The 61,765-nt window shown below is 40.8% G+C and overlaps 3 protein-coding genes across 4 annotated transcripts; 2 read left to right on the top strand and 1 right to left on the bottom strand.

Annotated features, from left to right (window-relative positions):
• Positions 1–5,218: 5,218 nt before the first annotated feature.
• On the bottom strand, positions 5,219–8,965 carry LOC108060971 (allantoinase). The gene is made up of 4 exons (XM_017146923.3): positions 8,809–8,965; positions 8,262–8,752; positions 6,707–7,232; positions 5,219–5,832 (listed from the first exon to the last, which is right to left on the bottom strand). Exons 1-4 carry the CDS (start codon positions 8,912–8,914, stop codon positions 5,498–5,500), a joined length of 1,458 nt encoding a protein of 485 aa, XP_017002412.2. The 5' UTR covers positions 8,915–8,965; the 3' UTR covers positions 5,219–5,497.
• Positions 8,966–12,445: 3,480 nt separating this feature from the next.
• Positions 12,446–48,844, top strand: kairos. 2 transcript variants are annotated; one of them, XM_017146976.3, is made up of 6 exons: positions 12,446–12,730; positions 13,860–13,991; positions 43,596–43,734; positions 44,608–45,148; positions 46,279–47,683; positions 48,494–48,844. In XM_017146976.3, exons 3-5 carry the CDS (start codon positions 43,731–43,733, stop codon positions 47,621–47,623), a joined length of 1,890 nt encoding a protein of 629 aa, XP_017002465.2. In that variant the 5' UTR covers positions 12,446–12,730; positions 13,860–13,991; positions 43,596–43,730; the 3' UTR covers positions 47,624–47,683; positions 48,494–48,844. The 2 variants fall into 2 exon arrangements, with proteins under 2 accessions (XP_017002465.2, XP_070074781.1); XM_070218680.1 differs by lacking the exons at positions 12,446–12,730; positions 13,860–13,991; positions 43,596–43,734 and adding an exon at positions 44,381–44,483.
• Positions 48,845–54,775: 5,931 nt separating this feature from the next.
• Positions 54,776–60,711, top strand: LOC108060970 (uncharacterized). The gene is made up of 4 exons (XM_070218681.1): positions 54,776–54,917; positions 55,994–56,042; positions 59,485–59,822; positions 59,885–60,711. The coding sequence occupies exons 3-4, from the start codon at positions 59,715–59,717 to the stop codon at positions 60,338–60,340; spliced, it is 564 nt and encodes a 187-aa protein (XP_070074782.1). The 5' UTR covers positions 54,776–54,917; positions 55,994–56,042; positions 59,485–59,714; the 3' UTR covers positions 60,341–60,711.
• Positions 60,712–61,765: the final 1,054 nt, after the last annotated feature.

Genomic DNA, 61,765 nt, shown 5'->3' with positions numbered 1-61,765 from the left:
TAGCTTCGGGCAAACGGAGATAACATTTCACTTTGCCAACGCTGCGAATGCGTAATGTTTACCTTTTTGCGCTAACCCCCTAGCCCAATTTCTATCCCCCTGTATGTGTGTGTGTGTGTGTATCACTCTGCCCCGCCCACTAGCTTGAAGGCTTGAAGGGCGAAAGTTTTCGTTTTCGTTGTCGCGTGTGGCTCACATGGCGTATGCGTTACGTGGAACGGGCTGGGGCCACATCAAGTATACGCCGCGTTGCCTGCCAGTGACAGGCGAAATCCACTCAAAAGCACCGCTCACCTGTACCCGCGCTGCGTTTAATATGATTTGAAACTGTGATCTGCTTGTGGCATTTATTTAATGGGAATGGAAGCTGCTCAGAGGCGCGTTAAGCGAATCGCTAACCGTGCAGAAAAAAAACGACTTTATTCCTTTGCGGCAAATTCATAAGCCAGTTGTATTAACCCACGAACGGTTGTTAATGTTTACCCTATTTTTTTCGAAATTAAAATAAATCATTTTTAAAGTTTATTTTGAAACAAACGAGAAACTAAATTCCATTGACCACTTTCTCTAATCATTTAATTGTGAAATGAATACGCTTTTCTGTAAATAGTTTTTCCACTTGCTTAGCAAATTGCATTTAAATATTTTTGCTACGCCATTTGCGGTTCATGTTACATCACTTAATTGATTTAATTCCCTTGGCTGGCTTGCATAAAAAAGTTAGATAACTAAATATGCACAAAACATGTTGTTTAATTATTTTAGCAGCCACGCAAGAGCACAAACGTTGTCTGTTTTTGTTTTTTATACGTTTTTTTTTTACTGTGAATAATTCACAAATTAGTTTTGGCGAAAGTTTCCATTCCTGGGGGCTAAAAATAGCGGCACCGCCGTGGGGTTAAGAGCGCTGGGCGAGCGTGGGCATCAATGACGCAGGCGGTCGACGTCGACGACGAGGCAACAGGCAGGAAGCAAACAAATCGGGCGGCGGGGCATGTGGCACGCAAGTCGCCAGTACAAAACAAGTACCTCGTCTATCCGATACCCCTTACTCAGTGCGAGAGAGATGGAGACAGGCACGCAGTAAAGCGACTGCTTGCATTGCTTGAATTTCATTACTTGCTCATAACTTTCTAATGAATGATCCGATTTGAAAAATTTCTTCTACATTTCAATAGGTATTAATATGAGCAACAAAACTGCATTTATACTTTTTCGAAATCTTTAAAGTGGCGTGGTTAAAACAATCTTATATCTTATACTATATACTTTCATACTTTTGAACGAATACAATAGACCCTTTCACTCTACGCTTAACGGGTATAACAAAACAAAGAAAAGTACAAAATCGAAACGTCACCAGACACAAGCCCATCAACAAGCTGAAGGTGTATTTGCGGGCCAAGCCCCCGCCGCCTTTTCCATTTCCATTTGCCGGGGAAAAGCAGAAAGAAAAAAAAAGGACGCAGACAAAGCGGTTTATGCGTGGGTCGCCATGTCCGCCTTGATTGACAGCTCTGCCGACTATCCCTCTGCCTCAATCTGTCTCACTCTCGCCCCTTTCACCTGTGTTTTTCTGCCTTCCACCGATAAAAAAGACAATAAACACGGCATAAATACCAGGAAAGTCATCTTTATCGGGCATTTATAGCGGTTTTAAAACCACCCAAGGTCTAGGGACTGTACGAATTTCTGAAAAAAATGCAGTTGGATTATTAGATGTTCAGTTCATTGAGTTTTGAACATCGAAAGGGGGGACTATAATCATTTTTCTATTTTTAGAACAGGTTTTTGGAAGTTTTGGCAAAAAATAGCATCAGAAAATTAAGATAGACTTAAGAGAATCTTATTTTTTTTTTAATATTTTATTACATTTTTACAGCAAATAATATCTATCGTATTTTTTAATTTTTAATAATATTTCTTCATAAAATATACACAGAGAAAATTATGCAACGTTTTAGGTGTAAAAACGTTTTAAAAATAAAAATGAAAACGTTTTAAAAATGCAAAGTAAAATAAATTTGTATGAAACGTTTTACTTTTTAAAATGTTTCACCCCTTATTTTGCACCTAAAACTTTTGATAATTTTCTCTGTGTAGGAAATAATATCTATATCATTTTAACAAATAAAATAATACCTACTTTTACAAAAAATTTTCAAAATAATGTAATATATTATTTTAAAACTCTAGAGATTTCTAATGGAGATTTTCAATAGTTCATAATAGAATACTAAAGTTGTAGAGTAGTCTACAGATAAACATCCTACGATATCTGTAAATTCAAGGGATAATTACTTTTTATAGCATACTTTTGAGCATGCCTTATGCAATTTTTTGTTTTTCTCACCGTGCATCTTAGTCAAGGGCTTAAGGCTGTGCAGATAAAGTTCGAATCTTCTAGTTCAACTAAATCACGGCATAAACCTGCTGCCTGTTTTGCCCAACCGCTTAGATAAACACGCCCACCCACACACACACACACACACATGGGTGTAGTGCAAAAATTGAGTTGACGCCTGGCAAGCAAACTTAAGCTGTCATCCACATGCCTGGAAAAGCGACGGAAAAGCGATGGAAAAGCGGTGGAAAAGCGCGCGGGGGGCAAAAACACACATGCGATGGTGATGGGTGATGGGTGGGCTCCATGAGGTCGTCGGTTGGTGTCATGTTTACTCGCCGTTGCCACGCGACAACTTGTTGCACGTCCTGGTCTCCAATTTTCCACCCCCTTCTGATCCCTTCGAGCGGCAGAAGGAAGCTCTAAGGAAGTCGACAGCGGAAGGGGAAAAACAGAAATGGGAAGCCAACTTCCAGAACTGATTCCACAAATAGCCTGGTGGCCCGCTCGATACTCTAAACACTATCAAAAAGCCATCTAAAATAATCTTTTGCAAGGGAAAAATGTGATATCAACAGGTTGTCAACAAGTTGATAGCTTTCTTTTTAATCTGATAAGTCCTTGTTTGTGACATATTAACAAGAAACGTGGCTGTTATTTTTAGAAGGATCTCAATTGTGTAACTTGTAAGGCTGTATTAGGGACTTGAAGATTAACGGGATTTAACAGCTACCTATAGGCAAGTTCTTAAAAGCTAAGAAAATATTTAACAGTTAATATACATATGGGCACTTCCAAAATGTCGCTCGGGACATTTGCACACCTTTGAAGTTGAAAAAAAAATTGTAAAACAATGGATTTTAATTTTAATTATGGGCTTTTCTTTTCACTCTTCCCAAGCTCTATTTTTGGTAAAAATCTTAATTTTGTACCACTTTTAGTTTTTAAGATATCGGTAAAAAACTGCCGTATTCGCTCGGGACAAAAATAGAAGTGGATTTCGAGGAAGTTCATACAACACTAAAAATTAGCAAATTCTGATGAAATATTTGAATGCGATTTTTTTTAGAATGTTGTTCAAACATGTCGCTGTGAAATACTTTTGGTTTTACTCAAAAATTCTTTGCCGTTTTTTTTTTATGCTGTTTCAACCACATTCGCTCGGGACATGTCGCTCGGGACATTTTTTCCGACTGTTTTGTAAAGCGGATTTCTTTACCTCTATCTCTCAATTGCTGGATGTTTTGCTTTTAACTTAATAGTTTAGCATGCGAATGAAGCATTCAGTAGAGAAAAATGTCCCATATTAGCATTCCTATAGGATAAATTTACAGCAGAAGACAGGTCCAAACAAGAGAGAACGCTATAGTCGGGTTGTTGTCCCGACTATCTAATACCCGTCACTCAGCTAAAGGGAGTGCGAACGCTGTGTCGGGTTGGTGTCCCGACTAATAATCGTAACTCAGCTAAAGGGAGTGCGAGGGAGATAGATATATAATTTTTGATTGCGTATAACTTTTTAATGAATGGTCCGATTTGAAAAATGTCTTCTACATTTCGATAGGTATAAATATACACAACAAAATTGCATTTATACTTTTCGGAAATCTTTAAAGATGTGGGCGCAGGACCCATTTTAAAATCGTTAGTGGGCGATTGTGGGCGTTAGAGGGGGCGTGGCGCTCGGCTAAAATAAACTTGCGCTGCGTAGGAAGCCAAAGAATATGTGGGGGAAATCTCAACCTTCTAGCTTTTGCAGTTTCTGAGATCTCAGCGTTCATACAGACGGACAGACGGACAGACGGACAGACGGACAGACGGACAGACAGACAGACGGACAGACGGACATGGCTAGATCGACTCGGCTAGTGACCCTGATCAAGAATATATATACTTTATGGGGTCGGAAACGCTTCCTTCTAGCTGTTACATACTTTTGCACGAATCTAGTATACCCTTTTACTCTACGAGTAACGGGTATAAAAACAAGAGAGAACGCTATAGTCGGGTTGTTGTCCCGACTATCTAATACCCGTCACTCAGCTAAAGGGAGTGCGAACGCTGTGTCGGGTTGGTGTCCCGACTAATAATCGTAACTCAGCTAAAGGGAGTGCGAGGGAGATAGATATATAATTTTTGATTGCGTATAACTTTTTAATGAATGGTCCGATTTGAAAAATGTCTTCTACATTTCGATAGGTATAAATATACACAACAAAATTGCATTTATACTTTTCGGAAATCTTTAAAGATGTGGGCGCAGGACCCATTTTAAAATCGTTAGTGGGCGATTGTGGGCGTTAGAGGGGGCGTGGCGCTCGGCTAAAATAAACTTGCGCTGCGTAGGAAGCCAAAGAATATGTGGGGGAAATCTCAACCTTCTAGCTTTTGCAGTTTCTGAGATCTCAGCGTTCATACAGACGGACAGACGGACAGACGGACAGACGGACAGACGGACAGACAGACAGACGGACAGACGGACATGGCTAGATCGACTCGGCTAGTGACCCTGATCAAGAATATATATACTTTATGGGGTCGGAAACGCTTCCTTCTAGCTGTTACATACTTTTGCACGAATCTAGTATACCCTTTTACTCTACGAGTAACGGGTATAAAAATAACAAAAAAATAGCCAAAAACTGATTTTTGCGTATATTGGTGGAGTTTTTCATAAAAATAATCAAACTATACTCCAAATTTGTAGTTAAGCTCAGTATCCAACTAATTAGAAACTAATATCGGGGCAAAATCATGTGGAAATATGTTTTATTCAAGTTTCAAGGTTTTTGGCTTGGTGGACTTTTTTTTGGAAGTGCCCATATATATTTTCTTTATGATATATATGGTATTCCGAATAGGATTTAAGATATACATTTTTTTTATTTTATTTTATTTAAACATGAACATGGCTCTTAAAAGCTAAGAAAATATTTAACAATTAAAATATTTATTTTATAAATATATTCTTTATGATATACATGGTATTCCGAATAGCATTTTACATTTAAATATTTTTTTTTTTTTTTTCGTATAGAGACGCAACAACCCCAAAAAAGAAAGTGTATTGGCAGGCCAGTCCACGTGGCTACGGAATATCAACGAACACAGCCCAATCTCTTAATGATTTTAATTAACAAAGTTTACCACCCCTCACATCCTCACGAACTTGACCAGCTTGCGGCCGCTCCGGCGGAGTAGCACCTTGCCCAGCGGCTGGCCGAAGCCCTCGAACTGCTGATAGACATGCAGGCCCCGCACCACCGTCGCATGCACCACGCCCCTCAGCCGCCGGCCCGCGTACGGGGTCGCCTTGGTGGCCGTGTAGAGCTGCTCCGGACCCACGGTGAACTCCTCCTCGGGACTCCACACACAGAAGTCGGCGTCGTAGCCCTCGGCGATGCGGCCCTTCGAGGCGGACAAGCCGCACAGCTTCGCCGGCTCCTCGCACATCAGTCGGTGGATGTCGGCAATGGTCAAGGCGGATCCTGAGAAAATATTCAAATGTCAGTATTTTTAAGGGCAAAAAATAAAATGTGTAGAAACGCTAATCAGATTTTTATCTAGGAGATAATATACATATATATATCAATATGAAAAATCTGAAATCATATATATCGACAAAATATCAATATTTTATCGAAATTATCGTAAAGTTTGATAAATTAATGTTTTGCCTAGGAAAGAATGTACATACATACATATATCGATAAGACAAGTCCAATATGATGTATTTTTACCTTTAATTTAGCCAATTTAGCAACCCACAATTTATCCTAGAAAATAATGTACATATTTCGATTTTTTTTCGATATTCAAACCGAGAATCAATTTATCGCAAGTACATTATCAGCATATCTATTTTGGATACATTTCAATTTTAGAACATTATTTTCTAGGTATTTTTTGGCTTAAATATGGTAATGTTTTATTCTTCAACATCCTCTATATCATCCTAATATATACAACTAAATGACTATAATAAATAAGACAAATGATCGAAAAAATGCTCTGAAATTTGGAAAAACTGCTATAAAAACGATTAAAAATGAACCATTTCAATTACCGTAAAAATTAATCTGCAATTAACTGCCCAAATCAATGTAGAATGGAGGCAGTAAGTTGTTATTCCAATTAGCAGATATGAAGTATCTATGTTTTTCCTAGGAACGAAAAGAACAGAACGCTCAAAATAGAATTTCCTGGAATTCTGGACAAACACTCGTGTGCATTGTGAATGCGCTCGTATGGCTTCCCAGAAGTGCCTTTGATTTTGCACACGCTCAAAAATATACCCCTTATGATGCATACGCTGCGTATGCTTGATATTTAGCGTTAATGAGGTGGGTGCAAAGTGCTTACCCCGCTGATTGGCTGCCGTCCAGACGACGGGCAGGCTGAGCTGCAGTGAGTTGATGCCCGGCCAGGCCTTTAGGAAGTTGCCACGCCCCCTGCCGCAGGTGAGGGCGCGTGCGCCTGGCGTCGCCGGCGAGTGATCGCTGCCAATCATCCGTATGGCTCCGCCCATTTGAAGTCCCAGCCACAATGCCTCCTGATTGCCGCGCTCCCTAATCGGTGGCCATGTCTTGAACTCCGTCCCGCATTCGGGCACCTCCTCGGCGGCCAGGTGCAAATAGTGCGGACAGGTGTCCAGGCTGATTTGGCCGCCCTGCCGGCGGCACTCCGCCACCAGGGGCAGACATTGGCCGCTGCTCGCGTTCAGGATGTGCAGTTTGAGCCGCGGGTGACGCTGGGACAGACGGCAGAGCATCTGGGTGGCCAAAATTTCCATCTGCGGCGGTCGGGTGGCCAGGAAAGTGCCATATTCCCGCGGCGGCGCCTCCTCGTTCGGTTGGATTTCGCCGGACAGCGGCAGTTCAGCATGAACCTGTGGAAAGGCAGGCACTCAAAATTTTGCTAAATTTCTACATCTAAGTTTTCAGCTATGCAGTTTCAAGATTTTGTATAATCTACTTCTAAGTTCTTACCATATTACTTATCGTATATTATCATTTTTATTTAAAAAGTGTAACTTTAACATATTTTTCAATGTTTTAAAATATAAGAAAATTATTATATAAGAAAAGTACATTTATCTGAAGAACGCTTTATGCTTGAAATCTGATGTTTGGAATACCTTATCACATATAATTCGAATAAAAACCAGGGACCGTAAATAATCCTTATTTGAGATTTTTATTTTAAAAAGACTACTGTGATGTTTTGTTTAAAACGTCAAAAATAACGTTATTTTACATGTCAACAAATCTGGAAAGCAAATGAACTGTTATTTGCTTATGTCTATAAAGTGCATAAAAACCAGTTAAATTGTTGATTAAAGCTTGTACAAATCTCAGTAGGCCTTTTAAAATAAAAATCTCAAATAACGATTATTTACGGTCCCTGATAAAAACAAATAAAATATGTTCTTAAAAACTATCTTTACTTAACTAATCTGAACCAATAATTTAACACTAATATTAACTGGAAATCGGATTATTTGTATTCTTTTATTTATAATAATTATTTTTTTTACATTAAATTTTATTATGAATTCAGAAGAACAGTTTATGATTGGAATCTGATGTTTTGAATACCTTATCACACACTAAAAAAAAGGTCAGATTGATATGTGCTGGTCAATTTTATATTTTTTGAAGATCAAGTTTTTTATATCATTTTGATAAGAATAAAGACAAATTTGATCTTATTTTACATTACTTTAAAAATAAAATACTAAATTTGGTATTTAATATGATATAATAAAATATCATGTTGATATGATTGAATCATAAATTTGTCATATTTTATTGATATGAAGTAAGGTAGAATTTACCCTATTTCATATCGAATTTTTTCTGTATGAATTCTATAATTGTTTTTATTTTTTAACGAGTTTTAATTAAATTCTACTCACCGCTACGACAGTTTCGCCTTCGTCCTGATCCTTTTCCAAACGGCAGAGTGCCTCCTCCAGCTGCGCCTCGTTAACGGCTGGAAATTCCTGGTCGACAGGGGACGCCGGATCGCATAGTGTGCACTGCAGACCCATGACACCGGCGGCCAGCAGCGGAGCCAACTGATCTCCGTTGCCGGGAACGAGGCCGCCCCAGAAACCCACGTCCACGTAGATCTTTCCCCGGGCCGTCGATGTTTTGGCCTTCAGATGCGCCACACTGACGGTGGGTGGGGCGGCATTGGTGGGTCGATCGATGATGGTGGTGAAGCCACCGGCGGCAGCCGCCTTTGTGGCCGAGACGAAACCCTCCCAGTCCTTTCGGCCCGGCTCATTGATATGCACATTGGGATCAATAAGACCCGGCTGCAGGACGAGGTCACCAAAGTCATAGACCGATTCGGATTCGGTGTTGTACAGATAGGTGTTTACCTCCTGGGGCGATCGCAGCACTAACGAAAAATATATCATATCATATCATATCATATACTATGGAGTTTAGACTTACCCTTTCGTATAATGCCCTCCGTGTCCACGATAATGCCGCCATGGATCAGGGAGTTATGACTGCCATCGCCCAGAAAAATTCGCCGGCTGAGGAACAACAGATCCATTCTATAAGCAGCTGTCTACTGAGCGAGTTTTCATTCGCGGCACGACGCACATATTATTCTATTTTCGGAGATCAGGAGAGAGTGCTTTCTGGTGAGAGGAGAAAAAGAAAGAGAATCTTATTTGAGTACCCTAATTGATATGTGGGGTCTTTTAGGCAGGTTACCTTACCTACCTGGGATAAAATACCTTGAAGAAAAATTTAAAAAAAAAAATATAACTATTTAGGTAATATCTTATATATCTTGGTTATATATTTATCTTAAGTGTGTGGTATCCTTTTAACATTGGCTGGTAAACTCCTTATATAATGCGGTGTTAAAATGTATAATACAAGAATTTAATCTTGCATACCCTTAAAAATACTAAAAAATTTATTATATTTTTATATGTTGTGTAATTTTAAGATGCAAATTTTTTGTATATCCTAACCAGAACTTAAAAATGTGGTATCTGGTAAACTGTAGTGTTTAAGGTGTAATAAAAGAATTTTAACCTAAACCTACCCTTTAAAAATCCTGACCCTGCTAAATACTAAAGTATTTGGTACAGGTTTATCTCTTATCTTTAGATTCTCAAAATTCTCCCGTTGAGTAATTGAATTCGCCATGGAACTTTGGCAGCTCACCTTCTACTTCTATTCGCTCCCCCGCCTTTTTGGCTTATTAAAAACTAGAGAAGAAAAACAAAAAGGTAAAAACTTTGTTGACCCACAGCGGAAAAGGCCAAAATCTGCTTAATGAAAATCTAACATATGTATGTGTGCACATGTGTGTATGTAATGTGTGCCCAACTTTATTAAAGTGCTGTGTGTTTGTGTACAACTTTTGAACGTTTGCCGTGTGTTTTTTGCTTTGTTTTTTATTTTTGTGCTTGTCGGATTTATTTTGTGTTTGTTTAATTTGTGAAAAATATTTTAATTGGTGGCGCCACCCAGTGGGAGCTTAGCAAACCGAAAAAAGAGGCATACACGGCATACGGCAAAAGCAACAGTAAAAACAACAGTAAAACAACAACGGCAAAAGCAAAAGCAAGACAAAAGGCGCAAGCGAAAGCGAAAACGAAAAAGCAGACGAAAATGAAACCGAAACCAATAACGAGGCGCAACGAGACGCATACATACACGCCGAACTTCCTCGGTCTGCGTGTGTTCGTGTATGTGTGTGTGCGAGGAGGAGGAAGCGGAAAAGCAGGAGGAAGAAGGAGAGGGCGCGAGCGAGTGAGCAGGAAGACGAATGCAGCGGACGAGCCGAGTGCCGAAATAAAAAGCGCTCCACTTGTTGTTGCTCTTGCACAGCGAGAAATTTGGTAAGCTTACTTAAATTCATTTAATTATTCAAGCCTATTTTTAATAAAATTAACTTTATAATGTTGCTTACAACGGTTACTACTGTTAGTGCTACAAAATAAAATGAATTTACTTTTAAATATTTATTATGCTCACTTTACTTTCAGTTTGTCGGTAGAAATAAATTAGTTTTTAATTTTTTGTAATTCTCTTATCGTTTTTTACTACAAGACTGGCATAAGTAAGAGTAAAGAACATTTTTAAGTTAATAATGTAGAAATGTTATTTTTTTTTAAGTACTCATTTATGTAACTTGTATATTTTTTGAAATTTTGTTGAAGTTTGTAAGATTTCTTAATTTTGTCTTTAACACATATTTTTGTCGGGATTTAGAACTTGCGAAACGTATCCATTCTTGAAAATTACACATACGACACGTATAACAGTTCAAATTTGGTCGAACAAATCGCTCACCAATTTCTAGTCTTGTCAAATTAAGAGTTTCTTGGAATAATTGGTTAAAAATGGGGAGAGCTTAACATCAAAATCTATGCCACGTTGATTAGAAAAACTTTTTGATCGGAGGCAATAGTGCGTATGGGTGATAAACTTTGAAGCCAACTCGAAGACTCTAAGACTCGACTTAAAAAAAATGTTTTTTCTTATACCTTAAATAGGATCTTAAAAACTTCCATACAAATATGGAATTAGGAAAAATGGCTTCGAACTTGTATTCATATTAAAAAAAATTATTTAATTTATATTTTCATTGCCCGAAAATTTTACGCTGCACCCAAGAGGACCATTTATTAAAAAGTTATACGCAATCAAAAAAATGTTATATATCCATCTCCCCCGCACTCCCTTTAGCCGATTGACGGGTATGAGATAGTCGAGACACCAACCCGACTATAGCGTTCTCTCTTGTTTTTATAAAATCAATAAAAACTCATAAATATGCTTAATAATTGAAAAACGTTCTCTCCCAAATAGAAAGTTTCCTACCCAGATCGAAAAAATGACAAAATTTATGTTTTGGGCCTTCCACAATGGTTTCATTAAAAATGAATAGCAATGCCTACTAAATTAAGTATAAATTTCGCAAGGAATAAAAAATTGATTTGAAGGCTGATCGATTTTTTAAATTAATTGAACAAAATTGTACAATTTAAGAAGTGTTTAAAGTTTTGTAAACATATATATTTTGATGGGCAGCTAAAAATTTTTTTTTATTTTGTGCGTTTTGGTGTTGGCAGTGAACCATTTAAAAAGTAATATGGTATTTTATTTCGTTATCTCAGCACCGGTCCAAGTTTTTTTAATATTTCATTAATTGTTTTTAGAAACGTCTTTTAAAGATGCCTATTTATACCCGTTACTCGTAGAGTAAAAGGGTATATTAGATTCGTGCAAAAGTATGTAACAGCTAGAAGGAAGCGTTGCCGACCCTATAAACTACATATATTCTTGATCAGGACCACTAGCCGAGTCGATCTAGCCATGTCCGTCTGTCCGTCTGTCCGTCTGTCTGTCCGTCTGTCCGTCTGTCTGTCTGTATGAACTGAGATCTCGGAAACTATAAAAGCTAGAAGATTGACATTTTGCATGCAGATTCTAGGAGTTCCTACGCAGCGCAAGTTTGTTTCAAAAGGGTGCCACGCCCCCTCTAACGCGCACAATCGCTTATATACGATTTTAAAAATTTCAATATTTTGAAAAGGTAAAAATGCAGTTTTATTGTGTTTATGAATACCTATCGAAATGTAGAAGAAATTTTTTAAATCGGACTATTCGTTAAAAAGTTACGGCGGATCAAAGTTTTTATCTCCATCTTCTTCGCACTCCCTTTAGCTGAGTAACGGGTATCTGATAGTCGGGGCACCCGACTATAGCGTTCTCTCTTGTTTTGTTACAAATTTAAACAAAACTTTTACTTACTTTTTCCTAAAACATTTTTTAGGATTTTTCAAATATATCCCTTCGATTGCTTCTCGCAGTGTCTTTCGTCGGACGCTGTTGCTGCTGCTGCGTCTGCCGCTGCTGGCAGATACACACGTACACTTAACACGCACACCAACAGAGCGATGATGAGGCTGCAACGCGCCCCCTCTCCTTTCCCATTCGACCAGCCGACGAAGTTTGGGGCAAGGACTCGTCGGGTCCTTTCGGCCGCCGTTGGTTGCTGTTGCTGCCGCCGCTCGGCTTTCGGGATTCGCGTGTTCATTCTCGTACACATCGTCGTCGCTGCTGGCCGCACACATCCTCGGATCGAGTCGAGTCCTCAGCCTCTGCGAGCCAGGATTCACTGCTCTTTGGGCAGCAACGCGACAACAAGTTGAACTCGGCTCGACCATCTCAGCCATCAGCCATCAGCCATCTAGCCAAAAAAGCACCTGGCGCTAATCCGTCGCTATTAACACCACACACAAATAACCGATTAAAATTTCGATTCTGTTTTCGATTGCGATTTCGATTACGTTTCCGATCAATTCGATTTGCGAATCAAGTGAATTTCCTGCATCAATTAATGGTAAATCGAAAGTGTACATATCCCACATCAACCCAGACATTTGATAAATTTGTTTGTTCTGTTGCGTTCTTGTTGTTCTGATTTTTTTTCGGTTTTTGTAACAAACTCCATAAAAGTGAGCATATAAAAAAGAAGCAGCGAGATAAAAGTTGTTGCCGATTTTTGTTTTGTGATGTTGAGAGTGTTTGAGAGCGCATTAAAATCGTGTAAAAGTCATGAAGCATGTTTACCCAGGTTTTTTGTATTTTTTTTAGATTGTTTGTAATTTACAAGTGCCAGGAAAAACAAAGTGCCGGAAAATCATAAATTTGATTGGGCGCGAGGGAGGTTATTTTGTCAATTTTTTATTTATGACCGGTAGGTGGGGGTGTTAATTGAAAAGAATATATATATGTAGTATGTATAAGCCCCCTGCGACTGGAGACTGATTGATGCCATTGTTAGGCAATGGGGTGATAATCGAGTTCGGGGCATCTTAATGCCTTCGATACTCCCACTGAGAACTGAGAATGGAGAATCGAGAACTGACTGCTGGTCGCATTCGCATTGTTTGCCAGCCAATGCAGATAATTGCCGGATTAAACGGAATTTTCATATTGACTCTGGTGTCAGCCCTTTCGGTTTGGTTTGTATTGAATTGCTGTTCATATTTGCACTGCATAGCCGCGGGACGGAAACCATATAAAAGGGCTGTTTCGTAATAAATAGAACAGTTTAATTACCTATTTATTTAATTATTATGTATTAAATTACAAGAAAAAGTAGGAGCGGGTGGAATAAAAATATAAAAGTATATATAAAATTATATATAATTTTATATTTGAATTGTTTGGTTCTACTAGAATTTTAAACAAATATAATTTATTAAATTACAATAAAAAAACGTGGGATTTTTAATTGCCTTTTTTTTACCTATTTATTTATTTATATTAATAGCGAGGGAGTTGAGTTCCTCAGCCTGTTTTCCCCCATTTAGTCCAGTATAAATATATAAAAAATTTTAATTTATTTGGATTTTTTGATTTTTAATAAAAGAGAAGCACCGATTTTCCCTATTCGATTCGCCGGAACTAATTGCCTTTCAAAAACAAACGTCTGTATTTTTTTTCTTTTTTTTCCGGTGCCTCAGCAAAGCAAAGCGAAAAGCGGAGCAAAAATAAATAAATAAAACGTAAAACTCAGCAGAAAGTAATAAAATAAGAGCGGACACGTCGCACGAAAATAAAAAAACGAGCCGGAGGAGAGGAAGCCAAAGTGTCAAGTAAGCAAGCATTTAATTTTGATTTATTATTAATTTCCACACGCCCACACGAGCAACAGATAGCGTTGGGATGTTGGGAAACTGGGAAAGCTGGGAAGCTGGGAAACCCGCCCACTTGACGGCTTAATGCTGGTTATTATTTTTACCGTTTGCCGTTGCCACCTGCAGCTATCGCATGAATAATGCAAAGGCAGAAAAGCGGAGGCAAAAAATATGTAAGGAGGCCGAAAGGCCGGACAAAGAAAGGCAAACGAGCGGGCAAATTATTGTAATTACTATTTTCCATTAGCAGCGAATTTTCAGCATTTTCCAACCACCCATCCCCGTACCCCTCCAAAAAAAAAGGTAAAAAAAGAGGACGACGAACGACAAAGACAAAAAGGAGGAATGCCGAAATGAAAACGAAAGTGGCGAAAAGTTGTGAAATACGTGCGTTTATTTGCGTAAAAACTTGCACTGTTTTTTCTGCCGCTTTTCCTTTTCCACCCCCCCCCCCCCCTTTTTTTTCCGCCCCCCTCGTTTTCCCCGCCAAGTCATAAAAGGCATCGCGCACTGGGGATTTAGTTGCCAAAGGATAAAGGCAGTTCGGGCGGAGCTCCAGCTCGAGCTCGGGCATCCTTGTGTGCGGCTTAAATTTGGTTCCTAGAAAAAGTTTTAATCCAGCTTTCGCACTGCTCCATTCACCAACCGCCCCGAACCACCGCCCACCACCCCCTACTTGTCGCCTTCTCGGGGTCGCTTGGCACTATAATCCAAAACACCGATGCACTCGTCGCACCCACGCATCGATCGAGCAAAAACACAAAATTGTTAACTCCCTTTTGAGTTTCCAGGAATCAGAAAAATCAGTCAAAAGTATTCCTGTATTCCCTGGAAATAGAATAAAAGGCTTTACCTTTTAAAGAAATTGGGAAAAAGTTAAAAAATTAGTATTCCTGTATTCCCTGGAAATAGAATAAAGGGCTTTAACTTTTAAAAAAGGGAAAAAGTTTAAAAATTATAATGCACAGATTAAAACCTCCTACATGAGTTACTAAAAGTATGCAACGTTTGGTCAAAGCGTCAAGCTTACTTAGGTGGTGCTAAAAATATACTGAATTTTTTTTTAGAAATTGAAAAGAGTTTTCGGGAAAAAAGTCGCTCTTTTTACAAAGAAATGCTTCACTATTTTTTTAAGCTAATCCAAAGGCTCAAGGCTCCAGAAAAGAGGACAAATATGCAGATTATATAATTAGGGTGTCTAGAGGTCGAATCTCCAATTGTCTTCCTGTTGCTGCGGAGTTTGGCGATTCTTTATTTGCCGCCATTCTTTGGCGGCTGTTGCTTTTTGTATTTTTTGGGTTGCTCGAATTGTTGCTTTGTTTTATGTTTATTTTTATATGACCGTTTGCCTTTGTTGCTCCGCTCCGTTCAGCTCCGCTCCTTTCTTTTAATGATGTTCGCTTGAGCCCAAGGCTTTAATTGTATTGATTAAATGCTTAATTGTGTTGCCAGGCAATGCTCGAGACAAAGCCAAAGCCGAGCCGTGGCTCAAGCCCCAAGAAGTAGGAATAAAAAACGTATATATATATAGCTTCAAGGCGGCGAAAACGAAAAAAAAACGCATTTAATTGTTATTAACAAGCGCACATTAATTACAATGATTAAAACTGGACTGGGGCATCCCTTTCGCTCGCCGTCCCTGGCATTCACTATAATTAGTTGGCTAAGACGCTCAGCTGTTTAATTAAAACTAATAGAGTTCCTAGTCGTCGTCGTCTTTGCTCACCACTCTCCATTCTCCGCTGCGACAATCCAATCCAATCCGAGTTGAGGCCAATCCGAACGTGAAACAATTAACGTGCTGGACCAACAAGGACGCTGCCCCAGATGACAATGACAATGCCAATCCAAGAACAATGCCAAGGCGACAGCAGCAAGCAAAGCACCACCATCGCACCACCAACAGCAACAACAGTAACAGAACCAAAAACACCAACAACAGTAACAACAACCGAGAGCAACTAATGCAAACAATGCCAAACAACAACGGGCGAAACAACAACCGAACCGAACTAAACTCAACTGAAAAGGAAGGCCAAGGAACGAATCGAAGCACCAGGAAACAATTCCCTTAATACCCTTGAGTATTCGCTGGTATTCCCATAAAATATATTTTGGTTAACTAACAGGATCTATTAGGTAAATGGAATTGGTCTCTAGAGGTTTGAAAGCCACTACAAAAGGGGCCCAAAAAGTGTGCTGTATTTGAAATCCCCTTCAAAATTAACGATATTTTGACGATATCGATTCGATAATATCGATATTTTTGAGGGAAAACACAAATTAAATAGATATAGCAAACTGTCGATATTTTTTCAAGGTCTACTTCAAAAGGTCCCCAAAAGAAGGTTGTATTAAATATACAACTATGATTATAAAACCACATCTTTTTGAGAGCCTTTAAATCATCAGCTCTTTTACAACCTTAGAGATTTCAAAACCATACTTTCAGGACCCAAAAGTATACTTTAGATCTTGGCTTACATATATATTTACATATGATGGCTAGAAGATAGAGATGATCATTTTTAACTTTTCACTGCATACTTTCAGGCAGCGTTCTAAGTGACTTGAAATCTTAAACTCGAACTCAATTAGCTCGATAGACCTGGCATACCTTCTACAGGGTAGCAGCAAGGCAGGGCGAAGCATAAACAGATGCGTTCTGCTGGCCAAGTTGTAGTTGCGACCAAGATTTGCCGACAGATAGATATTTATGGACTGCCAGAGCTTGGCAACCTCAAGCCCCCCATCCTCCTTCTTTTTGTGGCCCGGTGTGAACGTCTGTCTGTGGTCTGCGTAGTTGGACAAGGTGTCTGTCTGGCTGAAGATGGCCAGGAGATTCTGTCGCCCGTCTGTCTGCCGCTGAGCTCCTTAGCTGACATCTCTTGGCTTTAACGTAATTAGGCTTTAACTTTGGGCGCTGAGCGCATTAGCGTTAAGTAAATTTCCCGGCATTTATGATGTCGGCCAAATGGAAATGGTAGTTTCCCATTGCGCACGGTCTTACGGTAGCAGTCGACCAGCGACCTTAATTGTGTCCCGGATTTGGTTTGGTAATTGTCATGTCATGCGGATGTACGGATGGTGATGATGAAAAATAATGCCCATAGCATTGGCCAAACGACTCGATTTACAGCGAACACTCAGCTAAGCGAATTATCCGTATATATCATTAAAGGAGCTTGATAAGCTTCAAAGCTTTTTTAAAATCCAAAGGCAATACAAATTTTAAGTTCCTGGAAAACATTAAAGATTAAGCACATAAAGGAGTGCACTTATTTCACAAAAAAAATAATTTATAAATCCAAAAGAAAACATTTTTTCGTAGCACACTTTTAGACAGATTTAAAAGTTACTTAAAGCCCCTAGCGATTTCTTTGCATCTCCTTCATATCTTTAAAAATAAGAAAGAACAAAAGACCAGGAAAATTGACTATCGAGGCTGCCAGAGGTTATAATCTTTATGTATTTTTGATATCATCAAGAAGAGTTTTATACCCAAAGAAGGTTTTTTTTTCATATCATACTTTTGGACATACTTAACCGTTTTTATAAACTATTGCGGCTTTTTTGATACTCTCTTATATCTTTGAACATTTGTATGATCGGATGAAAAGGAAAATTGACTATCGGGGCATACATTAAAGCTTCTATATCTTTTTGGTATCATCAAGAAGGGTTTAGAGTTTTAGACACCCACCTGATTGGTTTCAAAGTAGAGCCTACAAAATATCGACAGTTTGCTATTTCTCGACATTTAATTTGAGTATTCCCTTCAAAACATCGATATTGTCAACATATCGAAAATATCGATCATTTTTAAGCTTTATTTTAGACACCCATTTAAATGGCTTCCAAAATTTAAATTTAAAGAATTCTTTGCGAGTTTTAATCTCTCTAGCTCCCATTGGCACCTCCTTAAGCACGTTCCGTTCCATTTGGCACTGCTTTTCCTACCGATAGATTGTGCATAGCCGAGCTCACGTAAGACGGACCTTAATCGGGAATATTGACAGGACCTTTTGAACACCTTCGACGTCCAGCCAGGTAGCAGGACACAGACACGGACACGGACATGGACATGGGTAGGGACAGGAACAGGAACAGGGACACTGGGCCCAAAAGTGGAACATGGTGCGTTGGCCGCAATGCACAAAGCTGCCGCAAAATCTCATTACGTTACGTATAACGTGACGGGAGACGATGGACCTGCTACCAACTACGTGTTTTCAGTTCTGGTCGCCCCCCCTTGAGGCACCCGGCCTCGGCGCCTCTGGAGCATCTGCCACATGCGTGTTCAGATTGCTGAGCTCGTCAAAATTTGTAGCCAAGAGTTGTCTCCTGTTTTTTTTGTTGTTTTTTTCCTGGGTGGGTTGGTATGGTGGCAGCTACCAAAAGCCAATAAGCTCATATTAAAGTTGCCAACGGCGGGGGTTTAAGGAGAAGCAGGAGGAGAAGGATGGGGAGGTTTCGGGATATCTTTGTCTTCCCGGGGAGTCAAGAAAAATTTGTTAAATCTCATGCAATTTCCTGCGCTAACCTCGCTGCTGCCACTCCAACTCCCACCCTTCAACTTCCTTTGGCTTTGTGTTTGGGCTATTAACTGCTCGCATCAAATTGAAAGCCATAAAAGAGAGGGCGGCCAAAAGGGGGGCATGGTCGCAGACATTATTAATATGTTGCAATTATTTGTGCATGCGAGTGGGGCTCGGGATTATGGGCAATGGGTAGATGGGGGTGTAGCTTGCTTAAAGCGCTTGGCAGGTGGCGCATAAAAATTGCACATAAATGTTGAAATGAGTATGAAATGGCTGGCAGAAAGAAAGGGGGGGATAAATTGGGGAAAAGTGCCGGGGAAAGTGCCTCAAACAGACTGAAAATATTATACGAAATGGGTTTTCGTATCTATCAAACGAAACGAACATTGACTAAAGGTCACGTTTTTATTTATATTTTATGAAGTAAGGTTCAAGGTTCACATTTGCCGAATTATTTTACATTTTGTTTGAAAACGATTATATTAAGCTCTTTGTAAGTATTGCTTTTGGTCACTGTTATTTCTTTGTTCAATATAACATTTAAAAGGAAAATAATTTAAAAGAAAAACACGACGAGATCAAATCGATATGCGCATGGTAAATTTCTGGTATTTATACGCAAAACGTTTTGACGATTTCTCTCTCTCGGAGATCCTCTGACTTCGAATACGAGATAAAAAAGCAATATGGCGACATAAATTAAGTGAGTGGGAGCGAGAAGAAAAATTCTCTCAATTCGAATTAGAGCGAGATAGCGCTTAAAGTCACATGAGTGGAAGGGTGAAAGACACATTCGAAATGGCCTACTTACAACATCTCGAATTGAGACGCCGCATATCAAGTCAAAATTGAAACCACATAATATCAAAGTGATCATCGTTTCATATCAAGTTTTTTTTTGGGTGTATATTAATAAATTCTGCGGTTTTACAATTTTTCTAATTGTCTGAAACAATAACCAATATCCCTTATAATCCTTAAATGTGCAGTTAATTATCACATTTGTCCCACCACACATTAGTAAATAATTTGTATTAATCTAATAATTATTACAAGCCGGTGAAACAAATTGAAACCCAAAAAAACAATATTTAAGAGCACTTATCAAAAGAATCACTTGTAATATTTTGTGTGACAACCCTCCTCGATTCCTTTTAGACGAGGTGCCGCCGCATTAAGAAAAACGCGTTAAGCGAAGGCAACGCACACACACATGCACATTAGCACACAGTTGGAAGTCAACCCCCCATTTTCCCAGCCATTTCCCACCCAACACCCCTCACCCCTCTTCTATTGCCATCTCCGTTCCGCTCGACTCATTTCCATTCCATTCTGACTTGTTGCGCACTCGGCTCCGCTTTCCTTTCCTTTCGTGTTCCTTTTCTTTTCCCCAGCAGACATCGAGACGCCGTCGCCCTGCACTTGCAAAAAAAAAGTCGAGGGGTGGTGTCGGAAAAATGAGGGCGGAAAACTGCTGCACTGATTTTTGTCGCGTTGTAATTGCACACACACACAGTGCTAATGGTCCAATGCACATGTTTGAAAACAGTTTACGGCCAGTTGGGGCTGCCTAATGCGATTAAACGGCCGAGTAGCGTCATTACTTTAATGCAAAGAGCCACAATAAAGCATAGAAAGCGCTTTGGCGTGCTCATATCGAATAGTTGATGCCTTTTCTAAGCGATTTTCAGCTTTGCAGAATCTTTGGAGATTTAAATTGACTTATAAGAGCGTCTAAGAGTAGGCAACGGGTTTTTTCTAAGGAATATTCCACATAAATCGGGAAGTAACATTGGAAAAACACTTAAAAGCCAATATAAAATAGTGAAGAATACTACAAAACCAATGTAAATTTCTAAATTTCAGGCGCTATTCAATGTGATTCTTATGGGCACAATAAAGGTCATGTACTAACTGTTAAAAGCATGCTTTTAGGCGCTGTTAAAAAAGTTTTTTAAAACTTAAGAATTTTAAACAGTTTTTGTAAATATTACAATTAGTACAATGTAATACAGAAGATGAACAAAAAATTTTAATCTATTTGCCAAAATTCTTAAACGCCAGTGCTGTTAAAATGATAATGCTTGTTTTTTCGTATTACATAAATTGCAATCTCAACTTATTTTAATTATAATAGGGCACAATTTTTGACTACTTCCTACTAGAAACCCTAAGTGCTTCTCTCGTAAATGAACACAAATTTCAATATCGTTGTGCTTGTGCTGTGTTTACAAGGATTGCCGTTAAATATTTAATGCATTTTACAAACTGCATGTCAAATTAGTTTCCCGCGGCTGTAACGGCTTTAGAAATGCTGTGGCTTATTCAGTAATTATTGCCCCCGAAAACCCCACCGAAGTATGATAATTGCCTAACCGCTTGGCCCAGCAGCTCGACTTCGGCTTCCGTTTAATTTGAGCCAGAATTTGACAGTTATTGGACAGTTGAGCGAGGGCCAAAAGGGGGGTTGGGTTGCGTTGCGTAGGGTTGGTAAATGAGAAACTGCAGCTTCTGATAGTTTGCCGCTTGGGGTTAGACAAGGACACACAGCTGTTGGCAGTTGGCAGTGACCTTGACACACACACACACGAGTACACACACTCACTCACTCACACAACGTTAATCCGATACTCTAGCAATTACATTCCACATGTGCCAGTCTCTGTCGTCCTGCATTTGGGCAATCCATCAAAAATTCCTTTGTCTTTCCGGGTGTTTTTTTCTACATTTTTTCTTTTTTTATTTGCATTTTTTTTATGGTTTTTTTTTGCGAGCAGTGTATCAACTAACGCTTCGCTCCGACTGTCACATGAAAGCAAAGCAAAGTCGAAAAAAAAGTTTCGCAAAAAAAGGAGGGAAAATGCGAGCCGAGAATCAGGCAAAAGTGGAGGAAGTGGAAGTGGCAGTAGAAGCAGAAAAGTTGGCAAAGCAACAAGCTGCGATGGCGACGATGAGAGAGACACTCACACACACAGGTACACAGCGAAAAAGAACTGATATGATGATGATTATCCAAGGGATCTAGGTTCATATAAAAAAAATATCTATTAAAAAATACCTAAAAATATATGAATGGTTAAAAATTCATTAGAATTTTATGTTATGTTTTTTATTTCCATTTGAAGTTGATCTTATATTTTTTGTATGTAATACGGTTTTTGATAATACCTATTAAATAATATTTTAAAATATTAAAATGGAAGAAAAACATTGCTTTTGTATGTTACGTAGGTATTTCCACTTGAAGTTGTTCTTAAAATAATATAAAATGATGACCATTTGGATTTCAAATCATATTAAATAGTTATTTTTTTTTAAATACTTATTAAATAATATTTCCAGGCCGAAGAACTTCAGTTTCCAATGCCATTTTCTTTCCATTAAATTTAGTTCTGTAAACTAGTTTTAATTTTACAAAATAAAAAAAATAATGACTATTTTATAATATTAAAATGAAAAGGAAAACATTCGTATATTTAGGTTAAGTAGGTATTTCCCTTTAAAGTTGATCTTATATTTTTGTGTGCATCACTCATCCGCCCTGTGGCCCTTTTTCTGGTCTGTCTCTTTTGTGTGGAGATTTCTTTTCCTTTTTTCTGTTTTTTTTTTTCCTTTTTTTGCCAGCTTCCTTGGACGACAGCCGCCTGTTGCGCCTTTTGCGTGTTGCTTACAGTTAGTACTTTCCACCGCCTTTCTCCGCTTTCTCCTTGGCTTTCACCCCCTCCTCCTCCCTCTTCCACTCAATCAACAATGGGCATGCCAAAATGTCTCGTTCTGCCTTTTTAACAAGGCAACTGACGCCGCTTTTTCCTTAGCTTGCTCCCCTCACACAAACACACACATTCGCACACACGCACACCTTTTTTGTGTGTTTTACCCTCGAGCAACATTTTATCAAATACAAAAAAAAATACAAAAAAAAGAGGAGAAAAAAAGAGAAATAATGGAAAATGAGTAGAGCCTCGCAAAAAACACTGTGTCTCTCTCTCTGTGGCAACAATTTATGAAATAACTTTGGCAATGTCGCTGCCTCGTCACACACACACACATAGGCAACACATACACATACCCATACAGTCACATAAACAGATACACAGATATACAGATACACAGGCAATGAGAAATAGAAACTCGCGTAACAGATACACAAACTCAACCAAACTCAACTTAACTGTAACTGAGTGTATAAGCAATACAAAGAGGAGAGGAAGAGCGGTAGGAGGAAGAGGAGGAGGAGGAGGAGGAAGAAGAAGAAGCAGCAACAGCAGTCAGCTGCGAGCTTAAAAAAAAAAAGAAAGTAGGAGAAGAATTGTAAGAGAAAAGAACGCAAGTGTAACACAAGTGAAGACGGAAATTGCGGCCCAAGGGGTGAGTTTTCAAGAGGGTTTCGCCAGGGGAGGGGTTCTCCAAAGAAAGGGGGGCGGGGGCGTATCGAATCGAAGGCAAAAGAGGAGGCGCGCAAGGAAACCTTCTCCATTATCACGATGCGACTTCGGTGGCGTTCCTACTTAAGTAACATTCCACGTTTCCTGGGTACACCAGCCCCTAACCCCTTACCTTCACCCCCTTTTGCTTCTGTTATCTGAAAAGTTTGCATACAACGCGCAGAAAAAGATACAAGATACAAGGTATAGTGTGCTGGGACAATGGCATTGCGAAAAGGACGAGCAAGGACACGCCAAGGCATCCTAAATTTGATGGTATCAGCGAGGATTCGCTTTATGGCAAGCGAGTTTTAAAACCAAATCTTTTGAGAGATTGCCCAGCAAATGTAATAGAGAGCTTGGCTCATTGAGTTATAGACTAGATAGCTTAAAGTTAGAGTTTACTTTGAATACCAAAAACTCAGGTTTTCTACATTTTATGAATATATTTTAGAAGAAATACTGTTTAGTTGAAAGAATAATATATTTTACATATTTAATAAACAAAATTCCTAAAAATAACTTAAGGTACTTTGAAAACCATTTATTAAGAACTTTTCTTTAAAAAAAAACCAAAACTCAGGTTTTCTAAATTTTATGAATATATTTTAGAAGAAATACTGTTTAGTTGAAATTATATTTTAAATATTTTATTAGCAAAATTACTGAAAATAACTTGAGGTACAAGGTATTCCACCTTTTAAAGTATCGGTTATCTGCCCTTTAAATCTTCCCCCTCCCTTAACAATTACACTTTATTTAACCCGTTTCCTTTGCCGCTGCGAGTGAATTGGCCTTATAAATAGAATTCGGGGCCTATACAAAGTACCGAGTACCTATTCTCAATCAGACTGTCAGTCCCACTGGCCCAGGCTTCCATTCAAGTTCAAGTCACCATTTCAAATTCAAATTCCCTTACCCTTACCCCTTTTTTGGGGTGGGGTATTTGGGGTGGTATGTCTTTGGCAGTTCTTCTCCATTTCGCCTTGCTCTCGTGCAATCATCGAAATTTATAAGCAAAGTTTGGCAGTAGTGGGGTGGAAAGGGGGGGTTGCTTTAGAAGGGGACCCAAGCAAATGGTAAAGGCAAATATTTTTGAAAAGTTTTCCGCCCCTCGAAAGACCCGCCCCGAAAACTAAATCAACTCAAGAGGCGCCCGCGTCTCGATGATTCCCGATGATGATAATGACGATGAAGATGATGATTAGAATGATGGGAACGGTGGTGGTTGAGGTTGAGGTGGTTGCAAATGTTTTTCGGGTTAGCCTTCGAGTAAAGATGATTATGATGATGGATGGGAGGGATGGAGTATGACGATGAGTCCCGGCACGAAACTAAACTAAAATTCTTTGAGCAGATTTCTTTGGGCTGTTGTTGTCTGCCCTTGCAATTATTTTAAGGGATCAATAAAACAAGTTTAAAAATAGCCCCCTCGAAGAAAGAGGCAGAGCGACTCTCCCTCTCTCTCCCTCTCTCTCTTTCTATCTATCTGAAAATCAGCAAAGAAGTAACGTAAAAAAATTCTGGCAACTTTAGCCGAACTTTGTTTACTCAATTAGTTTGTTGTTGCTGTTTTCCCTTTTTCGACTGCTTTTGGCCTTATTTGCTGGTTCGTTGAAGATTTTTTGTTCACTGGGGGTAGCAGGGGGGCTGAGGGGGAGAACCGCACTAATTGGCTTAGAGCGACAAGCGAAAATTAACTTTTATTTTTATTTTTATTTATTTTCTATTTTTTTTGTTGCCCAAGCTCGACGCAAAAGAGCGAAGAGCGAAAACCGAAAAGCGAAATAAAATGAAATACAATTTTCCATGCCCGTCAACTCAAAAAAAAAAAAAGTTAACAAAAGAGGGGCGGGAAGTGGGCGTGGTGGGTAAGCGAGAGAAATCGGTAAAATCAACAAAACACACGCAAGATAAACAGCCGCAGGAGGAGCACAAAGACGAGCCCAGTTTTTGGCTTCTGCGGTGGCCAGCAGCAGCAGCAGCATTTCGCATTACGTAGCCGACCCGTTGGCCGCCTCTCCTTTGTTGCCCGCAGCTCTGAAGCTCTGGAGCTCTGGAGCTCCACGCTCCACACACAAGTGGCACTTGAACAAGCCGCTCGGAGCCGCCCCCCTTTTACCGCTTGTTTGGTCTGTCAAATTTATGTTGGCTAAATTGCAATATCAATAAGCTGGAGTGGAGAGTGAAGGAGGTCGGAGGACGAAGGACGCCGCTGGGCAACGGCATGGAAAATTGCAAGAAAGTTGAACGAAACGGTAACGAAATGGAAAGTTTGCCGATTCGAGGTGGAGTTTTTGTGCGCTTAAAGAATCAAGCACCTAATCTTCGGCCCAAATGGGTGTATAAATTTCTTTATAACGTGCGGCATTATTGGAAATTTAATGGCAACTACTAGACCGCAGAAATTGCAAAAGGCAATGAAATAAAAAAAAGACTGCCCATAGCAAAGCCAACAAACTATAATGGGTAACATGATTTAGTTGGTTAAACGGGGGTTTTTAAGATTTTATGATCTGTTTTTATATTTTTTTATATTCTTTTTAAAATATTTTTTGTATAAGTAGTATTAATAAAACCAACCGAAATATAACAAAAAATTCCTTCAAATAATTCATTTTCCGCTAGGTGGCGCCTACCTGCTTTGCTACTTGCATATCTCCATCACTCTCACACTCAATTAGCTTATAAATAATTAAACACATCAACTGGGTTTAAATGCACTAAATTAAATTCTTTTAATTTCGCTGGCAATATTTCAAGCACTAAGCTACTAAACACAAACATGAAATTCCGGTGGCTTCAATTATTTTTCGGTCAGCCAAGCCAAGATGCCAAGAAGCCTCTACGCTTTCTAGTGCTCCTTTCCGTTTTCTTTCCTTCATTTTTTTCCCCCGTTTGGTTAATCTTCACGGGGAAGCCTGCCATGTGAGCCTTTCATCCGAGCTCCGTTTTGCAGCGATAGAAGTAGAAGTATCGATTTGTTTGCGCTATTTTCGGTTCGCCTGGCATCCGGAGCGTATGCGTGATATGTGAGCCAGTGCGAGTGCGAGTGGAAAACAAGTTAGTGCACATATCCTCCTTGGCTCCAATCCATTGCCTACTTATCGGCGCTGAAAGTTGATGACTTGAACGAGTGAACGAGAGAGTTTTCCCCTTCGGTGAAGCTGGTGTGCAACTATCCATCAATATTTGTACACGTGCATGGGTGTCGATGGGGAAGGGAGGTTTCCAATTATGTGTCTCGGTGTCCCGGTGTCCTTTTGGTCCTCCCTGCCACTCGGCAAGTCACTTGAGAGCGGAGGGGTAGTCTCTGTTTGCCTCTTGGCGCCCAACAAGTGGCAGGGAAAATGTTGCAATCTGTTTTCAAGGGGGAGATTCCTTTACATTTCCTAGTTGCAGAGGCGTAGATAAAGGGGGGGTTTTAAACCTCGGGTGAAATACTATGGAAGATATGGTTTTCATAACTATGGTACTCAACATTTTTAATAAAAACCATCCCCCCTCAAGTAACTCCTGGCTACGCCACTGGCTAGTTGGCTTTCTGCCTGCCACGTTCCGTATTTTCAGGGGTCACGAGGTCCTGTATTCCCCTTAATAAGCTTAAACAGATTTACGTAATTATCCGCAGAGAAACACGGTGAAAAAGAGCAGAGATTTTTGCGCTCGAATCGACATTGCAACAGTCGAGGCGTCGTCCTTGCTGCACACACACGCATCTGGGTCAAGGACTCCGGCTGCAGCTGCGTTTTGTGCCATTTTCCGTAGTTGCCGCCTTGCCAATGCCAAACATCAAATTGGCATCAAGATCAAGGTAGCTTTCGTCGGGGAAAGAAAGGAGAAAGCAATGGGATTATAACAGCCCCTCGTCGCCCCAAACACAATTTCCCAATTTATTTCGAGGGCTTAGACCCGGGGCGGCTTATCTGTCGGGAACCAGTCATCACCCTTATATCTCAACGCAACCCCCATCTCCTGGGTTCTGCATCCCCCCCTTCACATACACCTGCTACCCGAAAGAAACTTCGCCTTAATGGTCGTTTAATGGCCAAGCGCGGCTCTCTGGGCTCTCGGTTAATTGTGCGATTTTTGGCCAGTTTATGTCCAACCAACGCTTTTTAATGTGGCCTAAAGCGCTGCCAGTTGTGTGCTGTGCTTTTATTGATGGCTTCGGGCCTTGGCAGCCATGGTGGCCACATGTAATGGCCGTGTTTTTGTGGGGCCCTTAAAAGTTATGCGTCTGTGCGAGCAGCTTCCTTTCACTCGACCCCATTTTCCCCCATTTTTCCCCGCCTTTTCCCCCCCGTCAGTTTGTCAATTTGTCAGGCTGTCAAGATGCTGCTGGTGTTTCGGGAGTTTTTGGCCCAAATGCTGATTAGAACTTTGGCTATGGCAACTATTTTCTTGGTTAGTCAAATGTACTGTAATCACCTTGAATAAATCTTGAAGTTCAAGCCCCCAGGGGTTTTTGGCCATCTTAATTTGATATAAAGGTTTAAATAAAGTTTTTTCATGAAAATATAGTTGCTTAAATGGGAGGCACTCTGGTAGAAAGTTGGGTATTCAAAAAGCATGCAACCAAGTCCTAGATCCGCCACTGGTAGCATCCTAGCGACCAAAAAGTGTATTTAATTCTTCGCTCTTGTGCATTTCGAATTTTCTTAATTTGATTTCTTGGGATTAAGCGGCTTTCCATGCTTAATGTGGCCATAATTCCTTGTTAAGGGCATAAGCAGGGCTTCTGATCTTTGGGTTGGCATTAAAACTCGGGGGTTCAATCGTCTCTAGTGTCTGATTAATTAAAGATTGCGACCTACTGCTGGTTTTCCCTGTTTTCCGCACTTTTCACCCACAAGCCGTTGAAACAGATGCTCAAGTTGCCACGCCAATCAAAGGCTCAGTTATTCAATTGGTTTAATGAAACGTTAATTGTGCGATTTTCACACGCTCTGTTTACACAACCCCGCCCCTTTGTTCTGCCCATCATTTGCATTCGATGCCTAGTCTAATCGTTGACATTTATCGATAAGTGCATAATTAACTATCAATAACTATTTGGTCATTTCCTTTCTCTCTCTCTCTCTCCCTCTCTTTCGCTTTTATGTTGGAGTGCCCTAATTCAAAATCACTTAAAATATTTTCGTTTGTACAAATGCAGTTAGAGCGAGATGGAGAGATAGAGATAGTGAAAAGTGAGAGAGACAGAAAGAGAGAGAAAGAGACAGAGCCAGGGAAACCAAACACATGTGTGTGCGTGTCTGTGCGTGTCTGAGTGAGTTTTGCTTACATAATAGACACTTTATTACCATTAACTTAATTTACATTTTATACTAATGCGGCGCGAGTAAAGTGGTCGGGGAGGGGAGGGGAGGGGAGGGTGAGGGGGTGGTCGAGGGGTTGATGGCGTTGAAAGGGTAAAGCATACGTGGGTTTTGTGCCAGTGTGCGTGTGTGTGAGAGCTTTTGTGGTCTTTCCACAGTGCGTAGTTGTGTGCGTTTTGGGTCTGCTTTTGGCACTCACACATGCAAACTTAAAATGAACCCCCACACACCCAAAAAAAAAGGAGAGGCGCAATAAAAAGGTCTGAAGTCCGGGAGGATGTGTAGTCGCCCGTAAGTGATACCCTGTATACTCCCGCATATCAAGTCAAATTCGACACCACATAAGATCAAATCGATCATCGTTACATATCAAGCTTTTTAATTTAATTTTGACTTTCACTAAGCCCCTGGTACATATACCCCACATTTTGCCAAAGTAGCACATACAGGGTATCCAAATCGCTGTGATCCCATTCTGGGATAAATTCAATTTGCGATTACTCCGCCCGTCGTCGTCGTTGTCGCCATCGCCGTCGCCATTGCCATCGCTGTTGCTGTTCATTGTTGGCTGACTGCTCGCCAAATCTCTTAATGAGTGTGAATTTATGATTACATGCATTTAATGTGCCCCCTTTTTTACGCCAACCCCCGCCCCTTACTATTCCCCAGCGTGCCACGCCCCCTCTGGGCCATCCAGCTTATGGCATGCAAATTGAGACACTCGCTGGATTTTTCGGGGGTGGTTTCGGGGTGGCTTCTGCCCAGAAGGCCGTGGGCAATGCTATGTGCTGTGCACAAGGACACTCACTTGCTCCTCTGCTCCTGCTGGCTTTCGGCTTTTCGGCAGCCTCCACAACGATGATTCTGTCAATTTGAGTAAATCTTTTTTAATGGATCGCAAAAATTAATCGTGTGGAATATTTTTTCTGTTTTTTAACTCTCTGCTCAGCTCTCACAATTTTCTCCACTCGCCACTCGTGTGTGCATGTATAAACTGCCACTTAAGTTATTTGTCAAGCGGAAATCGATTTTAGTTTTTCAATTTTTCCAGAGTGCTGCAAAAGGGAAAACGGGGATGTGGATTGGGATGGGTAAAAGCTGCTGGGGAGCCATTTTTATTTGATTTTATTGCGCAGCATAATAAATAAATTAATATACTTACATGTGTGTGCGTATGCGTGCGTGTGTGTCGAAGCAATTTACAATTCATTATTTTGCCATTCTCAATTTCAATTTTTGCACACCAACACACGCACACACACACACGAGCGCGACTGTCATCATAATGTTTCATTTTTGCACCCCCTATTTCAAGTGGGGTGTCCACAAGGGGCGTAGAACCTCCCAGGGGGGTGGGGGGTAGGGATATATAAGGGAGGAGGACAGCAGGATGGGGAATGCCTCTGGGCAGCCCCAAGGCTCCAAGCTAATGAAAGCAAGCGAGACGAGGAATGAGTTCAAGTGGAATTTATGTCCACTTGGGGCCGCTGCCAAGTGCACAGAGAGCACTGAAAAATAGTAGAAGGGGCGTTTTTGAGGGGGTTTTAAGGGGTCGCACTTTCATAATGTCCGACAATCGTTACACATTTTTGTTTTAATTGCAAAATGCAGGCCAAGTATTTCTCGCTGGCATAACTTTTGTCACAACAATTTCGACCTTTCCAAATAAAATCCAGTTTCCGGCAAAAAAAGAAAAGAAAACCCAAAAAACACATAAAATACATTTTATAAAAAGGAATGTTTGTGTATACGTTATTGAAATTAACACTGTTTTAAAAAAAAGTTAACTCTTGGGCAAAGTATTTTCGAAGGACAAATAATAATAATTTAAGTACGATTTTTTGACACGTTTAACAAAAATTTGAATTGAAAATATTATAAGTAACTTTTAATGTTTAGGTAAGATTTTGTGACACTTTTTACTAAAATTTAAATGTTGTTAAAATACCTTAAATACTACCTTAAAACTATTGATTTAATTAAAATTTAAATGTTCTTAAATTGTTTAAGCTACTAACTTCAAAATAAATATAGGCATATCCAGGATGTCGGACGTGACAGTTCTTTGACTTTAACTTTAAAATCAGTGACAGAGTAAAAAAGCTTTTATAGCTCTTACAAAAGCTTTTATAGTATTACAAAAACACAATTTAAAATCAACTTTACAAAATATAAAAAAATACTAAAAAATATTTTTTTGTCCATATTATAGGTATTGTCCTGAAAGATTATCCAAGGATACTCAAATTGCTTTGGTTAGTTGAGGATCTATTTAACTAACATTAAATATCAGTGCAAAATTATATAGAAAAATATGTGTTTATCAAGTTTTGACATTTAATTCTTAAGAAATCCCATTTAAATTATTCATAACTTGCGTAACGTCTAACATTTCATTTGAATTTACTTTGTACCCAATATTTAAGGTGCTTTGAGAGATTAAATCATGTTGGTGGCTTCTTAATTGGTTTTTCCGAGAATACTTTTGCTGTGGTGTCTCATTTTTTTGTTCCATGGCTTCAAACTTATCACTCTGGACATAAAATTAAGTGCTCAAGTTTTGGGCCGAAATTAAAGCGATCTTTTGGCTTCTTTCTTTCGGTTGTGTGTGTCCCTCGGGGTAAACTTTGTGCTTTTGCCACGGGCCACGGGCCACCAACAACTATCGATTGGGCTCCTCTCATTTCTTATTAATGCCGCAGAGCCGAAAATTCTTTCGCAAAATTAATAACAATAATCGTGAGAGCCGGGCAAGGGCAGCAAATCAAATTGAGTAAACTTGCGGTCTCGGGGGGCTTGGAATGGGGTTGGGGGTATTCTGGAAACCACAGAATGTATAGACTTTGCTTTCGCTTTGTAGCTGGGTTATTTTCAGTATTTATACCCGTTACTCGTAGAGTAAAAGGGTATACTAGATTCGTGCAAAAGTATGTAACAGGTAGAAGGAAGCGTTTCCGACCCCATAAAGTATATATATTCTTGATCAGGATCACTAGCCGAGTCGATCTAGCCATGTCCGTCTGTCCGTCTGTCCGTCTGTCTGTCTGTCCGTCTGTCCGTATGAACGCTGAGATCTCGGAAACTATAGAAGCTAGAAGATTGGCATTTTGCATGCAGATTCTAGGAATTCCTACGCAGCGCAAGTTTGTTTCAAAATGGTGCCACGCCCCCTCTAACGCCCACCATCGCTTATATACGATTTTAAAAATTTTAATATTTTGGAAAAGTAAAAATGCAGTTTTATTGTGTTTATCAATACCTATCGAAATGTAGAAGAAATTTTTCAAATCGGACCATTCGTTAAAAAGTTATGCGTGATCAACGTTTTCTATCTCTATCTCCATCTCCCTCGCACTCCCTTTACCTGAGTAACGGGTATCTGATAGTCGGGGCACCCGACTATAACGTTCCCTCTTGTTTTTCTCTTCTTTTTTTGAATTTTTTCTGCGTTTCAGCCCCAGCTCCGTTTGGTTGTTTGCATTCTGCCATAAATCATTAAAAGCACATCAAGGAGGAGTCGAAGGGGCGTTGGGGGTAGGGGGGATTTAAGGGGGAGGCTGGGTGAAGGCCATGGCCATGGTGAAATGGGAGTGAAAGCGGGGTGGAGCCTCTCCAAGGACCAAGTCGAGCAATATTCAACAATTTATTTATGTTTACGCACCACAAACAATTGAGAGTGTGCTGGAAAACGCTTTCTCCTCCTTGCCACCCTCTTTCTATCCACCTCCCCAATGGCTGTTTGAGTTGGTCAGGGGCGAAATGCTTTAGAGGGATGTCCTCGCTCCGAGACAGAGGACATTTTCTATTATTATTTATTTGTTTTGCTTACACGGAAAAAGTTTATGCGACACGGAGGTTAATATTATACAAAGGTAAATACGTTATTTGCCATATTAAATGTTTCAATTTGATGAAGTGCATTTAAAGCAGAGATAGTTTTAATTGTATTCTTTTTTTGGGAAACAAGGTCCACTCTAAACCGAAGTAGAGACATAATTATGTGATTTTATGTGGGTATTTGCACAACAATAATTGTATTGATTGCCGGCCCAAAGTTTTCCACTCGAACTTTCAACTTTTGAACGTTGGATCAAAGGAAAATGGGAGAGAGGATGAATGGATAATCGGCTCCGTTATTAAGGGGATTTCCCAGTAAATGTTTAATTAGACAAACAAATCAAATCCAAAGGCGCAGCGCACCCACATCCGCCGCAGCTGATGAGCCGGAAGCCGTGTGGTGGTCCCAACCCCCTTTCCGTTTCCGCTTCCGGTTTCTGGTTTCTGGTGCCTGCGTACCAGGTGGATAGCTGCATTAATTGCGGGACAATTCTGTTAAATAAACAATTAATTAATGGCTATGGGGAGTGGCGACTGGCGATTGGTGGAGTGACCGAGCATTATGAATGATAAATCATGCATGTTTCTCTGCTGATTATTTCCCAATGATTCTATGAATACTTAATCCCCCCTGTGTGTGTGCAATTGCGAAACATGCGAATGTCCTGTGCTCAGCCTTTTGTTTTTGCCTCCTGGGTAATTGCGTTTCGTGTTCATTTGCCCGTTGCAATCGCGAAAAAACAGAAAACAGGAAAATAAAAATTGCACGAAAAATAATTAACAAATTGCGGGCCCTTTTACACAATCGACCGCCTTAATTATTCCCGCAAAACTTGTTTTTGACTGCCCCTCTGGGCCTCTCGCCAAATATCTGATAATCGGCGCTATTTAATAACTGCATAACTGCCGGTTGGCCGCTCTCATTGGGCGGCTAAGTGCCCGTTTAATAATGCAATATCGGCTGGGTATTACATTTCGGCAACATGAGCCCAGTTCAAGGGAGATTTCGTGCACTCTGTTACAACGTTTATGCGACAGCTGTTACACAGATCCCCAGAGATTCGGCAAAGAAATTTCTTATAAAGTAGGCTGTAGAAAGAGGATATTTTTCATCCGACATACCGATTGAATATATATTGTTGCATACTTTTAGACATATTTATAGGTGGTTTTTAGGAAAGCCTTGAGATTATATATCTATATCTGCTAATAGTTTAGTAAAAGTTTGGTATAATAAATTAGGATAAAGTACTTTTAAACACCTAACATTAAATATTTGTAAAAAATTCCAACTTCCCGATTGAATATATATTGTTGCATACTTTTAGACACCTTTATTGGTGGTTTCTAGGAAAGCCATGGGATTATATATCTATATCTGCTATTAGTTTAGTATAACAAACTAGTATAAGCTACTTTTTCCCACATAACATTTAATATTTGTAAATAAAATTTTAAAAATAAATATTTTAAAGTTGTTCAACATTATAGTTAGTGCCCTATTTAAACAAAATTACAATTTAAATTCACCAAAAACAATTACATTAGTCTAGTCTATTACTAGACAATGATATTAATTTAAATGATACCCGCTTTTTTTATTTCGCAAATTAACTGGGCATTATGACTTACGCATAAACGACTGTGGGTACATGTGATGGGCTTTCAGCTCGGTTCTTAATAACTTTCGCCCACTTCAGCGCACTCTGTTACTTGTCAGAAGTTTTCACTGCACTTTCACTGGCGCCCAATTTTGTGCAACATTTTCGCCACCTCTTGCCTCTCTTTCCCCCTTGCTGTCTGTCTCGCTCGCTCAGACGCCCGCTATTTTCCGACTCTCTGGATGTTTTGTTGTGCGCCATGTTATCTAAGCTAATTAGTTTTGCACATTTCGCTGATATTTCGCATCGAGGGGAAAATTGGGTCTGGAATGAAAAAGCAAAAAAAAAAAAGAAAATTTGGTTTGGGGGATAATCATGTGGTTGCGGTTAAGTATTCCTTTCCAGCCTTTTCGTATCGCATTTTGGCCTAACTGGCTGCGGCATGCGATGTGACTACACATCGAAACCAAATTCAATTAAATGCGAAAATCCATTCAATCAAAAACTAGATGTCAAATCCGACTTTCTAAGCACCCGGCGGTCGGTCGCCCCATTGTGTTGTGTGTGTACCGTAAAACAATGCAAAAATGCCTGGACTCTTTTGGGATTAGCCTGGTAAAATATTACCCAGAGCCTTTGTTCCCCGGTGCAGGAGTTCTCTCTTTTGGACAATGAATGAATGCAACTGGAGGATCTGGATGAGGATACGGATCCATTGCACCTGTTCTGTTCAGTTCCGTTCTGCTCTGTTTTTCTCGTACCAGAACTCGCGTTTCCCAACTACCGAACTGCCGGCTTAGTTCCCGAATCGTTTGTGGCTTTGTTAGAGGCCAGTAAGCAGCTTACACGGCTCCTCCACTTCACCACTCCGCCACTCCAGCCATTTGTGCCAGCTGCATTTTAATTACCTGACAACATTTAATTAACAGCGCAGCCGGAAAGATGGTTCAAGTTCGGAGTTCGAAGTTGGCAGTACCCTTTTGGGTCCCAAAACAGGAAAGTTCACTGTTATTTTTCATAGGCCAATCAACAGACCGACTTTGGAGTAAATTAGTTTTTTTTTTAACCTATAAGACTCTCTTTAAAAAAAAACGGGAAGTAGCTAAGGTCACCCAGGCTTGACATAAAAATCCAAAGGAAATATATAAATTTAGGAAATAAAGAAAAGAAGCGAATTGAAATGTGAAAGCAACAATTTTTTATTTCTTTCTTTTGCATTTGTCTGCTATAAATCTTGTATATACATATATAATATTTACCTAAAAATTTTAAGAATTAACCCAGAACCCAAAACAGTCAACCTACTTCGTTCAAATGTATACCAAATAATCCTGCTATGGGTTGTGAGCCCAAATATTATAAATACATATATGGCATTGTTATTTCTAAACATTTTTAAACAAAGCTTACTGCTGATAGGTATTTAAAATACATAGCTACAGGGTATCGAAAGCGAAAGCAAATGGAATGGACAGACAGACAGAAAGAAAGACAGGGAGGAAAAAAAGCGACGAAGCATTTCGAAATACTTTTTTTCTGTGAAATTAAAATTGTATTTTAGCCATAATCTGTGCAATTCAATGAGCAACATGCGAATTCAATTGAATTCAATTTGATTCAATTGGAAGCAAGGCAAGAGCAGAGCAGAGCAGAGCAGACAGAGCTCGAAGCTCGGAGCTTGGAGCTCGAAGGAGGAGCAGGAGCAGGAGGAGCAAAAGCTGGCAGGACTCTTCGGTCTCGTTCAATGGCCAACGAATTTGTATGGTTCCATAAAAGAGGAAGACGACATACACATACACACGCACACAGATAGAGGGGGCGGTAATGGGCAGTGGGCGTAACAGTTTACAGTTTTACAGCTTGCTTTTTTCTTGCCTCCTTCTTTTTCGTCCTTTTTTTTGCTCGCTTTTTTTCTGCACATTTTCCAGGGCAACGCAAATTTTCTAGCATTTCCACTTCGGTCCACTTGGGTTCGATTCGATTAGGAGTAAACGCCCGCCCACTGTTCATCGTTCATCTTGGCCTGCTGCAAATGCATTTATGTTTTAATTCGCTCAACCAACTTTGTAGGTGATGGGCCATGGGCGTAGAGGCGTAGGGGGTTTGAGGAGTGGGATGCGGATGGGGATGGGGATGTCATGTGCTGCAATTCAGTTAAGTTTTGATTGCTATTTTCGCTTCGCTTCCTGGCCGGCAGCTCGGCTGCTGCCACAATGTTGCCAGCGGCAGCAAATGTGTGACATTTCCTTTTTCCGCTAGCCGCGTTAATGTATTATGCAACAAAACCCCCGCCTCCCACACAGACAGACAGAGAACACACATCCTTTGCAACTTTTTAGTTGTAAATTGCCGAATAACAAAGAGAGGGAAAATATGTAAAAAAAAAAGAAATAGTATACAATGTTATCAAAGCTCCCCGGGGGGTTGGCAAAATCAAAATCAAAATCAAGAACCAAAAGCGGAAGCTCCGAGGAACCGTTGCACAAGCGTTGCATCCCTTTGAGCAGGGGTGGGTGTTTCAGGGGGGGTTGATGGCCATCAATGGCAGGGCCATGACCATGACCAAGACCGATTTCTATTCCGATTTGGAGCCACTACGATTCCTTGTCCATGGCCGCATCCACATCCACATCCATATCCTGGCCGCATTTTCGTTGCATGTCATAAACAAGCTTGTCACTTGGGTCTCCACGGCCAAAAGGCAAAAGGAAAGGAAGAAAGGAAGGGCTGACAAAAGGTTAGGAAGGAAGCGGAAGTTACGCAGTTTCGAGAACATTTTAAATTGCTCATACACTCATAGAAATTTTCCGGTAAAATCGCCCTAAAAACAAGGAAAATCACCCTAAAACGGGGGTCAATGGCGACTAGGCAACAAAATTAGGGCAAATTGCCCTAAAAACACGGGTGAATTTGTCACACATTTAGGGCGTTTTTTCGTAGATCTAGGGCGATTTTTCTATTTTCAAAGGTAATTGCCCTAAAAAAAGGAAATGAGACCCTCAAACTAAAGGCAGTTTCCTTTAAATCCAAGGCGATTTTTCTGGACTTATAGGCGAATTGCCCTGGAAATCGGAAAAAATACCTTTAAACTAAAGGCAGTTTTTTATAAATCTAGGGTGTTTTTCTGGATTTTAGGGCGAATTGCCCTAGAAATAAGGAAAAATATCCTAAAACTAAAGGCAGATTTTCATAAATCTAGGGCTTTTTCTCTGGATTTATAGGCGAATTGCCCTAAAATATGCAAAATGCTCCCCAAAATTTCACGGCCATTTTTCATAAATAAAAATACAATTTCATTATATTTTTTTGTTTTTTTTTTTATATTTTTGTTTGTTGATATTTACACAATTTCTAATTATATACATTTACATACTTTTCTTCTTATTCTTATTGCTAAAAGAATTACATCGATCTTAAAAATAATGTTTTGGCTTAATGTATTTTTTGGTCTTTAGGTTGTGTGCTTCCGCCGGAGGGAATTTTAGGTCTTTTAAGGTTTATTACAATAAGTACTGATTATAAAATTTTACTTCTAATTAAATGCATAGAAATAATATTTTTTTTTTTGGATGAACAGATTGTTTTTTTAAAATAGTTACAGTTTTAAGGTTTTATAATCCTTCAAGAGTTCGGATAAAGCTTTACCTTTCTTATCAGACTCTAAATGAATTTCATAAAACATTTTTTGGATTAATGTCGTGGTTTAAAACAAAAAATATTTTGAAGCACACATCAATACTTTTCAATAAGGTTCGCATTCTATAAAAAAACCTCTGATAGGTAAACTGGAAATTCACCAAGGTCAAAAAGGGCTTGTTCCCACGTTGCAGCTGAATGGTTGCAGTTTCGGCTTTCCAGATTAGCAATTTTCCGTCAATGCCTTTAGATGTGTTTGCAGTTCCCCAACAGTAGCCTTCCAAACCAAGAAACGGCTTCGCGGGTCCGCAATGGTGTGCTTCGCGTTCTTGCTCCCGCCGTCCTTTTTTGTCATTGCTGTCGCACCAACACTGAATGGATCGCAAGCCAAATTAAAGTTGATTGTATCTCTATTAAATAAAAACAGTCTATTTATTGAATGAGAAAAGAAAAAGAGAAAAAGCACATACCTTCAGCGTGGCTTTCCAAAGATTTGAGCAGTTTTATTCCCTTACTTTCGCTTTTAACAAGTGCGAAAAGTGGTTTGCGGAAGCTGGATCTCAAAGACGTTCTCAATCTAAAACAAGAGAGAACGCTATAGTCGGGTTGGTGTCCCGACTATCTAATACCCGTCACTCAGCTAAAGGGAGTGCGAACGCTGTGTCAAGTTGGTGTGCCGACTAATAATCGTAACTCAGCTAAAGGGAGTGCGTGGGAGATAGATATATGTATGACAATTTATAAAGCGTATAACTTTTTAATGAATGGTCCGATTTGAAAAATGTCTTCTACATTTCGATAGGTATAAATATACACAACAAAATTGCATTTATACTTCTCGGAAATCTTTAAAGATGTGGGCGCAGCACCCATTTTAAAATCGTTAGTGGGCGATTGTGGGCGTTAGAGGGGGCGTGGCGCTCGGCTAAAATAAACTTGCGCTGCGTAGGAAGCCAAAGAATATGTGTGGGAAATCTCAACCTTCTAGCTTTTGTAGTTTCTGAGATCTCAGCGTTCATACAGACGGACAGACAGACAGACGGACAGACGGACAGACGGACAGACGGACAGACGGACAGACGGACATGGCTAGATCGACTCGGCTAGTGACCCTGATCAAGAATATATATACTTTATGGGGTCGGAAACGCTTCCTTCTAGATGTTACATACTTTTGCACGAATCTAGTATACCCTTTTACTCTACGAGTAACGGGTATAACAAGAAAAAAAATTGTTAGAAATTAATATAAAAATGCACTACTAACAGTCAGAATTTTTATTTAGCCTGCGATTGCGTTTGCTGCTACTTCTGGAAAAAAAGAAGCAACAAAAGCAAATTTCGGTTACTGACGAAATGACGCAATACAAATTTTGGGGTTATTTAGGCATATGCACTTGTGAATGCGGTTTGTCCAGTGCATAAACACAGATTTCTGGTAAATATATACATCTGTACACATGTGTGTATTCTGTTGCATCATCTTTTTGCCTCAAGCATTATTTACATATACACATACATATATGTATACTCTTATTAATGTTCTTACTTTGTTCTGCCACACTTCGAAAACTCTGCTTCCAGTCAAATCTTTTAAGTTTCAGCTGCATTTTCCTCTGTTACAGATATGTAAATTCAATTAGTTATTAATATCCAAATTGCACAATTATATATGTATGTACTCACCAGAAAACAGAGAAAGAATCGCCTCCCAAGTCTTTTAATACCGTTTCCATTTTTTTACTTTCTCACAAACAAATAGTTACTCAAAAACACGTCATTCACTTCCAAGCGCCCGAAAAATTATGACAAAGTCTAGACAATGCAACTCTTTCTACCCCCACCCTTGCCACTGCAGCGGACGAAAAGTAGCAAAGAAGAAGAAAAAGGGTGGACTTCTCTAAAGTCAAATGCGCTCAGCATCAAAATTCATAGAAAAAGGTCCGCCCTAATATACACACACATTCGCTTGTTTTGACCTGTCAACCACACACACATACACACATGTATTACATATGTATCCATTAATTGCGTCTTAAAATTTCGTTTGACTATTCCTTGTTTTTAGGGCAATTTCAGAACATTTTTTTTGCTATTTTGTTCAACGTTTTAGGGCGATTTCGCCCTAAAAAGAAGGAATTACTTTTGGAGTCGACTCATAAAAATTCGCCCTAAAAAGTAGGGCAAATTGGCCTTTTTGAAAAAACTAACCCTAAAAAATATTTTCCATGGCGATTTTTCGTATATTTAGGGCTAGCCACCCGTATAATAAGAAAATTTTTCGTAGTTTTAGGGCGACCTCGGTTTTAGGGCGACTTTTCTAGTATTTAGGTAAAAATTTCTATGAGTGTAGGAAATGGACACATCATTCACTGGCTGTTCCACTGAATACCCTAAATGTAACGACGATTTAAAGTTTTAACAAAAACAAATACACATATTAAAATTATTAAGATAATTTTATATGTTAAGGTGGATTTTTCACCATTGAAAATTTTAAAATTAATATATATTTAAGGTAAATTTTAGAGGATACATTTCAGACTCTATAAAGTATATTAGTATTTCTAGCTCTGTTTCCAAGTAGTTTTTCAAAAGTAAAAATAAATATGTAAAACTGTATAAAAATTTATCGTTCAATCTTCAATTTGCCCTTAAAAAATGTCAGGATATTTTTATAATGGTTTTTTTTCCTGTTCGAACATTTCAAAGTGATAAATATATCGACATTTTAATATTTATCGAATTTTAATATTTGTTGTCCATTGAAATCATCGATATTATCGAAACGAGATGGTGAAAATATCGAAAATATGTGTTATTTTCAAACTCTACCTTAGTAGCCATGGGAATATTCAAAACGCCACTCCATTCCTGAATCCCTGACCACTTAATTGCCTCATCCGATGTCCCGACCAACCGTACCTTATCCTTACCCCAAATCAAACTCAGGAAGGAGGATCCTGATGCCATACTCTACGATGTTAAAGTGGCACCGAAGCTACCACAAACGTATTTTTGAAGGGTGGGAGAGATGGGTAAGGGGTGGCCATGTGTGCACTTCCGTTGCCAGGTGCAACTGCTGCTAACTGCAAGACTGCATGTCAAAGTCAGCCAAGAAAGCCGCAATCATGCTGTTCCTCTACGGAGTCCCCATCCGCACTCCACATAAGCCTGCACAAGGAGTTCTTTGACTACTTCAGCGGCTCAAGACGGAGATGATGGACCTATAAATACCCCTTAGAAAAAAACATCAATTCAATTGTAATTAAAACACATTAATTGGACATTTTTGTAATGGTATTCAAAGGTTTTTTTTGAAGGTTCAACTATCCCAAAGTGTTTGAAAAACTTATGGCACAAGAGACGTTGATAACATATCCGATATACCCTCAAACTTGATGATAATCGGACGGAAAAAAATGGAGAAAGTTGCACGCACAGAGAACAAACATTTTTCCCCGAGCATTTGAATCTGAATGCGAATATGGATCTGAATCAGGAACTTATGGTGATGCGAATGCTGGATGCTGAATGTGAATGTGAATGCGAATGCCAGTGGCCATATGCGGTTTAACCCCTAACCTTTGGCTTTTCAAATGTCCACCTCAGTAGTCGGCCCGGCCACTTGCGAGGGAGGATGAGGAGTTGGGATGGAGGGGAGGATTCTAAAAATGTCTCTTCAGAAAATGGAAAATCAGGGGGATAGAGAGAACCCAGACCCAAACTACTTAACGCCACTTAAGTGGGGCCGAAAGAACCCAAGGAACTCAACGTAAAGTGGCGGTGATATAAACTCTCTTTCTCTCTAAAAGTATAAACATGACCCAGGACAATTAACAGGACCCCGTTTCAATGACGAATGTTAATGCCCATTAATATGCAATGTTAGATTGCGACTGATGGATATCCTTTTTGCCAACGGATCCTATTTCCACTCCCTACTCCCACTCCAATTCCAACCAGTGTAAAGTGCTTTGTAAACTTTTTTGTGCAAGTCCATTAAACAAAGCTAAGCTGAAATTGAGCGTGGCGCCCGAACAGGGACCCTGAAGAGGTGGACAGTGGGACACACAGTCACTGTCACTGCGTCAATCTGTCAATCGGTCTCTGCTCTCTCTCAACTCGACTCGACTCGACTCGGCATCTCGATCTGGTTGGGTGGCCATTGTCCCCTTTCCGCCTAACCATCTGACCGCCTGACCGGTGCCGAGTCAATCAATCACCCACAAAATTGGGGGGAGTGGCAGAGTGGCGTTGAAAATGTGTGGCAACTCAAATCAACTAACCAAATACACACATCACATTGGGCCAGGCAAATGGAAATGTAGATGCTGGCTGAGAATCAATTGAAATGCCATTTTATTTCCCTTCAAAACGAGAAAAAGCGAGGCTCTATTTTGATCAAGTTTTTAGTTTGCCCACTTAATTATGCTCTGGTTGCAGTTACATTTACAGTCAGTATTCCTTTTTGCCTGGCATAATTTGATCAAATCCAAACCTCTGCCTCCTGTCCGTATTTCTCAAAAGAACATAATGTAAAGGGAAGGGAAGGGGGGAAACTCTGGTATTTCCCAGCATTAACTGCACATTGGGCCACAATGCCCAATATAGACGGCCGGTGAAACCGCAAAATGAGTGGGGGCAGGAGGAAAAATGTCAAAAAGGACATGCAATAAAGGAGCACAACTGACTGCAGTGCGCACGAAATGAACCCCAGAAAGGAATTCCTTTCTCCAAAATGAGAGGCCGTGCGGTTTGCCGAAAAGCCCCGAATTTTCAGGATGGAAAGTTTAAAGCAGCCCTTATTTTTGTTTTAATAATTAGTTGGTTCGCTAGTTTGTTCAACTAGCTTAATATTTTTCCAGCTTTTCCAAGTCACCTCAGCAGCGGACAATAAGAGCGTGAAGCATTTTCCGGAAGGGTAATTGCAGGGGGGGAAGGCGGGAGGACATCGGCGGTCCTGTCAGTGGCATAGACAGGCTAATTAGCTCCAACACAAAGCCGCAACTTTGGTGTTGATTGCCAATTTACAAGCTTAATGAACTTGCGACTCGGGACTCGGAACTCGGGACTTTGGACCTGCGATTTGAGACTTGCGGCCTGCGACTTGCGACTTTCAGCTGCCCAAGTTGCAGCGATTGCGATGCGGACTGCGAATTGCGGATTGCGTTTGCGGATGGGGAAACGGATGGCTATGCAGGTAATCAAATCAAATTTGAGCTTGTCCGCCGACCGCAGTCCAGTGGTTAAGGTGGAAATGCTCGAGATGATCAAATAAAAGCTTCTCACCGATCACTTCCGTTTGGGCATCAGATCTGAAATCATCATTAGTCGCTTCAAAGGAAAAGTGAAAAGTTGCCATTACTCCTGGCAACTCAAACAGTTGAGGTTGCGGCTTAAACTCCATCGCCATCGCTATCCAATCGGCAAAGGCAACCGCCGCTGCGAAATACAAACTCCTGTGGCATCTGAGTTATGGCGAAATTTCATTTCAACTTTTGCATAATTTTATGCTTATTATGGCAGGGAGCCCAGAGACCCAGAGAACGGAGACCAGAAGGGCAGTCATCTCCAGCGAAGCGAAAAGTCCCTGGACAGTGGCTTTAATTACTTTGATGCATGATTTTGCTGCCATTTGCAATTTGTGGCCGGGGATAATGAGGCAGGAAGAGGAGCGAGTAGCTAGTAGCCCCAAACCCCAAACCCCAAACCCCGGCTTTATTTAACCTGCCACACAGTGGGGCACACACACGTGAAGGATTCGCACATGAGCTGCCTGGATAGCTGGACGTAATACCCTTCGGGCTCTCAGGGGCACATCATGTGCGATGGTGTATCTGGAAATTCGAGTGCGCAGCGGGAAAAAGCGCTCTAAATATTCACAGACTATTAGAGATGAAGTAATTAATTTGGCGTTCAGAGTCCTTGAAATTATCAGCTATGCAATGCCAATCGATATAATCTTGCATCAAGAGCCTAGGTTAAACGGGATTTCTAGGCATATACTCCAAAGGGTGAAAGGTACAAGGAAATGTGATATTCATAAAGTATGAAACCAACAATTTCTTCTGAAATCCCAATACGTCTTTATTTTCTTGATCCCATAAGAGCATTCCGAATGCATCTTGCTCTATATTCGCTATACGTATATTGTGTTTATGTATCGCTTATTGGACGTCTTCCGTGCTCTTCTTTGCAGCAAGGACACTTCAAAGGATAGAGGACAGAGAACAGAGAACAACGGAGTGGAGGAGTCGGGAGCCGATTGTCCGTAGACCCCGAAGACAGTCAGCAGCGAATTCCCCGCTGGCGAGCAATTGAGCAATTGTGCAAAATGGGTAAGTGACAGGCCGACGAGCCACTAATGAACCACTCGAGCAAACCGGACACCTCTTCTTCGCCTATCGCCCATCGCCCATCGCACAGCACAACGGCTATTTTGCACCTGTTGTTGCACCTGACATTGTTAATATTTTATAGTGCCTACAAGGTGGAATTTTTGATAGAGCTTAAAAAAATACCTACAGTTTGCTTTTTCTCGATATTTAGAATGAGATATTATCGTATCGATAATGTGAACATGTCGAAAATATCGATAATTTTCAAGCTATTATTCTGTGCTGCTTTATCTCTTGTTATTTTGAGTTCTAAAATATTGTAGTGACTTGAAGATTCAAACTTTATTTATAAAGGCAATATCTCCTTAGCCCCTTTCACTTTTATGTCCTTGACATTACTATAGGTAAAGACAAGGATGTACAAAATATAAAGGAACTTATTAGAAAACAGTAAATATCAAAATATATATTTAAAAATGTTTAAAGAGTTAGCATTTGGTATTTACAAAAAATTCAGTAAATGCGTAATTTTTGTTAAATGGTTGTTTTGCTTTTAAAGTCCGTTTATCCATACCTAAAATACTTAATTCAAAATTGAAATTTAAAACTGTAAATTGTATCATATCCCAAAACGAAGTTTACCTAGTTTCGAGTCGATTTTTAAATCTTAACTGCGGTTACTCTCCAAACCCTAAAAAAATTGAATATAAAGAAAAACAAAAATCTGCAAAAAGATGTCAGAAATTCAAGTAATATATATGTTATATTTGAATCAATTCAGATACGATGTTAGTCATATTTACTTCTAACATTTTACGTCAAAAATAATTTTATAAAATCTTTGGACTTACAACTAACGTTTGAACTCCCCAGATGCGCTACGCTTCCGTGGTTCGCCATTTGCCCGCTTCACGGGCCAGTCAACCGGACCGGGTCATCCCCGCCCACCGCCACACCCCCAGCATCCGCAGCATCCGCAGCGCCCACAGCCAATGGGATCCCATGGCATCGGCGCTCCGGAGCCCCTGATTGTGGTGGAGGAGTCCAACCTGCCCGAGGAGCAGGAGGACAGCTCCGAGCCGACGGTCTCGAATCGCGGCAGCCTGGACATCGATTCGCCCGTAAATCCGTATCTGCTGTCGCCGTGGCGCGATCCCCGGGAGGCCCGCAAGCACTCGCTGCCCTCGCAGCAGGTGACCGACGGCATCACGGCCAGCCAGGTGCGACGACTATCGGAGCGCGGCGGCGAGGGCTCGGGGCCGACGCCCAAGGAGGCCGCCTTCCTGGCCACCCTCTCGCAGGCTCCGGCGCCCACCGGACGACGTCACTCGGTGGTGACCATCTCCAAGGTGCCCACCACCATATTCGGAAGATCGCGTCGCGAGTCCGTGGCCGCATATCCCAGCAACAATGGGTGAGTGATCTATCTATCCTATTATGATCTATTATCCCTATTTATTCACTCGATATTTCTATATCACTTTAAGATTTTTATATTACTGCATTTCAATATCTTAACTTTGAGATCTACGATTCTAAGAGAAGTTAGAATAAAATCATAAGCAGGTGGGCTCTTAAAATCACTTGTAAATTAAATTCCAAAATAGGTGTCTAAAAGTATGCAATATTATAAGTTTTACCCAAAAGTGATATAAATTCATAGAGCAAGACGGCTATTCCTTATCAAGAAGATCGACATAATATTTGCTATATAATTTTTAGATTTTTTTATTATTGCATTTTATTATCTTAACTTTAAGATCTAGAAAACAAAGAAGAGTCAATAAAGTCAGAAGCAGGTGGGCTTTTATTTCTTAAAAATTAATAAAAGATTGAAACTCAAATATGATATTTTATACTTAAATTCTTTTTATAAAAATACTTTTAAATGTCAAAATAGGTGTCTAAAAGTATGCAATAATATAAGCTTTAACCAACAGTTTTATATATTCAGAGAGGAAGAGTGCTATTCTTTATCCATTGCCTATTTTTAGGCACATTTTTTTGCATTTAAATCATCCACAGAAATACAAGAAATATGCCTTCCTTTTATTTATGTCATTATTATGGTTACAAACATATTTACTTTAAAATTGCTCAGCATTTGTGACAGGAAGGCAAAGATTTTAAGAAAAACGCTTTACAAAATAATAGGAATTTCTTGTTATTAAATTCTTGACGTGTGAAATTATCAAAGGCATATTTATCCTTTGAGCATTCATATTTTTCACTGCGGCTTGGATATCCTGAAGGGTGGCCCGGTGTTTATTTATCCTTTGACCATTCATATTTTTGACCGGGGGGCACTGGACATTCTGAAGGATTGCCAGGTGTCCGATTACAGCTAAGCTAAGCTAAGCTAAAAAATATGAATTTCATGTTTTGTTGAAAGCAATGGAGTTAATCAAAGGCAGTGGCTGCCAGGAATTTAATTACGGAGTCACCTTTGAGCTGAGCTACCAGAAAGAACACTCACCCCCCCAACCGAGTTATAATCAACAATGGACCATTCTTTTTTTTGCTTTGTTTTTGCGCCTTTTGCAGAAGCAGTCGTGTTTTGAATTCACGTCGCGAGAGCAACACAGGTCCCCCGTCGACAGACCCCATCGGGAGCATCCACAATCTGCAGCTGGACATCATGGACGACATCTACTTGCAGTCGAGGAAGGCGCGCTTGAAGCTCTGGACCTCCTCCAACGAGAAGGTGTGCGAGGTGCAGACAGTCGATGAGGCGGGCACCGGTCAGCCGGGCAGGCGCTTCACCAACCGACGCTACTCGGAGTGTCCTCAGCCGGGATTGGCCAGCTCCTTTCGTCGCGCCTCCGAGCTGCCGCCTCCGCAAAATCAGCAACAGCAGCAGCAGAGCTCCAACACTCGGGCCTCGACGCGTCGCAAGAAGTCGGGCAGTGGAACCGGACTTTTGGGCAGTCGTTCGGACATCGCCGGCATATTCAGCTCGTTGACCAGCTCGGCCATGGACATGCACCGGCCGGAACCGGAGGGCCGGGACGGCAGCTCCAGTGCCAGCTCCTCGGCCACGGCCACGGCCAGCAGTCCGTTTCTCAGCCAATCCTTTCAGGCGGCCGCCCGCGGACGGGCCACCAGTGCAACGCCCACACCGACGGCACACAGCGGCTTGCAGTCCCTCGGCGGCGCAGGGGGCGGATTGGCAGTCGGCGGCAGCGGCAGCGGCAGCGGCAGCGGCAGCGGCAGCTCAGCGGGCCTGCTCGATCCCAATGCCGGTCGCTCGACGCGCTCCAACAGCTTCGATGTGTCCCTGCTGAACAATGCCAAGCAGCTGGTGAGCGATGTGCAGGACAATGGATCGGCCACCTTGACGGGATGGTTTGCCAAGCGGCACACTCCGTTGGCGCGAAAGAAGAGTGTGCGCAGCAAGAGTTCGGCGGTGGCGCTCTCGAAGGACGTGCTGGAGCGTTTGCAGAAGAAGGATCCGTTGGGCGGCGATTCGGGTAAGCCGAAACTGAAGCCCAGGAGCAAGCAAAAGACCTGGGCGGAATCGACCAAGGCGACGGTGGATGCCACCATTTTGGGCACAGCCATCGAGGGATTTCTTCGCAAGAGCTCCAATGCCAGCATGGCCGGTGGATCTGGAACGGGTGCTGGATCGTCGAGCGGAGCCTCCACATCGGCGGCTGCCCGCGGTGCCACGCCCAAGGGGGGCGGCGGCAAGGAGTCGGGCAGCGCCAGCGGCAGTCCCGCCCACGGAGCCCGTCGCAGTCGAGCCTCCGCCGGCAGTTCCGCTCAGTCGCAGGCCGGCCGTGCCGTTCGCTCCACACTTAACTGGTTCGGCAAGGCCGACGAGGACGACTCGAAGGACACGTGCGACGCCTCGCTTTGCGCGACGCTCAAGGACCTGTTCGTCAAATAGGTCGGGGGCCGCAGAGGCAAGTAAAGCAATGGGTGGAGTCCCGGCTAGAGCAGCACAACGGTAAGTAGAGGAACGCTATAGACATCATCCTTTTTTTTTGCTTAATTTTGTATTGGCAATATTATTTTTTTATTTATTTTTATTTATTTTATACTTTGCTTTATTAATTTATTATACTTATAAACACTGATAAAAATGGAATAGTTGAAATGCACGTCCTCACATTTAATTCAGAGTTTGGGCTAGTACTCAACCCAACAAAAAGTCGTCCAAATCAAAAACTTAATATGAAACCAAATTTTTTGACATTGTTTTTCATATGAAGTTTTTTGTTTTGGACGACTTTTTGTTGGGTTGAGTACTAGCCCTTTCAATTGATTCAATTGATTTAATTAAAAAATAAATTCAAATATTTATAATTGTAGACATATTTAGATTAGGTATTGTCATAGATTTTCATTTCTTTGTGTAGTCCACAGTGATATAAATAAAAAGAATTTCATATTAATAATAAAGTTAAATATCCTAAAATGAATTACATTTGCAAATTTCAAATTTCCATATTTAAAATTAATAAAAATCGCAGTGGATGAAAGTGAAGATAGTTACATTGAACATAAAATTAATGGATTTACCACGGTTGCTTTTATTAGTGTAGGTTTTAGACTGAGAAAATAAGTGAACTTTAAATAAATCATTTTTTGAATACAACAAATTTTTGGAGTCCACAGATAATACATTTAATCGAAAATATTTCCCAAAACAACTGCTTTTTGTAACTATAAGCTTTGATTTAAAACATGTAAAAATAAGGTAAAATTTAAAGCGTAGGCCTAACATTGTTATGTAATCTTTTCTGTGCACTTTTAGCCAGCTACTTGCACCTCTGAGATCCAGAAATCCTTATCGAAATCCGAAAACAAAACGAACGAAGTTGGAGGCTTACACAACCCAGTGAACAATAAGCACAGCAGCAGTATTCATTATTTAAAATCACCATTAAATCACATAACAGACAGGCAAGCAAATGCTTAATGACAGATTAAAAGCACAGCAAAGTCGCCCTTGCACACAAAAGGAGATGCAAATAATACATCAACATCGAAATCAAAATCAATAATAATAATCGCAGCACTTGCATACATAACTCACAAACAATATAATAATTGACAGCAGGCAAAGGCTTCACAAAACACGTCCATTAAATTCAAACACTGAGAATATTATTGCATGGCAACTGAATGAGAAATTAGAACTGCACAGCAACCCGTATACCTTGTAGTTATGGAACAATAACGGAGCAGAAGCTATCGATACCTGACAGTTGATACAGAAACCGATTGATTTGATATCATTTGATACCTACAGACGCGAACAATAAGAGAGCACAAAATGGAGGATCAAATGGAGAAATAAGAACTTAGCAGCAATACTAAACACACACAGTGACCTACTGTACCTGACAAAAGGTACACGGTACCCAGAAACACCCAACAACACCTGCAAAAAAGACACAGAACAGTGAATAACACTAGAATCCGATTAACGGCGAACAATAAGAGTACAAGAGAGCAACTTTTAACGGTACAAGTAACTTTACGCATAACGGTAATGGTAAGTGCGAAACGGAGGCGAATGCGAAACGATAAGCGATAAACAGTGATCGATAGGCAGATAGTTAAGCGATAAACGATAGAGATTAAGGTAACGCTGCAGGGGAGTCAGGAATCAGAAATCAGGAATCAGAAATATGGAATCAGGAATCAGGAATCGGTGGAATGAGTGTAATAACTGGGACACAACACCTCACCCCATCTTACCTCCACCCAAAAGGACAAGGGAACAGACCTCACAAGCTATTTAAGCAAAGATACAGATAAATAATATAATATATATATTAATATATATTCTCATACCATTTTGCATACCATTTGTAACCAAAAAGACGACGAGTCGAGTCGAGACGAGTAAAGAGAAGGTAAACGAGAAATACGAAGGGCAGAGAATATACAAATATTTTTCTACGTGCAGAGCAATTTAAGCGGGTCTCTCGGCGAAGGAGTAAATCCCGGGATAACGGAGTAAAACGAGGACTTGTTGACGCATTGCCGAGATATTGGCGATGAAAGTACCCACTATATATGGGGTATTTATTTTTTTTTTTGGTGCCCATGCATGCTGGCACATCGGTGGAGAATACACAGACATATGCGAAAGGCAACCGTGGCAGATGCACAAATCGAATCGATTCGAGTCACAAACAATCGGGTGAATCAGAGCAAAAGAAGATGCTCCAACGGTTGCCACAACCATATCACAATAAATACACACACAATGAAATCAGCACGGCTACGTGCATATAAACACCTTACAATATACGAATAAACATATATAATATACATATATATATCTACGGAGCATAAGAATAAGGAGTAAATGTCTACTGACTCAAGAGTTTTAATCAATGTAAACCACACAATAAATGTAATTTGTATGTACAATCTGAGCTTACTCGAGGCAAAAATCACAAATCACAAATCGTAAAGAGTAAATGATAAATGGTAAATCGTAAATCGTAAAGCGCAAATCGCAAATCGCAAATCACAACACAAACACAAGTAAATGCCAAACTAAATCGAGTCGAGCTGAAATGAAAACGAAAATCGAAAATCGAATATAAATTAATGTTCGCGTTGAATATTTAATGTTAAACGTAAAATAATACGCAAGCAGAAGCGGAAAAGTGGAAAAGCTGAAAAGTAGCAGGCGGCGGAGAGGAGGAGGAGGATGAAAAGCTGGGGAAGTTTCCACCCAGGAAGAAGTTTGAAAATCAATTAACGAAGAAATTCAAATTGGAAATTCGCAATTGCAGAAATTGGCAAACAGAGGGGGCTATAGAAAGACAGTGAGAGATAGCTAAAGAGAGAAAGAGGGGGAGGGAGAGTAGGAAGAAGAAACCAACAAACAAACAAACAAACAATCAGTCAATATTGCAATCAATCAAGTGTGTTTCTATATGCGGCATTTGGCTTTGTCAATTTGTCAATTGTTGACGGGCGATGGGCGAGTATGAAAAGGAAAAGGCAGGAATGGGACTGCAGTTTATGTAGGATCTAGGATCGGAACTATATACTTACATACAATAACCATTACGATTATCACTCTATCAATAATTGTATCTCAATGTGCCCGACAAATGTGTTTTAGACTTCAGATTTCCATGTGCGTGCGTCTCAAGGAGGTAAACCCAAAGTTAACTTTCACTTTCAGTGTGTTATAATAATAATGCTACAGAGCGGCAGATTTACAGATTTACTTAATACTGATCTATATCTATACAAGCATATGAATATACAATATCTACACATAAAGATAAAGATATATATATACATATATTAAAACTATTTACAAGTGCGATCCTTCTTGGTCGCAGCTAACTAATGTTGTCCACGTTTTGCTCATCATCCTAACTGTTGTTCTAAATCGTTGCTATTACCGATCTAAACTATGTAACAATAAATGTGTACAAAACAAAAAAATAAGGGGCGGGCCAAGTGCAAGGAGATTGGGATGAAAAAGATGGAAGGTAGTTGGAAAATGCGGGTCTTATCCCGCTTCGAAGGCCAAGGCAACTCTCAAGTTCTATTTGTCCTATTTTTGATATAGTTGTATATATATATATACCACATATATATACCGCATATACAATACGTGTATACCATATATACACAAATACTATATGGATGCAATTTTTTTCGATTGATTTAGCATTGAATGTGCATAGATTTATGACTACAAAACATATTCGTATATATGTATGTTTACCCATAAAGATAATAATGCATCCAAGGAGGAATAATCAGCGAATTATGGAATGGAATGGAAGGGAATTTCAATTGACAGCAGAAAGCTGAATGCGGAATTCAGAATGCGGAATGCAGAATGCAGAACGTAAACCCACAAATGTCATGTCGCTGATTAATTCCGAGGCGTGTCATTGTCATTGTTGTTGACGTTGTTGATGTCGTGCAATTGTAATTACCGTTGTTCAATTGTTGTTAATGTTTATCCACATGTATGTTTGTGTGCGTAAGACCTAAGACTACATACAAGCAAGCGGTTACCACCGACTACAGTACTTTAGTAGTGTTAACTGGCGCCCAACGTAAAATATACAAATACATATACCCATATTTATGCCCGCATCTCTCTTAGTGTGTGGTATTCGGGATCATAGCGATATTATCATTAAAATATCCTATGAGTATACTTCGATTCGATTCGAGCGATCTATGATTTCATTTTGATTTCGGGCTTTTTCTGGGTTCACAGCACCCAGGGGGAAAAGTGGGCAAAACTACGCATAATCTAGTGAGTAAAGAGTTGGAGTAGTGACGACATGCATATATAGCTAAGATATATATCTATGTAAATAACGGAAGGAGTCTTGGGAATACGTTTGTACATAATTATGCGTATGCTAGCGAGGGGATAGCGAAAGAGGAGAAGAGTGTTTTTTTTTAAAGCCAAATCCAAATGCAACCGAATGTAAAACAATCAATCGATGACACATAATGTAAACGAAACCAAGTTGAAAAAATGAAAACAATACTAACTAAATTGCGAATGGACGAACGAAGCATTAACCATGTATGTATGCTCTTTATAAGGCGTCTGTCCCCCCGGCCAAACTTGAACCTCCCGAACCTCCCATCACCCTTCGCGACGTGAAGAATCCGAGGAGGAGCAAGATTCGGAGGGGCTGGCCGTCGTGAGAGGATGTGCACCAGGCGAGAGTGTACTTTACCACACATACAATACCCAATATACAGCTAAATATACACCCATATACATCTATATATACATATGGAATATATATATATACGGAAATAAATAGTTTATGTGTACAGATTGCTGCCACTTTAGTTTTTGGAGTTTTTGGAAGGGTTTAAGGGGTTGAAGGGGCTGTCATGATTGATGGCAGCGCAAGAGGCCTGCGGGGCATCGCTAAAATGTGCCAAGTGCACCCAGCCGGCGAACCGACGAGTCCCCGGAACCAGTCCACTGATCCACCGAGAGTCCTGCTCCTGCTCCTGCTCCTGCCCAGCGGCAGCCAGTCATAAATCAAACATCCATCCATCCATCCATCGAACCCACCTCATCTCATCATCTCTTCTGCTTCGGCCAGCGCCTTCAAGTATGCAACGGAAATTCGGCAGGATGTACACACACACACACACCTGTCCAGGTGGGGCAGGCATTAAATGTTAATGCGCTTTATGCAACGCTTGACTGGCCAAACAGCCAGCGGGGCCCACATCAGCATCAGCATTCGCCAAGCCTCCCCAGCCAAGTGGTTCGGGAATCCGGCGCCCAATGGATCAACGAACATGTGAATACCCTATACTTTTCACTCAGAAAATCTCTGCATTAATTTGTTCTACAATTTGTAGGTGTATTTATTATAACACATTTTTAATCAATTATTTACCTATTTTACAAAATAATTTTATAACCTCTGGTTAACGACAAGTCAAGCTCAAGTTAAATAGTTAAAATTTTAGAATGGAACTGATTTTCAGAGTGGTTAACATTTTTTAAATGTTGTTCAAATTTAAGATGTACTTTTTTATGACCAAAGTTCAGAGGTCCAAAAAATAAATACAACCAGTTTTAAATAACCGTTTCTTAGCCCTCACTCTTACTTATTACTAAAAATTCATATCACTTGCAGTATTCATTTTATTTGAATACAAAGAATACAATTTAAATGTTAACGACAAGTTAAGCTAAAGTTAAAATGTTAAACTTTCTGAATGGTATAATGACGCTGATTTTCAGAGTGGCTAACATTTGTTAAATGTTGTTCAAATTTCAAATCTTTTTTGTATGACTTAAGTTCAGAGGTCCAAAAAATGTATACAACAAGTTTCAAATAGCCCTTACTTAATCCTTACTCTTACTTATTACTAGAAATTCATTTTAAAGTTGATTGGAATACAAAGAGTAACGAAAAAAGTGTAGTTGCTATTCCCAACTTTTTTAAAAAGGGCCTGAATGATTTTCATAAATCTTCTTATTTTTTTAGATTCGTTCAGGTTCGTTTATCATGACGATTTTGCATGCCTTCTGCCAGGGTGTTCCCTCCAGGTGGATTCGGTGGGTGTTGGCTGGTGGCATTGGTGGGTGGTTAGTTGGGCTCGTAATGGCTTTGAGCTGCAGAAGCCTACTGGCAGCCAAGGTTGGCCGCATGTCAAGCGTGAAATTCGAAAGCTGCATTCGATGGTCCCAGTGGCGGAGTGGAGTGGAATGGAGTGGAGTGGACACCAGGTAACAAAGGCAGGGCCACAAACTGTGGCTGGCTAATCAGCTGTACAGCTTCCATTGTCATCGCATTGTTGCCACGGGGGACAAGCAATTATGCACAAAGGGCAAACCGTATTTGCCTAATTACCCATTATGTGTAATCTAAATAGGTGTTTCCAAAGCATCTGTAATGGTGATTTTATTTTTTAATTTTTTATCTAGCTGCGTGTTTTTTTTGGGTTTTCTGGCTAGCTTTCTATATTTTTATTTTTACATTTAAAAATGTTATAAATAGTTTATTATAATTCTAATTTGATTTTCAATGAAAGCTTAGCCCACACTCAAACCTTTAACTTTTAGCCAGTTGCCAAACCCTTGCGGTAGCTTAGACACCAACCAATATACAGTCATGTCCCCTTCAAGTGTGCAGATTAGAATACTAGAAAATCTATTTTATGGTTTTTCCCACTCAGTGAAAAATAAACAGATCATTTGCATAGATCAATGGCATTTCGCAGATTCCAAGTTATTTCGGAATAATCTATTGTTCCAATAAAGTCCCGTGATCCCTGAGAACTTCCATGACAAGTAAATTGGATTGCAAGGCGGACTTTGGGGTTGCATTAGTTAAACAAAATCGCAGTTCCTCTGCTGTCGACCATCGCTGCCTTTTTTCAGCTCCTCCAGCTGTCGATTCTGTTCGGTTTGCCTCAGTTTACCTCAGTTTAGCTTCATCATTCGACCTCGCCGGTTCTGCTGCGTCCGTGCTTTTTCTTTTTAGCCGCCTAATTAGGCCCTTTTACCTTACCTGTTTTTGTCGTGTGTTTGGCGTTTGGCGTTTGGCGGTGTTCAAAAGTTTTCAAAGTTCGGGGATTTTTCGTGAATTTCTTGCGGCCCGTAATTAACGTGGGTTTACCTGAAACGAACGCCCGCGGCAATAGCATTAATAGCGTGACGCCCGTCATCACATCTGTCCACCATCAAAAAGGTGAGTAAACAATGGGAAACGAATGGGAAACTGCTCCGATCCGAAGATCTCAAACAGTCATAAAGGCATGGGTGTTGGGTTAGACAGAGAGAGGTTACAGAGAAACAGAAAGAGAAAGAGCGCGTGTGCAAGCGGCAAACATCGGGGAGAACGAGAGAGAAGCGCATAGCGGCGGGGGCATTCTAGATTCATTTAGCCAGCGAAACGTGATTTTGATTGTTTTCCTTAGTTATAATGTGTGCAGCCGAAAGTGGGCCACTTCGCCAGAACTTTACATTCATCGGAGAAACTCGTCGGTTAAATAGAAAAATATGGTTGGGCAGTTGCAGGGGAAAATATCTAATTGATTTCTTAAAAAACCCAGGGAAAAATCAAATCAACCAGCAATTACTTAAGATACTAAGATCTTAGATTCTGTAAAAGTAAGCATAATGCAGGGATTTTCTGCATTTTTCATCGTAATTCTGTTGAAATAGGTTTCCCACCTAAATAAGCCGATCCATAACAATTTCGTTAATATTCAATGCATATTTTTGCATTTCTTATAGGGGATGGCCATTATTTTTTTTTTAATCGTAAAAATTGTATGTTTCTAGATTTGAACGCTAATCGATTGGAAATCTTACAACGAACTCAAGGTGGTTAGATTATATTTTTTACTACTCAAGAGCGAGATGAACGTTTTCGGGAATGACCCACAACATGGTGGCTTGTTGCCAGCCCATTTCTTGCAGAGTCCCACAAATAAATCAAGCCAACGAAAGAATTCGGGAGAAGAAAAGGGCAGAGGGGCGGAAAGATCGGTCAAAGAAACGGCAGCATTTCCATCTCTCTGGGTAAAATCTCAAATATTTGTAGTGGACTATGAAGTGGGGAAGCGACTGTTAGTGAAGGCGCCTAAAAGCAGGCCACAAAGATTTCCCAGCTTTTCGAAGCTTTTACAAAAAAGCTTTTTCCCCAAACCTAGCCTACTTTTGGGGCAGCCTGCGTGGGTGGAGGGAAAATCAAAGTTTGCCCAACTCCCAGTTCGTTTTGACCTTGAAACTAATGATATCCCTTTTATTTATTCATTTTAGCCCACTGCCGTTTTTGATTCAACCCAGAGATCACGTGACAAAAACTAAGGTGAGTTCTAAATGAAGTTACGTATACTTGATATGGCGTATACTTAATATGCACACCTGACTAAGGTAAGGTAACATGGTAACATGGTAACAGGAACCAGGTTCAGGGAACCCCAAGTGCGTCACAGCTCGCACCTCGATGATGACTTGTGGAAGAGGGCCAGTGCCAAAAATAGCCACTTCTCTCACCTGTCGTCCGAGCCCCTTGTTTAGTTGCTCTGTACTTTGCTAGGCGGTACGCGAAGCCCAAGTGCTTCCCACAGCGGCCCATTCATAATATAATGCGCTGGGCAAACAAGTGAGTGTGCCCAGAGATTCGATATTCGACATCCGATTCGATACGACCTGGTAGATGACGCGGCAAGCCGGAGAGCTGGAGATCCACAGATCTAGAGATCTAGAGACCTGGAAAGCTAGAGAGTCGGCGGCAGCGGCAGCTTCTAAACACTAAAGCAAATACGGAGCAATGGAGCATTGGAGTTCTCGGTGATTTACCCATCGGTAATCAAGTCGGCCAGAGTGTCTGTGGTCAGTTTCGGTTTCGGCCCACTCCCCAAATGGCAGGTGACGACAATCGACAATCGACGATCGACTCTCGAGATTGGGGTATTTCCTCATAGCTGGATTCTAGATTCTGTATTCTGACTTTACGTCACCGCCCGTTTTTAGTTGGTCAAGGGCAATGGAGGCATAGGAATACGAATGGAAAGCCCTATTAAAGGACTTGGTCTTAAACACCCTGATTCACTTCCCGTACTTTGAACTGGAGATACGATGCGGACTTTCCGACACAATTATCAGTTAGCTGGAATCTTGTGGCAGTGGGAATTCTGGCTCTCGAAATGGAATACTTTCCGAACTCGCAACACTTTGTGGTGTCAAACGAGAAAGTAATGATCAATAAAACTAATTCAACTCATTTGGAAAAGTCCCAAAAATCTCTGAAAGCCGACCTGCGGAGCCTCAAGAACATAAAGCGAATTTATTGCAGATCTCAAGTACCAAAAAATTGGACATCAGAGATATAATATAATCTATAAATGTATAATTGATGAATAGAAACCGTACTACAATCTACAATCTCTATACAAATCTAGAACTAATGATAATACCCCCGGGCTTTCACTGCTCCTGATTTACTGACTTACTTATCAATGGGGCTTCTCAGAGTGGCGGGAAATAAATATAGCTTCCAGGCGACGTCACATCCGGTCGCGTGTGCCTCGGATGTGGGGATCAGATAGTAGTTATCATATCGGACATAATGGATATACATTTGCCACACACTTGATGGCTGGATCTTGGACCTTGGAGCTCTCGCGGTTCTTTATGGAGATAAAAAAAGTGACCGATGTTTCCGTTCGGTTCCGTTCCTCTGTAACTGTAACCCAGTGCCTTTTTATAGCTGTTTGCTATTGACTACGATGGATGTACGCTGGATGTACGTCACTCTGGAAGCACTCATCAATGGATGGTCATTTCTAAATGGGGAATGGCAAACAGGAACGAAAGATAGCGGATCTCCCTCGAACCGGCTGACGTTGCAAAAATTTCGATTTGTGCGTGGCCAGAGTTAGCACCTACGCGAGTGCGATAATTAACAGTCAACAAGCCACAAGTGAAACAAAATCAAGTGAAATAAAATCTAGTAAAATAAAGGAAAGGAAAAGAAACAGGGAAGCAAGCTGGCAACAGTAAAAAACCCTTGCATACGTTTTCCAGCTTTTCCCAGAACCGCCCGAGGATTTGCCCAACTATAAAACATTTAACGGAAGTTGAAAAGTATGCCTGAATCGGAACTCCGAATTGCGCAGGGAATTCGGCGGCGTTTTCTCGGTAGGCGAGTCCCTGGAGAAGTGGGCCAGTGAGTAAGTAGCCCACTTGGACGTACGTCAAGCAATCAGAGCGTCAGAATTTTCAAATTTAAGTTCGATTCCCAGCATGAGTAACTCCTTGGGAGTATATTACGATGCATTACAATCGCGTATGTAATTGTAATTGTAATTGGATTGGCTTGGAATGAGCGGCATAGAAGAGACAACCTGTCTACTAACTCTTATACTGGCTGCATTTGGCTGAAGTCCATTTGGCCAGGTCGTTTCTATTCCCATGTTCATTCAGTGTTCAAGCCGCGCACGTGCCAAGCGATCGATCGGAAATGCCTACGGAACGACGCGTCATTTGCAAGGCAATTTAAATTTAAAGTAACTGAAGTATCTGAAGTGAAGCCGCAACCGAGATATTTGAGGCTCCAAAGTAGAGGCGATTAAAGCACATTCACATCCTATGAAGATCTTAGGATCTTGTTAACTACAAAAATAGTTTCCAAAAAAGGACTTTTCCTAACCAATAAATCAAAAACTTAAGATCTTAGGATCTCAAAGCTAAAGACTGACTTTATATCGCGATTCCAGTCAGTTGAGAACTCAGTAGGCCCTACCACTTGGTGTAGGGCACAAGAATTCAATGTGACATCCGTTTTGGGCCATGAAGCATGTGTGCATAAATTACAGTGGGTGGTGGAGTTGTAGGAGGCAACTCACTTTCAGTGAGACAGGAAGAAAACAATACTGACTGATGGCCAGGGAATATCTATTCCCAGTCTGAGTCAGAGAGCCCCCATACCAATTACCATTCCTGGTAAATCGCATAAGAACTCCAAAAAAAAAAGAGACAGAGAGAGCGAGTTATAATATAATATATGAGATTTTTTTTCTCAAATTTTATCATAAGCACGCGTCAAACGCCCAATTGACGAGCGATCGGCGTTGATGCTGCTTTTGTTGTTGTTGCTACAAAGTACTCGGGAGCACTTGCTATTCGGAATATCGCACTCGCCGCCACTCGCGTGTGTGTGCGTACAAAAAAAAGTAAGCTCGGCCACGCGCTGCGCCGCTCGTGCGGCTTCGGCTGCTGATATCGCTCAGGCCGCTATTTAAATGGCCCGGCGTGTGCCCCAACTCCTCATTAACCATAAGATCTCGCAGAGCCCAGACGCCAGCTCTCAAGTCTCTAACTTAAAATAAAAGAAAAGCCCTAAAAGCAAGCAATCCGAGTGTCTCAAAGCAATATATAGCTCTTAAAAAGTCTGAAAAAGAAACAAGAAACAGTGAAAATGGCCATCAATCCCAGTGAAACCTCCGAGCGATTGCAACCCAACACGGCGACAAAGTCCTGCAGTCAACAGGCAAACCAACCAAACCAAATCAACCTGTTCTCCAGTTTCGGGCGAATGTGTAAGTGCCTACGAATCTCCAAATCTCTGAATCATGTCCGCTATAAAGCCGCTCTATATCTGCCCCGATATCTGCGCCGGTATCTCCTGTATCTGTGTCACCGCTAAGCAAACAGAGGAAGTGCTTATTTACCACCCCAGATTAATAAAAATGTTAGAAAAATAATTATTACAATATACTCACCTTGCCCATCTCTTATCCTTTTAGCTCCTTCGAAGTGCTGGCTCCTGGGCATCCTGCTGCTACTGACCATTGCCACCAGCTGGCCCACGGGCACCACAGCGGCTCCCCGACGAGCACGAGGATTGAGCCTGATCCTGCCGCACCGCCATCATAATCATCATCATCAGCACGCCAGATCGACGGAGACGGACAAAGTTGTGGTACGAGCCTTGCAAGTAAATCAGACTGACGGCAGGCAGAGTTGCTCGAGAAAAATGGATATGGATATGGAACCCCATGACGAACTAATCCAAAATCTCACATCGGCTCTTCAGGTGGCCAGCGAAACGCGGGAGGCTGCCATCTGTCTGACCAAAGAATGGGTAAGTCAATCGAATCGAAGGAGTGTAGAACGCCAGAACTAAGCTTTCCGCTTCCAAAACAGATGGAAAACATCCAAAAGGACACGCTGAAAGATTTTGTGAAAAAGTATTCGTGGCACATTCAGTACCTGCAACATCCTCTGGAGGCTGAGGTGAAAAAGGTTCACTACAACAACGAGACGGACAAGTTCGAGTACACGGGGGCCAAGGAGGTGACCGACTTGAAGGAGGAGATCCCCGCCATTATCGAGACCCTGCTGGTGATGGTGCAGTTCTTCGACAAGGTGCGATTCGAGCACAAATCCTGGCACTGCTACTTCAACAACTTCCCGGACTTCTTCTATCACAACGTCCACGAGGCATTGAGAGTGGTTCGCCGCACGGATGCCTGCAATCCGGGCCACTCCGAGTATAATGAGACGCATCCCAGAATGGAAGCATTCGCCGCATTGGAGAGCATTCGGGTGCTGACCGTCGTGGTGCACAAGTACCAGGAGCTGCTCAGGCTACTCTCGTAATCGAAAGTCGAAAATCGAAAGTCGAAAGTCAAAAGTCGAGAGTCCAGAAGAAGCAACAAGCCATACCAAAAATGAACTAATCGCCTCCGATGACCCACTGCAATCTCAAGCTGCTAGGCTACGCCCACGTATTCGTATATCCCTCTGCCTTAGACCCTATTATTTATTTTAACTTATTATACCCCCACCCCATCCCTTCGTATTTATATCGCTTTCGCATCCTATTTATATACATATCACCATACTCACACAACACATTCACCGCCTCGCAGGCTCGATAACTTATGAAAACTATTACTTAAGTATATTTTTTTTATATATATATAGAAAGTCATTGGATATACTGTGACTATTAATAAATTATACCGATTATGCGCATTTGCAAAAGCGTTTTTAATGGGATCAGGATAGTTGGTTGTTTCGTCATTCATTGAAGGTTTATTCTAATGTTTCTTTGATCGATTACCTTTACATAAGTAGAATTGTTGTATGATCTCAGATACTTTTAGGCCACCTATCGGCCATATCGGAAATTCTCGGTGACCGATTCCGGGGAAATGATTCCATTTTCGGCCCGACTCGTCACCAACCCTGACCCACCCCACAAGCATTGGGTTTATAGCTCGTGCCCGGGGCACGTTCCGCTAGATATTTACTACACGAGGTTTTTCACTCGCATTCCGTGGGCTGGGAGAAAACCCCAAGTACCGCAAGCCAGCTAGTGACTCATGGACCATTAGGCAAAATGTCGGGCAAATCGTCGCGTGATCTCTGCGTGTGACGAAGGTAATACTGCTATCTATATAGTATCTGAATATATGTGTGTGTAGTCAGCAGGGGTATTGTGTTGCTTACGAGGGTGGGGTTTTAGGGGTTCAAGGGTTTGAGGGACTAAAATTACCGTTGCCACTTCGCAGGCTTCCCCATTTTTTTTTTTTTTTTTTTTTTTCGGTAATAAGATCTGATGAGCGATCAAAGATGGAGGGATTTTGGACTTGGGATTTGAGATTTTGGATTTCAGATTTGAGATTTAAGACTTAAGATTTAAGATGGCAATGGCGTCAGTCGCTGTTGCTTTTGCTGTAAATTCCCCAGCGGCAAGAATTGAGTCAGCTCCTCTGCTCTGCTGCAGCGGGCTGAGTTTATGAATGAAAATCCATAACCGCATATCCACACACACAGCACCGTTCCGCTCGACAACCTGTTATCTTCTCACCGCACGCTCTCTCTCTCTCGCTCGCAACAACAGGTTGCCGTTGCCGTTGCTCTCTTCTTGCACTCTTCCACTCGACTCGTCGCTCTCTGGCCCACTCTCTCGCTCTCCCTCTCGCGCTCTTTTGGAGCGTTTTTGGCGGCACCGCCATTGGCCAGTCCGCTTCGTGGCCGCTCGTCTTCGGAGTGACGCTCAGCGGGCGGCGGGCCAAT

This window comes from Drosophila takahashii, chromosome X (genome assembly GCF_030179915.1).
Source record: "Drosophila takahashii strain IR98-3 E-12201 chromosome X, DtakHiC1v2, whole genome shotgun sequence".
NCBI lineage: Eukaryota > Metazoa > Arthropoda > Insecta > Diptera > Drosophilidae > Drosophila > Drosophila takahashii.
Note: the sequence above shows the minus strand (reverse complement) of the source record. Positions and strands in the feature narration are given on the sequence as shown.

What these genes read in the sequence shown, in the direction of transcription:
- LOC108060971 (XM_017146923.3), bottom strand. Translation starts at nt 8,914, where the DNA reads ATGGATCTGTTGTTCCTCAGCCGGCGAATTTTTCTGGGCGATGGCAGT. An exon ending in AAGGCGAAACTGTCGTAGCG is followed by an intron (nt 7,233 to 8,261) that starts GTGAGTAGAATT and finishes GCCTTTCCACAG; the next exon opens with GTTCATGCTGAACTGCCGCT. An exon ending in GACGGCAGCCAATCAGCGGG is followed by an intron (nt 5,833 to 6,706) that starts GTAAGCACTTTG and finishes ATATTTTCTCAG; the next exon opens with GATCCGCCTTGACCATTGCC.
- kairos (XM_017146976.3), top strand. An exon ending in GCATATCCCAGCAACAATGG is followed by an intron (nt 45,149 to 46,278) that starts GTGAGTGATCTA and finishes CGCCTTTTGCAG; the next exon opens with AAGCAGTCGTGTTTTGAATT.
- LOC108060970 (XM_070218681.1), top strand. Translation starts at nt 59,715, where the DNA reads ATGGATATGGATATGGAACCCCATGACGAACTAATCCAAAATCTCACA. An exon ending in TCTGTCTGACCAAAGAATGG is followed by an intron (nt 59,823 to 59,884) that starts GTAAGTCAATCG and finishes CTTCCAAAACAG; the next exon opens with ATGGAAAACATCCAAAAGGA.